A 70,817-nucleotide genomic window follows, 5' to 3' on the forward strand; every position below is an offset into this window, starting at 1 on the left:
CAAAGTTATCCAAGCATAGCAAAGACAATCCATCAAAACTGGAGTTATAAGGTATTCACGGGACAACAGCACTATATATTTGCGCACATTTGCACTACAGCATCCCTGCAGAATATCAGAGTGATATGTTTTGTTACAATGCTATTGTTTAGTTACCGTATGAATGAATCCATGTTGAAAAATGATAGTTATGTTTATATGTCACTGTACATATTGTATATAAAATGGGATATACTTTTGTAAATGGATTTGATTGATGGATTAAAATGTTTCATTTTCTGTCTAAAAGCATTTGTCTGTCTTTGGTGTTTTTGCAGCCAGTGGTATTGATTTAAAAGGTTACAACTTCTCTTTCATATTGGACTCCATTGGCAGAAGTACTGACAAGAACAAATGATGTCCTTTGAATGAAGCCTTTGTCTATATTAAAATGCGGCTTTTACTTAGACTGTGAGTTTCACAATACACTGCGAATTTGGCTGTAATCTTCATACAATCTAAATGAGTTCCATCTTGAGAAGTAGAGAGAGAGAAGTGGAGGAGATAGTTCCTCATTTAGAAACTCATTTTGAAACATTTCAAGTTTCCGGGGGTTAACTGATCTGTGACCTCACCCTTTTCAGTAACTTGAGGACATCCAGTCTCCAAGTCTCAATATGCTTTACAATACTTTATTATCACTAACGGCATTTATGTTTTGTCTTAGTCTTTTCCTGCTGTACAGAGCCAGTGTTTTAGAAAATGATTTTCGAAAACTCCAAGGGGACATAATTCTACAATTAAATCAGCCACGTTCTGAGGGAGTCAGTGATGGGAGCATGGCCAAGATGTCTAAAACAAGGGAGGTATGTCACTGATTATACAGGATGGAGTCATCTTGGACATTGTACTACTAAGATTTATGCCATTATCAAATACTCGGATAGCACTGCAATAATAATTGTTATCTAAATGCTCTGTTTTCTCTTAGGACATAAAGTCAAGTGCTTTCCAACAAACTCAAAAGAATTTTCTGAGATTGTCCTTTAGGAGAGTTAAACGGGAACAGGGCGGCTGTAGAGGTGGGTTTTGTCTGTTGAGAGATAAAAATGTGTCTATTAGTTCAAATCTAATCTGGTAGTGAGACCATAAACAGTTTAAGTTAATAAAATAATTATAGGTCTGTTTTCCCTTACCAGTGCCAAAGTCATTCCTGCAGTTAACAGCCAATACTAACAGACAACCATACGTAAGAGGTAAAGCTAAATTCAAGTCTTTGGCTTTTGGCATGGTAATGTCTGCCATTATTTTAGTAATGTCTGCCATAAGCCTATTTTGCCTTTCCCCATAGGAAATGTAACAGTGATCCCTTGGACTGTTGCTGTGCAGCAAGGACATGCAATTTCACCAAAGGGAAACAGAATTGTTGTGCAAGAGGATGGTTATTACATGGTGTTTGGACAAGTACTGTGTCACTTTAGAAGTATAACTCTCAAGCATAACTAAATTGATATTGCTTGTGATTTGTTCCAACTATGCTGCTCATGTTGCGCTTAATTCTCAGGTTTTGTTCGAAAGCTCCGGCGCCATTATGGGCCACATCGTTCGCAGCTGGGGTTCCACTGAATCAGGGATGAGATCAACAGAGCTTTTGCGCTGCTTGCAAGAGATGTCCCAGGAGACTTCTGTCAATACCTGCTACACTGCAGGTCAGTCAGGCACTGCAGTACAGTCCAAAGTTTGGACACATCTGATGCTTCTGCTTAAATGCTTGAAATTAGTTTCTTAGACAAATATAAACAGTGAAGTTGATGCCTATGTATGAATTTCTTTCCAAAGCCTTTGCCTGTCCATCAAGGCAAAGGGCGGCTGCTTTAAAGAATCTAAAATATATGATAGTTTTGTTTTGTTTAACACTTTTTTGGTTACTGCATAATTCTTTTAAAATGCAGAAAATAGTCAAAATAAAGACAAATGTGGTGTGTCCAAACTTTTGACTGGTAGTATACTACATCCTGGCCTCTTCAAATAATTAGCTTTGCCTGTTCATATGTTGGATTTGAAGGGCAGCTTTCATGTGGTCAATCCTGATGCTCTCTATTTGAATGACATGAATCCTCTGTCTCAGGCACAGTGAAGCTGAACCAGGAGGACGAGCTAGAGCTGGTGATGCTAAATCAACCTCAAGACGTGATCTCCATGGACGCACACTCAACCTTTTTTGGTGTCATGCAGCTGAACTGAAACAAGGCGGTATGAAAACGATAAGGACGCAGCTCGTTGTGGCAGGATGTAGGCAGCTGACACCAAGCTGTCTGAGGGGACGCAGATAGAGAGACGAGTGACAGCAGTCTACCGTGTCTTGGTGACTGTCATCCGGCTCAGTGATTTTTCTAAATGAACTGTCCAGCCATCAGTCTTCAGAAGACAGCTACTTTTGAAATCATTTTGTATAAAAGCCCAGTTATAATGTGTATCTTTCAGGTTACTCCTCATGGCCTTGTCCTCCTAACATTGTTTATGTGCGCTGCCACCTCCTTTCATCACAGTCTATTTCTGCGTGTCTCTTTATACCTTGCTGGGGGCTTCCCTCCACCGCCACACTGTCTGTTTATTTGTTCCTCTTGCCTATTTTAGAATGGTTTCCGTTTTCCTAAGACTATGGCAGGAACAAACAAAGGTATAAATTCATATTGTGTAGCCGAGGTGTTTTCCAGTTGACATAAAACAGATATCGTGGTATAATTAAAGTTGTTATATATGGGATAATTTGCCTTTGTACAAAACATTACATTTCCCAAATGGACTTTCCTTAAATAACCAGTATTAAGTTTGTATATTTGTCTGATGTGTTACAATTAAAACATATGTGATGACGTTTGATTAAAAGACTGTATTTCCCCAACTCAGAAGGTACTTTCTAAAACCGTTTTTTTGGAAAGTGCTTGTCATGGTAATGTCTTTATTGTGTAAATATAGTGTCCACAATGCCTATCTGGTGTCCACAGCTGTTTTCCCTTTTCTCTTTTTTTATGAAGCACGGCTATAAGAGGGTGTGTGTGAATGCGGGCTCTGACAACAGTAGTGGTACAGTATAACAACAGCAGAAGCAGCAGAGGGAGAATGCTCAGACACACACTCTCTAATCTCCTATTACTCTGGTCACTCGGCCATGACCTTTGCGTGCCATATAATGATCCAAAGGTAGGTTCAAACTGAACCTTTTTAATACATTGTAAAATCATTGCAATGTATTCAAACAGCTGTAGTCTCTAGAGGTGCACCTTTGCTGGTTTTGGGTGAACTTGTCAACTACTAAGGGTGCTTAACTGTGGTTTCCTTGGTTCACTCTTAATCATTCATTCTCCTTTCATTTCAAGGAGCAGTCCTGGCACAACCAGAACCTCTATTCTATTCCTGTGAATTTGGATACGAGGCTTAGAAGACTGGACCTGTCCAATAACTTCATCAGACAGTTGCACACACTTGGTCTGCCATACTTGGAGCAGCTGGACCTGAGTTGCAACCAGCTGGATCTCATCTCCGAAGGGGCTTTTGAAAACCTGGCTCAACTTGAAGAGTTGAATTTGTCCAGAAATGCGCTGAACAACAACCTTGGCAGTAACAGCAAAGCCCTCCAATCCATCAGTAGACTGAAGAGTTTGGACATATCAATGAACAGTTTGAATGATGATGCAGTGGAACTGTACCTTCGAAACAAATCTTCTCTTGATCAACTTAAGATGACTGGTAATGGCTTAACAAGACTCACGCACAACTTGTTCAAAGAGAGCAAGGGCTTGAGGGCCATTAGTATTGATGATAACCTGATAACAGATATAGAGCAGGGGACATTTGAACCTCTGAGCAGATTAGAGACGCTAAACTTGGCCAAAAATAATCTGGCTCACATCTGTGATTTTAAATTACATCAAGTTAAATATTTGAATCTCAGTCGAAATTCAATCGAGTTCTTTGTTACACAAGAAGATGACAAGTTGTACAGGCTTGAAATCCTTGATCTGAGTTTCAACAGACTCATTTATTTCCCAATTGTTCCAAAGATCAGTCGTTTGAAATATCTTTATTTACAGAATAATATGGTTGGTACCTTGAATTCAGAGACGACAATGATATCAGAGGTCAACTCTCTTTATAAAGACATTATAAGGGAGGAAGACAACACAAAAAATATACACTCAAACTGGGGGCTGATGCCATTGGTTTACATTGACCTGAGCTACAACCACTTCAGGTCTTTCCCACTGGAAACTTTGAGCCTTCTCTCGTCTTTGGAAACATTGAACTTAAGTTATAATTGTCTGCAAAACATCATCTGTAATAGTACAAATGATAGCCCATTGGGACACCATCACCAGCTTTTCTTTCCTTCCTTAAAGTACCTTGACCTGCAAAGCAATGGACTTCTAAATATTTCTCCCCACTTTCTTGAGTCTCTCACACAGCTAGAGACATTGAATCTACAGGAGAATTCAGTGAAACCTTGCGCAGCCATGGACCATTCAGAACTGCAAATCCTAAATCCTAATACGTCTTGTGTTGCCTTTGGGGAAATAAGGACTCTTAAACACCTCAACCTCAAAGAAAATGGTATAAAGATGCTTCATCCAAACACATTTGAGAAAACCTCTTTGGTTTCCCTTAACCTTGCAAGAAATTCAGACATGGTAATGCAAGTGGGCGCACTAGAGGGTGTGCAGAGGAGTCTTCAGTCGCTGATGATGAGTGAAATCAACATGAGCAGCTCGGATCTGTCTTTACCCTGCATGCCAGCCTTAACTCAGCTGAACATCTCAAACAACCGTCTCCATGTCATACCCAGCAGTTTAAGTTGTTCTCCTCTTAGAGAAATCGACATAAGAAGTAATGCTTTCGTGTCTTTAAACCATTCTTTGGTTAGGGATCTATCTGTACACCTCGATATCATGTATATTAGTGGGAATTGTTTCAACTGCTGTGACAGTAAGTGGCTGACGATCCTAAATGAGTTGAAGATGAAAGTGCCTGACATTAGTCAAGCTGAATGCATTACAAGAGGCAGTAAGATTAGTATGACAGATTATTTGAGAAACCCTTCAATGTATTGTTTGTTTCATACAAAGACACCAGAAATTAACTTTGGACAAGTAATTATAATTGTTTTATTTGTAACTACAGTATTAACAATGCTCATCATATTCACCAGGAATGTATGTTGCTACCAAAGATCATTTATAGTGTGATATGTAACATATATTGTCATTGTTTCATTATGCACATTGTTCCATTTATGCGTATGGGTTACATACAGTAGGCTAACCAAATACCTTCAGTGAGAAACTGGATAACAGGCTACAGTTAGCATACTTCCTGTGAGTGTGTGTGTTTCCATCACCCATGTTACTGTAAAGAGAGGTGGGGCTGAAAGACTGCTATACCATATAAATAACACAGTGGAGACGGTGTGATCTGACACGTGAATCTACTCTCACTCTGTCCATGCGTGACTCCATTGCACGCTACTAATCTGTGGAAAGTGCATTGTGACCTGTGCAGTTAAAATGTTGTGACTGAAGTTGGCTTTAATTTAACAACTCCTCAACTCCCAAGTTGTTTTGCTACAGTGATGTGCCAATTTATCAAGTCAATGAGATTTGCCTATCCTTCATTGTAATGTTTGTTTTCATATAAAAGTCTTAACCTTGGCGCAATTTTTTTTGACGTCTGTGAAGCCTTGCACAACATTCCCAGAATCTGGACTGGATGTGAACTTTTGAACTAGTCGATACGATGCCAATAAGTGAAATGCCAATAACAGTCCCCGTAAATTTTCCTGGTGAAAGCGCTTGAAGCTGTTAGTCAGATTAATATTTTGAGAAACCGTATCTAAGGAACAGTATTTATCTATTACAATTATCAGTTTTAATCTCTTGACCCCTGACCCCAGGAGAGTCATCTATGTGTCAGCCAAAAATCTCTTTGCAGCCATTGGAAACTTATCAAATATTGTAGTAAGTATAGAATCACATTATACATTGTATTATACATACTATTCTGACATTCCTCACTTTAGAAATATGAATCCCACTTTTCCCATTTTCCTTTAAGTAAATCATTGAGATTTTGATAGAGAGGAATTTCATCAAGTCATATTATATTTGCATCATGCGAAATGAAGGGCTGCTACTGTCGATCATCAACAGTGTGCAGGATGTTTGCCTCACCTAATCCAGTGCTTGAATATGGTTCTGCTAATTTAGAAGGATAATATCCCTCAATATAGCACATATTGATCAAAATGAGGTGAAACTAAAAACAGATTAAATAAACAGATAAACAGACTTTTCATTATTTTTACCAATTGCCCCTGCAGGTCCACAGACAACAATGGTGATCTGTTGCAATTTATGTAACACCCAAAATGCTGGTGAAAAGTGTGAAAGTGATTCTCATAAAATCCAGCAACAGCTACCAAATGACGCCATTTCAGACAAGACACTACAAACTTCTACAACTTTTCTGCAGAAAATGGACACTGGTACACGTTGCATGAAGACAGGAAAGCTTGATGACTCTTCTTGCAAATAGCGAATCAATGCGTGGTAAAAATGCAGCTTTACAAGGATATTACAGGGATTTTACAAGACTGTTACCGTCTCACCAAGTAGCTCAGGATAAACAATGGGAATAAAAGAGAAAGTGCCGTTGAAGGAGGATATCCTGTTGAGCAATTCCTCATATGGTCATTTTACAACTCCTACACTTGACACATCCTCCTCTTTTAAAGTGATGTAATGTGACATTTTGAAATTGTTCTAATGTATGCCCGTTATCACCGCGTCCACCTGGGTAGAGCCAGGGCTCAGGCTTGTGATTTCAGCATTACTGTCAGAAGAGGTGGGACGAGCCTATCAATCTGGGTCTTGAGCAAGATATACTGCAGGAAATTTCTCTCTTGCCCCACCCACAAGATTTACTAGATCAAGTAGCAGCTTGACAAGTTCAAGCAAAGAGCACTCAAAGAAAAGAACACCGTGCGGATAGTATTAGCTGTAAAACCATAGGAATGCATGTAGCAAATTGTGTTCATTCTTCTTCTTGGTGTTTTATGGTAGTTGGCATTCAAAATGCTGCAATAGCAGCAGCTGGTTTATTAACACCTTATGGTAAGTATTGGAAACTTGTACATAATATTACTGTCAATCTCTACTCCCTCTAATGCCTGTATTTCCACTAAATGCTACTCTAAACCCCATCACTTGAAATAATTAGGCAAGGAATTGTCCTCCATATCCATTTAGGCTTAAGATGATGAAAATCTCTTTCTCAATATTTCCTTAACATTTGCCGTTACATCTTTAATATCTGGGTCCTCTCTGGCTTCCTCTAAACTTCCATAGAGCAGTTCATTGTCACTGCAATATATCTTGCAAAATACCTTGTTTGATTCAGACAAAAAAAAAGATCCTTTTTGCTCTCTGACTGTTTTATCTGTTCCCTTGTCAGTAAAATCTCCCTTGACTTTCCACACTATTCAGCAGCTGTCTCCTCTGCTCGAATTTCACAACTTTTTCCTCCCTATTCCTTCTTGGACACAACGCTGACCCTGAATCAAAGTTTCCTTTACAAAAGCACTCTGCCTGGTTCTCCTTCTGCACGCTATACTCCTGGTAACATCTCAGTCAAGAACGTACATGGCCTCCATGATCCAGATTAATCCTCTCTGCACCATTACGGTGCATCTTTTTCCTCTTTCTCTGTCGATTCAAAGACACCGATGCACACCTGCAACTTTCCTGAATCATTGAGTAAAGTTCCAATCTGTAATAAGGTGCGACTTTGATCACTGCACAGTGTCCATGAAAACAGGGTGCTCCTAAAAGTGTGCACTGGTGTCAAGGAGGTTTTAGGAAGCAGTCTCAGTCTCACTTATTCATTCCCCATGGTTATGGCAGGTTAACTGCACGTGATGGGCTGCAGTCCGGTCGTCCAGGCTTCAACACACCCACCAAAAACCTCCATCAGAATTTTTAGTCCACTGTTCTGGGGGATTAGACAGCCTGCCAGGGCTGCTTAAATTAACTTTAAAAATGTCCCACAAACCAATGCCCCACGACTGGCACCGGAACCACTTCACATTTTTTCACCTACAGTGAACGACAGTGAAGGAGAAGCTGAAGAAAGAGCAGAACGCCCCACCACGGTTTTCCTCGAAACAAGTAGGAGGCCTGTTTGACTTTCAAAATGGCGGGTAATGGCTCCTCGTTGTCCACAGGTCGTCAGTAGCTGAAGAAAGAGCAGGACATATTTCATTTTCCAAATGAGAAAATCTGACACTATAAAGTAAAATCGTTGGAGTTGCGACATAGGATATCTCTGGACGGTCTTACACGCCCCTGCTGTTATGAAATTGAACCCTCCGTAGACATTTTCATTGGCCAAGCCAGGGACAACTAAGATTGCCAATACCTAAATCACCGATAACGGCTGTGAAGTACGTCAACAAGGACAGGAGGAGAAAAAAAGAAGAGCGCTGTTCTGTGGTAGATAACTCTCCAGATCCAGAAATATCAGCCTCATCTCTACAATAAACCAGTGAACAAACGGTGCTGTCAAACCGCCAATACCCTGTTAATATTAATGTTCACCGCCAGTATCATTTACATAATTAGTTGACTAGCTAATTAAAAACCTCCGTTTTCATAAGCAGAACCCGGATTCCTTCGCCGGAGGTACCAGCAGTTAACGCTACCAGCCCCAGTCGTCTCGTCATGACTCCGCAGCAGCTTTTCCAAAACGAGCCGGATCCATCCAACATCACACAGAAATGCCTAATAATTTACAAACTCCTCCTGTTGGAAAATGCTCGGAACACTCTCGATCAAGAACTTCGCAACTTCACCAACAAGGTAGGATAACGTGGGTTAAAAGCAGCCAACCTAACATACAGTATTGGCCATAATCTCTACATTAATTTAGCTAGCTAGCAAGCACGCCATCTGCATGTCACATCATTAGTTAGCTGCCACACCGATTATCGCTAGCTAAGCTGGCCAGCTAGCAAAGTTATGGTAAAGTTGGCTAACGTTAACCGTATAACTGAAACAAAACGTTGTTGATTCGAAAATAGTTGGTGAATATTCTATATCCTGCCTGCAATATCACATAATCTAACGGTTGTTAAACGTTTTCCTCAGGCCTATGAAGAGGTCCAAGGTTTCCTGAATTCACCTCTTCCAACCAGCCTGTACAGTGAAGTTATGAAGGCTGTGGATGCAAAATGCCAAGCTATTGACAAGCTCTTGGCTGTATTAAGAGACACAAGAAATGGTAAGTCAAAGAATAATGGTACAGTTTAGTAACTGGTGTGACTGTCAGGGGCAGGGTTGCAGATGTGCATGTGTAAAACAGGTCAGCCAAGGTGGCAGCACCAGCTGTATCCAACAGCTTGAGTCACGCACACCAGCAAACACAGTAGTATAATTACCTGGGCCACTGCCAGCTATCACATGATGTGGCTGTCCAATGTGTGATTTAGGAAAAGATTTTCAAAGTCTTCATTTTTCAAAACACAATCTCTCCCCCGGCCTTCCCCATCTGTGCAGGTCCGCAATTTTGTCTCCAAGCCTCTGCTGTAAACGTTATAACAAATCAACTTCAGCTACTCAAAGACAAAGGGATCTTGATGACAGATGTTCTCAAGTTTGGGCCCATGCTGCAGAATGTCCTTATGGCGAGCTCCATAACCAAAGCAGTCCAGGTGCTTGGAGCCACATTGTCCCTGCAGCAGTTGAAACAGTTCCTCATCTCCCAGCCTAAAGCGGTCCAGAATGATGTAATGATCTGTAGCATCTCATCTAGCCACAACACTGTCGTTCAGACTACCAGCTCATCCTGTCACTTTAAGGCCAAAGAAAAGGAACATGCTGTTATATTTGAGGAGAAACCCCAAACAGATGTAGTGGTTGAGCCACCTGCCATCATTCAACGTCAAAAGGATAACACAGAGCGGCCACCACTACCACCTCCCATTACAGCTATACTCCCAGAGCTCAGAAACCCTAACCCCATGAAAATAACAGTGAATGCACCACTAATTGGCTGGGGACGTGAGAATGATGTCCAGGTGCAGCACCAAAAACAAACATCCTCTCAGCTGTTGCACTTCCTCAGAACAAATGCTGAAAACAAGGGTGCAACGGAGGTCAGTTTAATCGAGTGGAGGAACAACTTTCAGTACACTTCAAGTTTGCCAACATCACCCACCATGAAAATAAAAAGCCACCAATTCAGATATGACGTGTCAGATGAAAGGAGATGTACTGATGCACTTCCCCCGAGGAAGAAGTTGCTTGTAGAAATGGAAAACCAAGCTCCAGTCTTCAAAGTAAAGCGAGTCGAGTCAAGCGGCTGTCTGACCTACACCTGCATGGTCGCCACCAAGACTGAACTGTGGGATATCGGAGACATCTTCACAGAGGCGAGACAGGAGCCCCCTGAAGCCAGCCCTTCGGAAAAAGAAATGGGCGAAGCATGCCAAAATGAAACCACCGCAAGCCTCCGTTTGAATTCCCGAAGTCTCCAGGCTACAGAACCTGAACCCCAGAACAGTTCTGCTGTTGCAACAACGTCAACGATCAACCGCATAAGCATCCCAGAGTTCCAGATCAGGAAGTTTGAAGAGATTGAGGTTGTGGTGTCTCATATCGTCAGCCCAGGCAACTTCTACATCCAGCATGCAGACTCCACCGTGAATCTGCAGGCCCTTGTCACAGAGTGAGTTATTAGGAGTGGCTTCTAATCTCTTGTCTGTAGCGGCTTTTTCTCAGCTTTTCTCAATCCTCACTGATTTGCTGATCACATTTGCAGGACTTTAAAGGCCCCTTGTCCTTTTTGTTCATTATTTTGTTTGCCTATTACATAAACACAAGGCAAAATTGGACTGCACGCTTTTATAGAATTTTTTTTTTTTAAATGTATTCCACATGTTTCTGGTTGTCCGATTATTTTTCTCATTTGCAGCAGCTGGAAAGCCAGTAGTTCACTTTCGGAGCAGATTTGCATTCCAGACATCGGAGCCCATGTAATGGGTTGGTTCCCGAAGCAGGAAAAATGGTGCAGGGCCCAGGTGATGAAGATATGTGGGATAAGTGAAGGTGGGCCCAATTTTCATACATGGTAATGATTTTGCAAATACTTACCCCTAGATGGTAGCAATGTCACTTCTGTTGCCTGTAGCCACTGAAGAGGACATTACTGCATATGTTCCTTCAGTTGAAAAGGGATGGATTCTAGTTCTTTTCTGACTTAACCCTATCATGCTCTCTACCTTTCATATGTAAGATAATAATACCACTGACAGTGCTGGGAGTGGCACAGCCATCAAGGTGGAGGTGAAGAGGCTGGACCATGGTGACACTGCCTGCCTGTCTCTGTGGAACGTCAAGGAGCTGACCCCAGAAATGGCCAACTTTCCCCTCCAAGCTGTACAGGTCTCACTGGCAAATGTGAGTGGTTCCATATAGATATTATATAGCCTAAATTTTGGCTTCATCATTTTAAATATGCATTTAAACTAGTACTTGAATCTCTCTCATTGATGGAGATGTTCAAACACAGACATGCAGAGTATCTTTTCCCCCCTTCTCGTTCTCTCCCTCTCAGTATTTGGACTCGTGGAAATGGTTAATATATTGTGTTCCACTCTGAGAGTGTAGCCTGGATTGTTGGCATTTGTCCATGTGATTAGTCACAGTCTTATCTATTGCTCGGTGATAAAGGAAATGAATTATCACAGTGCATGGTATTTAGTGTCTGTATCCTCCCCCTCAGGTGATGCCTGTGAATGGGAAGGATTGGTCTGAGCAGGCAGTGGGCTGGTTTCGAGCAATGGTGCACAACAGGACACTGTATGCCAGGCTTTACCCACAGGGGCCCAAAGTAACAGTGGAGCTGTTCTTGGAGAAGGGAAAGATAGGTGCCATGAGGTACTTAAGTATGAAACACAAGAAATGCATTCTGAATAGTTGTTAACTTATGATTTATGGAATGATTAATAGCATGGGATGGAAGTTGATAACATCACTTTCACATTTATTGCTATTAAGCCCCATTGCACAGAGATCTGTTATGTCTGTCATCAACTTTTGGTTTTGTCTGTCTTTATTGCTTGGATGTTTTTATGTTTTCTTTTACTATGTTGGCTTCATAATTACCCCCACAGGGATAAATAAAAGTTTTTGTTTTTTTTGATTGAATTGAATATCTAGCAGGTAGATGTTATCACTGGAAACAAGTGTGGCATTTTATTTTGCCAACTGTCATTGTACAAATGATGTATTTTTATGTGTCAAGATGAAATATAGCACCTGAATGCATCGTTCCTTTTTAGTAGTTCAAGTGGGGAGTTATACAACACAGTAACTGTACAATGGTGGTGTTTGTTCATTTCAGGAGAGGTGCACCGCTGTCTTTGAGACTGGCCCAGAACGGACATGCAAAACATGACAAACTGAAAAATGTTGGTGTCATAAAACGAAGTGAGTAGCTCTACAGTTTTGGAATGTTTTAATTTTTGCATCTAGGTGGCAGTGTAGCCTATGTATGACCGATGCAGCACTCTCATTCTCATTCAAAATTTTAATGCTTTGCTTTCTTAGGCACTTTTCAGCTTAAAATGAGAAAACAGGAGTCTGACTGGGAGAAATACCTCATCTCACGCTATACTCAAAAGTAAGAAGTGATTCTGAAAGAAGGGGATGTGGTTTACAGAGTTGTTGCTGTAATTTTTTCTCAGTCTAATTCAAAACCCAAAATAGCAGCCCTGCCGTGAAGCACACAGATCTATCTTAAACATGGAGAAATTTGATAACTCCAGTTCATAGATGAGAGCTTTAGATTGATTGTCTGATTTTGATTATGACCAGATTTGAAGACCAGTTTACAAGTGAAAGTACAGTGGAATTTCATTGAAGGCTAGATGTTGACAAGCTGCTGTTGTGATTGGCTCTTTGCAGCACACTAACAAATCAAGAATGTTCTAACTTTAAAGGAGGTAAAGACCTTTTTTTTTTTTTTACCATTTTTTATAGTTCAAATGGAGTAGCAGGTATCAGCTTTCTTCTGTATTTTGATACTTAACATTGCAGTTCATAACACTGCTACAAAACTAGGTCTAGTGAATTTCTTGCACCATATCTCTACTCTAATCCAGTTTTACACTTGATTAATGATGATTAATGATTCTCCATATCCTCACTATTCAAACTGGAACACAATTTCCTAACTTCTTAAAAGTCTTTAAGGATTTAATCTAATCCTGTTTAAGGGTCTAACAGGTTTTGACTTAATTGTCCTTAGAGGGGTGATTGAAATAAAAACAGAAATTACATTATCAGTATTTTTTTTTCTAAATTTTTCATATGCAAAGGGTTAGGGATACCAAATTCTGGCATATGTTGTATTATTTTGAGTCTTTCTAAGCCCTAGAAAGTTTTGTATTTCTGTATCTTCTACTCTGTGGTTTGCATTTCACCTCTCCTTATTTCCCCAAAGGCAGAAAAGTCTAATATTTTGTCCTGATCATTTCAACCACTAGACAGTGCCAATTCAGTCAGATTATCTGCCCGCTATTAAGTGTTGCTTGGTTTCTCTGATATGCCACGAACAGACTGCTTTTGCTTTTTCTTTTATGTATCACATTCCTTTGACAAGAATAATTACTAAAACTGCCTTACCTTTTGTTAACATTAATATCTAGTTCTTGTATTCCTGTACTGTTTGAGTTTGACAAAAATTGAAAATGTATTTTGAATGTACAAATCTATGCTTTATAGCAATAAAGTGCATGGTATCTAAATTTAAAAATATGTCTTATGTCTCCCTATATTGTTGAGTTAGTAGTTTATAGAGAGAATACAAATGAGTTTTATTTCATTCAAAGAATTACTAGGCCACCCAAACCCTCCCACTACATTGTCAAAAGTGACGCAGAAACGCTCATGGCACAGTAAACTGCTGTAGGTCATCTGATAGTGCATGACAAACAACTGCATTGTGTTTTTCCCTGCATTCACTTCATTCTCTTGATACTGTAAATTATTGTGTTACTTGTATTGTAGGGAGGAGTTTGAGCAGAATAAACTGACAGTGCTCAAAGGGATTATGACGGCAAGTATATGCCAATGTGTGTTCATGAAGGTTTGAGGGCAAAAACATTGTTTAAAATTTGTGATCCTCCATGTGACAACATGCTGTAGCTTAGATCATTCATAAGCAGACTAGTATTTTACAGCTGCTGGCACAGAGACAGGGCTCAGTGATATTCCACCCTATAGTCTAATTGTGAAAGCAGTTTCTCGGCGAAGTTACTCTTGACCCAAGTGAATGTCTGGGTATTTGCTATGCTCTGCTGTCAACATGATTTAGTAAATATTTGAAGCAGATTTAACATGAAAGTAGTCCATAATAAAACTAGTTATGGCTAGGATCATTTGTTTCTTCCCTAATATGCACAATTAAATTGATTGGGAAAACAGCTTGCTATTGTGGCATGGAACAATGATCATTTGTGAAGTTTATTATACAGCTGCAGTTAATATCAAATTATGAATTCAATACAATTTTCAGATCTACAGTGTATATGGTGTTTGTATCATAAATTGTTGATATACTCTTGCATGTCTAATGTAGTATGTTACTAAGTATATTTTGACTTTGATTTGTGGCATGTTCTATATCACAAAAAGTAGCTCGATGAGCAATCAAGACATAGCATTTTAGACAGTCTCAGTTAAATCCGTTGTATAAATAATCTCCTCAGTAAGACTGGCTTTCATTTTCCACCCCAGCAGTGTTTGCAATAATTCAACAGTTCATGTACTTTCTGGATGAATCTGCAAACCTGTTACTGACTCCCTACTCTCTCCATGACAGTGGCTCAGGTCAAAATCACCCTTCACTTCCCTGCCCCGCCAAGCACAATAAATAATGTGGCAGGCTCAGGCCTTTTGTGTCCACACAGATTCTTTCTTTTGCTTGGGGTAGGCGGAAATCGAGGCGTTTGATCTGAATTCTAAAGAGTCTTGTTGCAGCCCAATAAAGGATGCCATTGTATGTAAATGGTTTATATAAGAGCATATGACCGCTACGGTGCAGGGCAGTGGCTAGTGGCGGAGGAATGATTAGCATTTTCCAAACGCATGGTGTTCTCAATCCAGCCTTTTGGTTTGCTAAAAAACACAATATTTTAATTCATTTCCACCCATTTTGTACACATTTTTGTGTACCACCACAGCTGAAGGTAAAATACATGTTCTATCCTTCATCAATTCTATTTTGTACTAACATTCAGTGTGCAGTGAAGTCAGATTTGGGGTGAGTGATGGCTGAGGTGCCCCAGATGTTTTGCCAAATACTTGGCGTGCTGTTGTGCAAATTATCGTTGCTCTGCATAGTAGTAGTATTTGAATGAAACAACTTTTCAGGATATAAATATCTCTTAGTTGGATCATTTTATGTTTTTATTTAGGCAAATCAGATCAAGCCTATTGCCTTTCTTACAAACAATAGAGGTCTCTCATTTGTTGTAGGAAAAAAATCTAATGAGATGGATGTCTTGCTGATTCCTTGGAGAAATTGGCTGGCATAGTCTGTCAGTCTGTCTGCAACTGAACTGTAGGTCAGATTGGGAGTACAGTATTAATACAGAGCGAGCAAATCACGTGGTTCGGCGAATCTTTCGCAATTGGCTTCGATCTCTTACGTCTTGTGACGGTGCACGGCGGTAGGCCATCGCCCCTGCTCTTATACCGCCAACAAGTTACTTGGCAATTCTCGTCTGTTGTTCCTACTCTGCCAAATCCAGCTTGATGTTCAGGCCACACCTGAAGATGGTCATCTTTGGACCTTTACACCGCCGGCTGAGCCTGGTAAACTTCTTCAAAACTGTTATAACAGTTAGACTTTTACAAAATGATTGCGTAAAGTTGTAGTGGAAGATGACAGTGGTAATAGCTCGCAAGTTATTCAATGTTTTCCACCTGTTATACCATTGCTATAAATATGACTGTCTTTATGCAAGGCTACAAAGCTGCGGTTTTCATTAAGTTAGTTTGTATTTTGCTTTTCCTGAAAAATGTTTGACTATTGATATATTAATACACTATTTCGCTTGACAACATCATTCACTTGATCTATTACTCATTAATTATATGGTTATACCAGTTAACCTTCTTAAGATGTAGATGTAGCTTAGCCTACATCCGTGTTATAACATTTAACCTTTGCCTTTCCAGACCTGGAATCGAAAATGAACTGGGGGTCCTTTTATGCCGTGATCAGCGGCGTAAACAGGCATTCTACTGGCATTGGACGCATTTGGCTCTCTGTCATCTTCATCTTCCGTATCTTGGTGCTGGTGGTGGCAGCTGAGAGCGTCTGGGGAGATGAGAAGTCGGGCTTCACCTGCAACACCCAGCAGCCCGGATGCAACAGTGTCTGCTACGACCAGTTCTTCCCCATCTCTCACATCCGCCTCTGGGCGCTCCAGCTCATCCTAGTCTCCACCCCTGCCCTGCTGGTGGCCATGCATGTGGCCCACCGACGCCACATTGACAAGAAGATCCTGAAGAGGTCGGGCCGCGGCAGCCCGAAGGAGCTAGAACACATCAAGAACCAGAAGTTCCAGATCACTGGAGCTCTGTGGTGGACATACATGATCAGTATCATCTTCAGAATAATCTTCGAGGTGGCTTTCCTCTACATCTTCTACTTGATCTATCCTGACTTTAAGATGGTGCGTTTGGTGAAGTGTGACTCATACCCATGCCCCAACACAGTGGACTGTTTTGTCTCCAGACCCACAGAGAAGACCATTTTCACTGTGTTCATGCTGGCAGTGTCCGGGGTGTGTGTGCTGCTCAACCTGGCCGAGGTGATATACCTCATAGGCAGGGCCTGCATTCGGTGCTTACACGGCTCGGAAGAAGAGTCCAAAGTGGCTTGGATAACTCAAAAATTGTCTTCCTATAAGCAAAACGAGATCAATCAGCTGATAGCAGACCATTCACTCAAGTCTAAGTTCACTGTGACCAAAAAGAGCCCAGTTGACAAGGGTGAGAGGTGTTCTGCTTTCTAAGACACTACCTTTCCTTTCCCAGTGAAACTAATCAACAGTAATGTCCATGGAGCGTGCTGTCATACTGTTGCTCTGCATTAATGTTACATATACTGTATATTTGCTCATTTTGAATATACTCATTTAGACCGTTCATTCATGTATTGTATCATTCAGTCAGTTGTTTGGTGATTCATCCATTTTTCCATTTATTCTACTGACACAAGCATTAGCTGCTGTTGGAACTTGTCTAAAAGATATGGAGCCGGTACTGTAGGTTAAAGAAGGAAAGAGTCCTGTACAAATTGAAATGCTGGAAAGGAAGGTTAACTTTTTCATTGTGATCAAAAATGTCGCTAATATGTCTCATATCTAAATTCCAATCCAGGTCAAAGCTGGTGCAAGGCAAAGGAGAAAGGGGCATTTATTTGAGTAAATGTCTTATAGGAATAGTATGACAGCAACATTTGATTTTATTGGACAATTTTAGCTATTTGATTGTGATATATTGTATACAGACAGCTGTAACTACTGTGTAACTTTATTAGCATACAGCTACTGAAATATTATAACAGATGGTGCTAACGGGAAACCAAAGAAAACTGGTAAAAGCTATCCCAACAAAGGCAACGGACATTGGATATTATAGTGTTAAAAATAAAAAATAAAATGACATATAAGTAAAACTTTTTTTCCTAAAACATTTTTGTTACTACTGAACAATTAGTAAAGTAAATTATTTCACTAATTATCAATTGTGCTGACACAATATTCAGAAGTGTGACAGATCAAAGGTTTTTAATAAGATCTTCAGTTGGAAGTTGGAAGTTTCAGTGATCTTGTATAAACTTATTCTGGACTCTTTCCAGGCCTAATTCACTAACTAAAATGGTGTTTTTTTTGCAGATGCCACATGATGTTCAAATGAATAGGCAAAATTAGAACAATTCATTCATTCTTATTCCCTCTTGTCTGCTGGGTCGCTCTTAGCATTTTGCAGATCCCAGCCAAGCACTGTCCATATTTCATCCTCTTAAAAAGTACTTGAATTCCTTGAATTGTAAATCACCTACTCCCATGCAGCTTCTGTTTGAGGTCATCTTTGTGTTGGTTCTCAGAAATGTTTGAGATACTTCTTAACAGAGACCCATCACTGTCAGAAAGCTTCCCATTATACCTGCCTCCCTTCATATCAGCATGCCATATATTATTCTGTATCTCTCTGGTCCTGTGCGCCTTTTAGACTAGACGTAGGCTGGCATCTTTTTATAGAGTTGTTGTGTTTTGAAATTAACCTGCTATTGTTTTTACTCACATTGTAATATATACAAAAAAGTCTTATGTAGACATGCCTAAATGTGCATATATCAATTTACATCCAGGTAAACAATCCGGTTAAAATATAAAAAAAAATGGGCTAGAACTGTATATATGTACATTATTTAATATTAAAAAATAAACTTTGTGTTAATTTGACAAATATATTGACACAAACTATTCAGCAGTCATATGAAGACTTCTTGTTTCATTTCATGGCAGTGTTACCTCTCAACATTTTATTGTGAAATGGGCTGTGTTGAATGGATAAAAGGATCAAAGTTGTCCAAGGAAAGTGTTCTTGGTGATTATGTACCCCATGTTTTCTATTTATTTGGTACTAGAATGGCTCATCTCAACACTGACATGTTGAAGCCGACACCTCCCTGTTGACTTAGCTCCATTCTGTCACTGCGATTTGTAACTTGAAGACCCAAATGGCTACTCATCTCCAAGTCATGCCCCCTATGATAGGAGAGACCCTCATGCTATATTTAGACCACAGTAGCACTTGTGGCCAGACAGACTTAGCAGACAACCTTTATTGGCCAGCTGCCCTGTCACTCACTGTAACAAGCGAGTAGAGGGGCTTTAATAGTTTACATTAGAGAGTGTGCCCTGTGCCAAATTTAACCATGGGGGGAGGGGGTTGAGGGAGGGCAAGCCGGACTTGCTTGTGAGTGTGTCCAGCAGGTTATGTGTGCTGTGGCCAGTGGAAGACCCCAAGGCCTCTGGATCCTGGATAAGCCGCAGTTGAAGACGGAGGACTGAGTCGGTGGGTTTGCCGGTGTGGAACAGAGGCTGCGGCTAGCGAGAGTCCAGTTTTCCTGTCCATTCAAGGGCATTGCCGGGGGCCCGAGGACCGACCTCGCGCTGAGGCCTGCGAGCGAAGCAGGGGGACCTCATGGACCCTCACAGACACGTAGTGCTCCTCCACAGGGGATGTATAAGCTGACAAGGTGGGTTACCCAGTGAGTGTGTGATTCCACAGGAACTTTAGTCTTCTTTGTGAATTGAAGTATTCGTGCAACTGGGAATCAAAGTTAGAAATAATCAAACACAAGACGACTCAGAGTAGATGTTGTGGCCAAAGCCTTTAGTTTGTTTATACCAACTGACTTGTGTGGGAAGACGATGTAAGGGGTTGTGAAATCTTAAACCGTAGCATTCATTTTTTCCCATCCTCGTGGAAGAAAGTCTCTTGGTTTTATTGGTTGTCAGACTGTGTTTTTCATAGTATTATCATTTGTCTTGGGAGATTCCATTGTCTGGTGGACTTAATATTTAAAGCGTTTCCTTTTGCTTGAAATCACAGTTCAGCCCAAAGTCTACAATTGTGGAAGACACTGGCTAAGTCTGCAGTATCACCTTTAGTGAATTCTTATGGTCTTATGCATTTTTCTAATCACTTTTCAGCAAACATCAGAACTCACGCTCCCACACAGTAGCTTATGCTGAATTTGCTGTACGACTACTGTACATCAGAGAAGTTGGGTGTATTTATAATGTATAGTGTATCAGTGACTTACGATCCTGTCATTACTTGACTATTTCTAATTCGCACTTCCACCACGTCTGCCCGGTGTTTCATTTCACCTTGTGTGGATCATGTTACCCTGGCATGACGGCCAGCAGCCACGGCATCATGACCGGAACCTGCCATCTCCCTGTCCACACTTACCAAATATATACCCTCCTAAAGTAAATATAATCCTGTCTGTACCCGTGTGGAAAGGGCCACTACCTGCCCAGCATTGGAGTCACCAAGTTGAGCACTCAGTTAACAGCTTGGCTCACTAGAGACTCCTTTGGTCTAAGCTCTACTGTACTTGGTAAGACATTTTGGAAAGGAAGACTAAACTTCATGTTAGAACTTCTAGCCATTAAAAAACATTGGGAACACTGGAGCTTCATTGAACCTTTGGATCATTTTTGATATTTCACAAATTTTGTCAAGTCATGTCATTTACTTGGTTTATAGACTAAGCTCTACGTAGATTAAAAATCATGTGAAAAATCTGTTTCTGTACTTAAACTCTTGTTCAATCCCTCTCTAGCCATAGATCTGATCTCACACAGCCATGGGGGACTGGAACCTGCTGGGGAAGCTTCTGGAAAAAGCCCAGGAGCACTCCACTGTGGTGGGGAAGGTGTGGCTCACGGTTCTGTTCATCTTCCGCATCCTCATCCTGAGCGCTGCGACAGAGAAGGTGTGGGGCGACGAGCAGTCAGGCTTCACCTGCGACACCAAGCAGCCCGGTTGTGAGAATGTGTGCTACGACATCACTTTCCCCATCTCGCATGTCCGGTTTTGGGTGCTGCAGATCATCTTTGTGTCCACGCCTACATTAATCTACCTGGGACATATCCTCCATATGGTGCGAATGGAGGAGAAGCAGAAACAGAAGGAGAAGGATATGGCACAGCATACGGACAAGCAGGCTCTCATTGTGGAGACTAAACACAAGAAGCACCTGATCAGGGACGATAAGGGCCGCGTGCGCCTGCAGGGGGAGCTCTTACGCACCTACGTCTTCAACGTAATCTTTAAAACCCTGTTTGAGGTGGGCTTCATTGTGGCCCAGTACCTCTTGTATGGCTTTGAGCTGAAGCCCATGTACACGTGTGACAGACCCCCATGCCCCAACGTGGTGAACTGCTATATATCCCGTCCCACAGAGAAAACCATCTTCATTATCTTTATGTTAGGAGTGGCCAGCGTGTCGCTGCTCCTTAACCTCGTAGAGGTCTATCACTTGGGCTTCACTAAGTGTCGGCAGGGTATAAGCTACAGGAGAGCTCATCCCCCCGGTACCATCTGCAAGGAGCCCAACGAGGCAGCAGTGCCATTTGCACCCAGTTACGATGACTACTTCCACCAAGTCCAGCCTGGCTACCCGCCCGTACCCAGCTACAACCTCTCCCCTCTGTCCGAGGAGTCGGACTCTTCCTTCCACCCCTACCACAGCAAGGCGGCTTACAAACAGAATAAGGACAACTTGGCGGTGGAGAGGAGCAGCAGCAAGCCAGAGGAATGTGACCTGAAAGCAAAGAAGGGAGCAGAATCAGCCCCTGGGTCACCTACGCAGGCCAGGGCCGGCCGCCATGCCAAACACAGCAACAACAAGACTAGAATAGATGATCTGAAGATATGAGAGGGTTTATGTTTCTCTGAGGGGTCTTAAATTGCTGTGAAGGGGTCATATGTTGCTCTGAAGCACTCCGATATGCCCAACTGACTCTCCTCTTTAAGATGGTACCGCTTTGACTCATTCCAACTTAGAAGGGAGTGACATTTACAGGGCGCACAAATACACTGTGCAGTTGTTACATAGTATGTGTAAATACTGATTTGGTTACATAATGACATTTCAGATGCCTTAGATCAAGAAAAGTTCAAGAAACTTCTACTCACGGATAGTTGTATTGGCAAATTACAGCAACAGCAACAATTTGACCGGATGTCACATATTAGATTGTAGTTTGAATGGTGTTTTGACACTGATAGTGGCATCACAATATTTTCAGTTAATATTGACATATATTGGTGTTTTCTGTATTTATGTAATTGATTTTATACTCATGTTGCCTTCCCACTATTCAGCTGTGAGTATTTTTTTTTTGCTTATCACTGAGAAAATCAACAGAATTCACGAGAAACAAAATGGAAGTCTAACAAACAAGTGCATCTTTAGATTGAGCATTTCTTTTTCCATGTTTGATTGTGACAATATGAAGCATCACAGATAAACCATTAGAGACAGAAACTGTAATGTAAAAGAAACCAGTGCTACATGAATTATTAACCTCTATGTTAAAAGGACTAATTGAAAATATTTACTGAATGAGCCAATGAATGTGCAGTATAAGGTCCATATTTGAGAATAGAGCAGAAATGTGTTGAGCACTGGCCTCCTGGCCTCATTTGAAGAAACCAGATAGGGCAAATAGTTAAATTTAACTTCCTTAACTGTTTTGAGGTCACCAAGTAGCATACTTTGCTTGCTTCGACTTGAAGATGTGAAAAGTTGTGCAATACCTGACAACACATTGGACAACCTATCAAATGCTGTAAGTAATTCCAGGACATGGCTCAAAATAAATTGCAGTGGTCTGTGGAGGTCACACTTGTACTGTATCTGTTACAAGAGCTAGCAAAGCACATAATTCTGAACAGATTGTTTGATTTATCCTTGTTTTTATGTGTATTTGTGTCCTTTTTTCTGTAAAGCACTTGGTGAAAATCCTGTTTGTTAAAAGCGCTCCATAAATAAACTTGTCTTAAATCTGCAATGTTAGCATTTCCTTTGTGATATTCAGTCTTTATATCAAGAAAAAAAAAGGAACCATGTAACTAGAACACATTTCAACATGTTTTTCAAATGTTTCCAACAAATACATCAAGATGAATTGATTGGACTAGAAATTATAGTGATGGGAGTATTGAACAATAGCTCCAACATTTATACAGTAGCTTTGTTGCCATATGTTTGAATTTTTCAATCAGCGTATAGCTATGATTCAGTGAACACTGCATGATCAGCTTTGAAATAAGAATATGCAGGGTATATTTTCAAAAACATGAACACGTTAACCTGTTCAAGACTGTAGTGTTAGAGCAGAAATAAACATGCTATGTATAAAGCCTCTGCAGTCTGCATATCCCACATACCCGTATCTTATAGGCTACTCATCGATGCCAGGAACATGGGCACCCGTGGTATGAAAGCCTTGAAATGAATGAAATAGGATGTTCATGTCTAGGAAGCTGTCTCGCAACTTTAGATTGGTACGCTCATTTCCTGTAACCTCTTGGTGTGTCACAGGCAGAGCAAATATCAATTTTCAATCATATGTAAAAAAAAAAAAAAGACTAGAATTTCTGAGTCATAGTCAGAGTTCCTTCGTGTTTTGAGATTTGATTAAAGCTTATGGTCCTGCAAGAACTACACTGTTACTATAGTATATACAGTATGAATATGATGGAAGGCACTGGTGGAAGTATAGTACATGTGAAGTAGGATATATCATGTGAAAATCTGTGTGTTTTTCATGTTTTCACTTCATTGGAAGGAATTTATGTTTCTTTATGGTTTGAGAAAATTCCACCATCCTCAGTCTAAGAAACCCCTTGGATAAAGTAAAAAAATGCATGGTCATCAAGCTAAAAGTTGACATTTTGGAGATACAAGGTTTTCATCCAACAGCAGGGATATTATTTAATGCAAGAAAAAAGGATGTGTTTTGTATGTTAAAAAATTTTGAAAAGGCCATTTTTTACCTTTACAAAATTGGCTTGGGGTCTATGATTGAAGAGTAGAATGTTTATAATGGGCACAGATGTAAATCATATCAATGTCTTTTCAAGAGCATACCAGTCGCTGGTTTAAAGATGAAATAAAGTTTAAGGGTTTCTTTTGTTGGGGGGTTGGTGGGCTGCCAGAGAATAAGTTCCAGAGCTCCAATATGCCAAAACTAGAAAGAAAAAATAGCATGAACCAGATAAAGCAGCTGGAAGTGTTACTTTTTCTGTATAGTCCAACAAGTCAGTGAGTGAACCAAAGATGGATGGCCTCTAATTCAAAAAGTATAACTCCATGGTACATAACCTGGACGAAAGAGCTGAAGTGAGTGAAGAGTTTCATTCCAAAAAGGAGATATCCAAAAGAAGATATCCACCATTTGAAAAATCTCATGTCTACCCTTACAAAAGGATTGCTGCCATGAAAGTAAAGCATGAAGTAAGACTGAGTCATCTGAAGACATCTGCCTGGAGAGTAGTCATGTTTTTCGAGGATAGAGTTCTATGTGTGTTTGAAATGTTGACAGATGAAGATCAAGTATCTTATTTTTTTTCCTAAGTGGATATACAGCACAGCAGTTTGGAATGAAACCCTGAGTGTTACATTTCAGGTTGCGATTGTATCAGTAGGTAGCACCTTCATAGATGACAACACATTTTTGGAAATATAAAGATTTCAATATGTTATATACAAAAGTCAAAATGGATATATGAGCATAAATAACACATAATAGCAGCTTGTAATTTGAATCAAATTTCTAGTCTAAACACTGACTGAGTCATACAGTAAAAGTCTGTGAACTGCAGTAGCTAAATGGCATAATAATTGACATTTCTGGCTTAGATCAGATAAAATGATGAATAGTTTTAATTGAGTTTGTAGTGTAAAAACTGGCTGATTTCTAAGTGCACATAAAGACTTTGATCTACGTTGCCTTTCATGTATTTAATAGCTCTTCAAGTGAAATTGCTAACATGAGCACCTGCGACACTGACTATTCAAAGATGGTGATTTCACTGCAATTTCAAGTGTAAACACTGAGGAAGTTAAATTGCAATGAAAGCCTTGTCCTTCACCCATTGTGTATTTCACAGCTACTGGTGAAAGCTGGATCATCATGAGCCCATTCAACTTCAATTAGCTTACCCCACTAAATGCTGATCATTTAAATGGAGTTTACAGTGAACATTTAGAGTTTACAAATATAGTGGAAGGCTATGAGTAAATCAGCAAGTTTAAATCTAAAAGCTCTCAAAGGTCCAGTAGCCTCCACTTTTAGTTAAATCAAAAGCTCCATAACTCAAAATGTATAATAATATAACATGAAAAGCACTCATGAAATAGGTATAGAATAGTATTATTTAATATAATAGGCTATCATATTATAGTGAAGGCTAGCTTCAATCTAACCTGCTAATAATGGGAATAGCCTATCAGCAGCATGTTAGCTTTGTGGTAGGCCGCATGATTTGCCCTTTGAATTTGAATTTGTAGGTATAATTTTTAGTTTTATTTTAACAAATTCAACAAAAATCTTATCCTAAGCTGGGACTCATTTCACTCTGTCCAGAAAACATGTGACATCATTCAATCAGATTCCAGTAGAAAACTATATAGGAGGACTTTACTTTTATTTTATTTTATATAGAGAATAGGTTATCATAGGTTCCATTAACATGCACAAGTAAAGCTGACAAATGCTAATAACTTCTGCTTCTAATATGTCAATAACAAAACATGCTTCAAGTGCTTTTCAAAAGACTGGAAAAATACTTCCAGTTTGTGATAGTATCTGAAGGTCTTCTTAAAAACCTGTATGCTTAGACAAAAAGTGGGATCCCACTGCTATTATTTCTTCAGTGCTTCTTCAGCACTGCCTTTATTATATTTAATGGTTGGATAAGGAGGAGGATCACTGTAATTTTATGTGTCCAGATGAATTATTCTACCACTATATTGTGTTTGTCCCCTGTGGTCCGATGCTTAATATTATCACCCAGCAGCTGTAGTGCGGTACTCTACTGCCCCCTCCCTTTCCTTCTGTCTCACGCTGTGGATCCAGCAGACATGCTGCTTCTCTACAGGCCGTGTCTGCAAATACGCCATCTGGTGGACGTTTGGGAAAGTGATTCAGGGAAACAGCTTATCTAAGTGTGCCTAGGTGGGATAATTGCCATTTGTCATGTCCTTCCTATTTGCAACAGCAAGAATGATTGCTGATTAATAACTGAGAGTATAAAGATGGTGAAACCTTTATATGTAGCAGTCTAAACTCCCCAGTTGGGGCAGAGGTGGACAAGGAGTCAGCACTGGGTGTGTATTGGACTGCAGGGTCAGGAGGGCAAAATAAAATTGATCATGGAGGCTTGTAGTGTTTTGCCAGTGCTTTATTCAAGAAACCGGACAGCACTTTCTGCCCCATTTTTCATCATATTGACACTCTGCAGCCAAACTGCTAATGTGTGAGAAATGACAAAGAGCCAGAGGCAGAGCTTGCCCTTACACCAACTCTGTGTTGCTGCGAGGGCGAGCTTATGAAATATCAGCCGAGGGGAAAGTAAGGCTTCTGATGTTTACTGACTGAATGAGTCTGATTATTTGCAGCCCTGTCACCTCATCACCAGCCTGGTTAAACTCAATGCAGGCTGCACAGCACATCTCTTATTCCTGCAGAATATGTGCAAAGCTTACGGGGCAAGCTGCACCAGAGAATTGTTGAAAAGGGGACTCGCATAACTTAAAGGAAAATGAACCCAAAATCAACTCTCAACATGGTTTCTGAGGCAGAAAATATCATTATGGCTTGGCATCTGTCACTTCATGGCTTGGCCTCTTCTGTGTGTCTGTCTGTATGCTGGGAACAGACTGACTGTCTGCTGCCGCCATGTGACAACTGAAAGTCTCTACAGGGATCAATAAGTTAGCCAATCTCTTATTTTTATCTCAGCAGGCTTGCTTGTGTGGTTAAAGTGACCTAAAAATGTACTTTCAAGCCCCAAAAAACAACAAATCTTTCAAAGAATTTTCAGAAAAAGGCTATTATGTATATTGAAATAAGATGAATTAGATTTTTAATAGCTCTTACTATAGCATTTTATGTTGTGTATTACATTGGATTTGCCTCTGGGATAAATTAAGTATACATGTGTGATGTATTTATCTATCTATCTATGACTAAGTGGGCCATACTGCAGACAGACCCTCTCTCCTCACATACACACATACAGCCTACTATTGATGGAAGCTCTGAATTTGACATAGCATGAATTAGGCTAATCCTCCATTCCTCCGAAAGAAATTTTGTGGGAAATTTCCCCAAGTAAATAAACACACACACACACATCTCTGTACACACATTCCAGTTTGGTGTAGCCTACACAGCAGATGGTAGGGGGAAGTCGAGTCTCGCCTCTTGTGTGGCGCAGCTTGTTTATCACACACACAGGCCTCGTTTATAAAGAATATTCAGCGTTATACTGGATTTCATTGTAGCATCTTCCTGAAGAATATAATAAAAATGAATGAAAATTACCTCTTACCTTGGGTGATGACAGCGGTTTCAGATTTTGATAGGCTATATCGCAAAGGGCTTAAGAAAATCAATGTAAACCACTGTAAGCAAAACAATTGCACATCAGAAACCTATGAAGGAAGCCCCTGATGTCTACTTCAAAAAATATTTTAGTCTTCTGATTTTGTCAAGATCAGAGTATTGTTCTATCAAGCCCTGTATTCTTTACAGGGAAAATTAACTGTGACAATAACATCTTTACCTCACATGTAAGGGCTTTTGTGCTTTCACGTTCACAACCACAATACAAAATAAATAAAATAAATTCATAATTTGGAACATTTTATTTTTTTTGTTGGTGAAACAGAACAAAAGCAGCACACAATCTTTTTACAGTATATGAAATGATTGATCAGGTTTAAATGTATTGTTATAAGTGTATTTGAACATGTCAGCATATCCATCTGCATCACACAAACTTCCACTGGCAACAACATCCTCACGTTAACAAACATCTTCAACATGAAATGGCAGGGATTCTTTTAACTGCAATTTGATTTAAATTTAGATTTTTTTGTCAATTTCCTAATTTGAAATTCTGAATATCACTTCGCCACATGAAAAAACAAAAACAAAGCACTTGAACATCCTACATCAAAGACATTTACAAGGACAAAAAGATGTGTCAAATTATTTTAATGACAAGACAATATGTAGAAATGACAAGTGCGTAGGCTACTGTGTGCGTGCACAGCTGCACACACACACACACACACACACACACACACACACACACACACACAGTTATGCACACACAACAAAAGCAACCAAGATGGCTTCCTACATGACAAACCCTTGTGCTGTGAAGGTACTTGCAGCACAAAATGCCAGCTTATGACAAAGCCTCTTAAAAATAGGGGCCGTCTTCTTGTCAAACAAAAGTATCATATTTTCAGAGAGTGACAACTAAAACCCAAGGAGCGGGATAGCTAAAGCTGGGGAGGGAAAAAAAAAGAAAAAAAAAAAAAAAGAAAGCGCACCCAACAGCCTCCACTCCCCCGTCCCAGGGAATATACAGTAGTTTCAGGCATTAAACCCCAAGCGCAAACCAGATTCCCCCGAGCGGTCTGGCTGGTAGGTGGTGCTATGGTTGGGGCTGGAGCCTGTGGTGAGGGGCTGTGGGTCGGCGCCGCGTCTCGCCTCGTCTCCCCCTGGTTCCGTGAGCCGACAGGAGGACGCGCCTTTAATCGTGCTTGCCCTTCCCCTTCGGCGTGCCCTCGTTCCACGCCACGTACACGAACAGGGCCAGGACCACGTGGACGGCCAGCACCGCCACGATGGCGGCGTAGAAGTAGCTGTCGGTGCTGGACATCTTCATGGAGCCTGGGGAGAGGGGAGGGGAGTGGAGAGGCGTGGGGTCAAATCATGAATGAACTCTTCAATACCAATTCAACTGAGGGACTGGAATTTGAAGAAAAAAAACTGCAGGAAACAGAATTGGAATTGAATTAGAATTTCAGGAAGTTTAATTTAATTTGATGAAATTCAGTGAAATTCCATGTTTTTTGGGGGGGGGTTTTCTTACCACATAAATGAGATTACATCTAGTGTTATATATTATCAATACTGAATATCGTAAAATGTTAAAGGAACCTTTCAGGTGGTATTTGATGCATAACACGTGACTGAAATATACAAATTATTGACTGTCTTTTATTTTATTCATAATGCTTGATTTATAATGTGGAATTGAATGGAATTTAATTAAGTTTCCTGTTATTCCAATTCAATTCCGAGAGCTGGGTGCAATTCCAACTCCAGGAACTGACATGAAATTTACCATTTCATGTCAAATGTACCATGCATTCTCAATTCAATTCATGAATGGCCTCAAACCCTGCTGTCAACTCGATGATGTACAAGTGCATAGTCCCAAATTTTTCATCAGAAATAATAAAAAAAAAAAAATTAAAAAAAAAAAAAAAGTTTGTGTGCAACCAGAGATACAAGGAAACGCGATGTGTTCCTAACCTTACCTTCAAAGATGTACGCCTTTGATGCGAAGTATAATCCGATGGGCAGTGTTACCATCAGGATCGTGAAGAACAGCAATGTCTTCAGGGCTGACACCAAGGAACTCTCATTTCTGAAGAACACAATTTGATGATTCAGTTTAGGACGAAACAACACAATGGCCTTACTGTTAGCAAGCTATGGGCCTCTAACATTGTGACTTTTGATACAGTGATACTGTTAGGAATGAATAATAGGGTGTTTGAGTCTAACGTAACACAGAAAAAGACATCTGAGAAGTTCAGCACTAGTTCAGGATAAAGCAGTACTGAGAGTCGGGATTTAGTGGCTCGTGTTGGTGACTTGGCAGCTAGAGAAAGGCTAAGAAAGTCGCTAAGAAGCTAATGTTAGCTACTCGTCTGAAGTTGCTGTTGTTTTTCTCACCCTCTGAAGTCAGGCTGCGGTCCAGCTGCGGTGTGTGAAGATGATCTGACAGACCCGTCCATTGCTGTGCCGATGGGGGGCGAGATGAAGAGCAAAAACTGAAAATATAAGTAATGCTAGTGCAGACAAGAAGACCTGACGCTGTTGTTTTGTTGACACTGTTGAAATCCCTACTTCCGCGTGTGCTCACGGGGCGGTCACGTGACTAGTGTTTGACCGCCACCTGCTGTTCAGGAGTGCGAAGATACACCAACGACAGCCACGTTCACAGTAAAATGAAATAAAATAGATAAAAAATAATAATAAAAAAAAGCAATAAATAAATAAATGAAATAAAATAAATTAAACAACAGCCATGTTGATCTTCGAAAAAATCTACTGTAAATAACAGCTGTTGTTTATGAAATATTTGCTCAATGTCAAGTAAGTGAAGTGTTGGCCAGATTATCAACATTTAAGCAATCTATAAATATTTATATTTGTTTATATTTTGCTATTATTTTGGGTGTATTGTAACATCTGTATGACTATAAATTACAATTTTATAACCTGTTAGGTTAGGTCTGCATCATTTGCACACACTAGGAAGACTACAGATTGTTAATAATAATAATAATTATAATAATTGATTACATTTATATAGCGCTTTTCTAGGTACTCAAAGCGCTTCACATATGATGGGGGGGGGGTCTCAACTCATCCACCACCGATGTGTAGCACCCACCTGGGTGATGCACGGCAGCCAGTTTGCGCCAGAACACTCACCACACATCAGTTAAGGCCTATAACTGCAGAGTTGAGTGAGTTATACCTCTAATTTCAGGTTGCCCACATCCCTCAATTAAAACAGTGTGAACATAAAATGTCATGACATCATCTATAGGAGTATCCACAAGTCTGCTGTTTTTACATGTAGGCGCCCTACATCTTTGAATAATGTAACACCATAGGCTATTTTTTGTTTAATTGTTGATGTAACGGAGAGCCATTCAGTCCATTTTGCGCCAAGTATATATCTTCTGTCTCTGCGGCACTGACTGTGTTTCTGCTGGTTGAAGTCTCCCTGACTGAGAATCGAGGAGTGGCACTTTCTGCTCCAGTTGGCTTTGTTCTCACCGGTCCCACGCTCAGCAGGTTTCCAAACCCATTTCATCTGAAAAGACTCTCAAAAGGGACCGACCAAACCCACTAAAGAACTATTCAGTGATGTGTGTTCAAACTAATCATTTTGCATTCTGTGGCAATTTCACCCCCAAGTAGTTACTTGACAAAAAGTACAAGACGTCACTGCCTATGTAGACCCGGAGAACTGTCACAGCGAATCAAATTAACAGTATACACAATGCTGTGGCTGGCTGAACCACTGAGAGCAATTCTTAAAATTATTTTATGCCACTTTTGCTTCGTTAGATGTCACACAGTGAAGAGCAACGGGAAACACAGGGAAAGGTTGTGAGCCGGATTCAAACCCACAACATTGCGAGGATTGTTCCCCAGCTCCCTGAGCCATTAGACTCCTTCACTGAAAGCAACCCAGAGATTTATAGGCCTGTGTGTCGACTTGCATCACTTCAAAGCAAATATACTTCTTTGGATTCATATCTTCTTTTGAGAGCATCATATGCAAACCTCATCATTACAGAAGCCGCTGCCTCTGCCTGGTAAATGTAGGATGAGAGAGAGAGAGGAAGTTGAACTATTTGAAACATCAGTGTCACTTTGTTTCAGTGTCACAGTTCATATATTAATGCCTGCTGTGTTATTATTTCCAGCAGGCTTTGTTCTTGAAGCCTTTAACCTGTTGGAGACTGTTGGGTGATAATTGTAACTCAAGAACTGCATAATCAGATTACAAAATAAACTACATATAATCAGCCAGAGATGCTTTTTAAATACATGCAACCAGATTAAGGTTGCTTTTTAAGGGATTGTAAGTGCATTTTGGAATATTTTCTGAATTATTAATACATTTTTGGAAGTTTGAATGATGAAAAAAAGGGTATCACAATATTGGCTCTCTTTTTGAAAGATCAGGACCGAATGCCACATGCACCTGACTTTGCCCTCTGAATATATTTCAGATTAATATATTCTGAATAATTGAACATCTTTTGTATGAGTTGGTGAGAACAATCAAGATAATGCATATAATAATAATGCATTTTAGCTCCTCAGATATTATTTTTTTAAGATATCCACAACAACCTCAAACAAAAGAGAATGGGGTGGCTCTTTTGTTTTTATCACACACACGCTGAAGATTTGTTTCTGGAGGGCAGCTATAATTGGTTAGCTATAGTAGACTACTCAAACTATAAAATGTTCAGCAAAATATTTCAGGCCAAAGTATTGGGGCCAGAAATAATTAAAAGCAGTAAAGTGATTACTTTTCATAAACAGGTCATGAGTAATTATTCCAGATCACAGTTATCCCCCCGAAACACCGGAAACATATTTTCTCTGGACACAGATGCAAAACTAAAATGTAATCAGAGACTTTGTTACAGTGCGCTTTGGGAATAAACCTTAAACTAATTTGCATTGAGCCAGAGAAGGAAGTCGGGGAAATCGCTGCTCACACATGTTCACCCTGTTATGGTGGGATTACGAATTCTAATAAAACAACCAATTCCAAAATAGAAGCCACAAAAAAGTCATGTTGACTGTGTCCGTGTTCTCAGTGGAAACATCCAATCACATTGTGTAGATTTAGTGAAGGGGTCCTCTGTGCCAGGTTCAATATCGGGACGTCCTTCCTCATGGGTCTTGACCTCTGACCTTCTACAAGTGTTTCCCATGGCTTTCTCTGTCTGGACTCCCCGAGCTATGCCTTGTTCCATGAGTCACCAGCGCTGTATGTCAACTATGGGACACCCCACACTCCACACCTGTTGTTTTCATCACATATGATACAGTGTGCTGCTAAGGTATGCAACTATAGAGTGGAAGTATTAAATGAAGCATCCATCTGAAATGAGCGCTTGAATAAAAACATAAAAGAGACTATTGTTCCATGTAAGTTCATAATGTCATTTGTTGCTGCCAATAGTGGTAAGAGGATTGTTATTAGCATTAATTCATGTTAGCCAACATCTGCGTTTGGGTCTGTCTCTTGGCACCATGGCACCCTGGAGGTTACTGTCAACACACAGGGAGCATGGGAACACTTCGTCAAGCAATAAATTACAAAACAAATACAAAACCATCCATAATCCCCTCTTCTGTATACGATTATGTCCAAAAATAAAGTCAAGAAATCTGACGCAAACAATCATCATCCCCACTTCCTGCTCTCATTGGTTTCCTTCAGCCCATGACACCTAAAACCTCCTGGTAGAGTTGTGACCCACGGCCCATTGGGAACATGTAGGAACACATCATATGCATGAGAACACAGGCTCTGCTAAACCCAATGCACAAATCCATTAGGAGACATACTCTATGCTTTCTATTGTAGCAGCAGGCCCACAGTCTGATCCCTCCGTTGTAAAATGCATTGATGTGCGAGAGCTGTAGAAATTCCTCTGTGCAAAGAAGGAGCTGCATCGGACTTCAACCAATGGGGGGAAGCCATTGTGTCATGCTAGTAGTAGGCTGTATAATGCCCCATTGCTCATCCTTTTTGTGTTAACTACTTTTGTGGCAGTGTTCTGCTGTTGTGGAAATAATCCTCATCTTTCAGCATGAGAGTTTGTTTCTTGGAGGCCTTTCCTGCTCATACACCACTGAGATGAGATGGAAATAAGCAAGTATAAAATGCATCGCTGTGGAAACAGAAAGAGTAGAGTATCACGTCCTGAGACAACTTCAATTTTACGGCTATAGCTTCCCTCTTGCTTGGTCCAGTTTTGGGCATAATGCATAAATACTCAATGGCATCAAGCGGATGCTGCTGCTCTCTCAGACACACATTTACCAAGACAGACACTGTATTTACAAAGGCAGACTAGGAGACCTGCCCTGCTGCATGCTATTTTCCGACCCTGGACAGGAAAATAAAACAATGTAATTTCTCATATGGAATTCTGACATATCCCAACATGACAGTCTGGAGGAATTTATGATGTGACTCATGTTAACTGGCTCCAGAAAGCTTACCTGTAGGGCAATGAGTAGCCAAAAGGGAGGCGTGCTGAGGTGAGGTGAGGGTAGAGAGAAACCCGGGGGAATGTTAAACACTTCTTGGAAACAGAACCACAGATGTATGTGAAATTGGAAAAATAAGCACATGAGTTATGGGCCTGGCGGATTTTATAGAGCAGGTCTGAATGGATGGATCATGCTGTCCTTGAATATAACAGTAAGACAAATGTCTCCACAAGCTATTGCCCTTACATTAGCTGACAGGCAGAATGACAGACAGAGCAAGCGGACTAGTCACTTCAGGTATTCATTCTGCAGACCTTGCATTGTACTCTTGATTTACGGAATGAGTAATCTATGAGTTGTCACATTACATTTCACATTACATTTCTGTCAATATGGTGCATATAGCAAATGGCTTATGGCAAAGGAGGTGATGAACATTTTAAATCCGAGCCAGCATTTTTCAAATCTATCGGTCTCGAACAAGAGCTATCTTTCATAATTGTTAGAAAGTTACTTAAGGACTTAAAATTCTATGATAAATCGATTGCGTGTTATAGCTGGAAAGTGAACACCAATAAGCAGCTCCCCCTGATCTCTCTGCGTCAGACTGGCCATTTTCAGTCACAAGAGTATTCACGTTGATAGATCTTCAGAGGCGACAAGATGCCATCGGCAGAGAGAGAGAGAGAGAAGGCAGGGGGCTTTTAGGACGAGAGAGGTGGAGAGAGAGAGAAGGCAGGGGGGCTTTTAGGACGAGAGAGGTGGAGAGAGAGATCTAGGTAGAGAGAGAGAGCAAGAAAGAGAGAGTGAAAGGTGGGTGGAGGAGGAAGAAGGATGACCCCGCCATTACTCTGTGACTCTCTGGTGTGGTAGAGCCGACACTGTCATCTTCCCCGGAGCCCCTTTAGCCACTCATCTGTGGCTGACCTTGCACTGGCATGTGGGCTGCTTCTTTTCCACATCAGAGCTGACAGTGACTGCATGGGGAATTGAACAGTTTTGTGGCATTTTACTGTACTGCAACTCGACGGTATCCGCCTCTATAGGCTCCTAAGACGATCCGTGATGCATTCAGAGTCACATCTCTGTCTACAATCATCCTTTGAGTGTCTGAGGATTTAATTTTACTCAGACATCCAGGAGCCTATCTGAGCGCATCTGCAGCTATAGCAAAGCAGAATACAAAAATGAGCAAATGGATCTGAAGCTAAAAGGATGATATGCAAGGAATGTTTAGAAACCTTTCAAATTAGACATAGGGAATGTGTAGTCTCTTTAATATTCCACTAACAGTGCATCATATCAAGAATGTGTCACATTGACATCTTGCAGCCTCCCTGTGAGGTGAACTGCTCATAGTTTGTTTGCTGGATGGAAGTTATGCTGGGAGGCTGTCAGAGCTCATCTCGGCTAGGGTGACATGTGCTCAGGCACACTTGCACTGTCACGAAATTACATCTCTGGCTCCTGATGCGTATCATATCCCTCAGGCATTTGATAAGCAAGAAAGCTAGCTTTGTTTATCGTCTATTCCTCCCCTTTCATAATTTCTCCTAATTCTAAATCACTCAGGATCTGAAGGGGATCCCTCGGGCTTTGACTGGAAACTATAAAAGTATTTTATACTGCAAACAACAAAGCAGGTTGTTTTTTCTCCTTTAGACAAAGCTTGCTCTGATATATTTTTTTAGTAAAAGCTTCCACAATCTTCCCAGTGTGTTTTGTGAGAGAAACATCGCTCAGAAGACAAGCCTGAGGGGGAAACAGCATCACAGTGAATTAAAATGGCCTACATTCCCACTAAGAAGGAGCCCAAGATATACATACAGATTGGCACATTGTTCAGCGACACTGAGGATGAGACTATGGGCGGCATACTGCACCATACCTTCTACTGCAGCTAAAGATGTTTCTGAATTGGCACTTACTCCAGTTTTACTATTCTCAGAGTCACTAAGGGGCTGAATAATAGTGTTAAATCCTCCGTAATTGAGCCTGGCATTGCATGTCTCAATGAAATAAAAGGGTTTCAGTTTTAATCTAAAATTAGATGAAGGATTACATTGAACGGAAACAACCAACCTTAGGCTTTTACATCATTATTGTGGCATTCAAGAGCGGAAAGACACAGTGGGATCAGAAAATAAATTTATTTGCTTGTCAGTATGTTGTTGAGTTACTCATCATCTTCTATTTGTGCAAATACGCAGTGAGTCATTCTTGTGCATATGATGTACACAGGCTGGGGTGTCGCTTGAAAAGTGACATTCCCATCAAATGGAAATCGAAGATGTATTCTTTCCCATCCAGCAAATAGGCTACACAGTATGTATTGACTTATTACTGTATTCACGGCTAACGTTGACAGCACTACACTGCCAAGTCCTGACCACCCATGGTGCTCTGTAACATCCAAATGTTTTTCATGAATACTGACAATTTATCTGTCTCTCTCTCGCCTGCTACCCACTAAGTTGGTCTATCTTCTGCCTTTAAACAGAGTGAAGGGATGCTCTCACAATGGAGCTTAATGTACAAGTGGTATTAGTGCCACTGAATTGATGGTTTTCCTCACAGCACAGTGTACTGACATGGCAGAAGGGGATATGATGGCACGCACAGTGTCCTCTCAGATTATACCTTCAAAATAGAAAAATGACACACTCTTCTCATGAAAAGGCACTAGGTGAATCATCACATACATATCCACAATGAGGCTCTTAGTGAAAGTATTTCCGATTTCTGGTGACATAGCTAAACACCATTCATACATTTATTTCCGCTACATTATTGTTTGTTAAAGCCGGTGATGGCTTGCTCTTCAGGCCCTCTGTAGCGCACCTGGAGGTCTCCATGAGAAGCAAGCGAGGGATGCACAGCGCGAGGAGGATCGTCTTGTACTCTTTACGGAAGTTTTGGTTCAGCAGTCCGTATATGACAGCGTTGAGGCAGCTGTTGAAGTACGCCATGAAGTAGCTCGTGACAAAGAGCCACTCGGGTATGTTGGGCGCCACCTTCACCGGGTTGATGGCCACCGCCAGACCTATGAGGTTCAGCGGAGCCCAGCACACAGCAAACAACACAAACACCATAAACATAGTCAGGAAGTTCCTCACATCGCTAGGTTTCACTTTAGTCCTTTGCTCCGGTTTGACCCGATGCTTCACCTGAATGACCAGGACCCATATCCTCATGTAGCAGTAGGACACCACCAGCAGCGGGATCAGAAAGTGAATGATCACCACAGAGATGGTGTAGTAAGAGCTGACCGTCTGGGCGAAGGTGCAGGAGTAGATGCGGGGGTCATACTGCAGTGAGCCCACAAAGAAGTTGGGCACAGTGGCGAGGGCGGTGAGCAGCCAGGTGAGGCCCAGGTAGCAGCAGGTGTTCCTCAGGCTGTACAGGCGGTCATAGTGCAGGCTGTGGCAGATGTAGCAGTAGCGGTTGATGGCGATGGCCGTGATGTTGAAGATGGAGCCGATGACGCTGAGGCCCATGATGAAGCCGCTGGCCTGGCAGTGCAGGTCGCCCATGGTCCAGTCGTCATAGAAGATGGCCATGAGGACCAGAGGGTAGGGGTACAGCGCCACCACCAGGTCCGCTACGGAGAGGCTCACCACGAAGATGTTCCCTGCAGAAACAGAAAAAGGATTGGATAACACACAAAACATGTCCCAAACTACGGGGCATCCTCGTGGATCAGTGGTCTAAGGCGCGTACCATCTAAACATGACATCCTGAGGTGGAATCCGGCTCAGGACCTTTATCGCATGACGCATGTCATCCCCCTCTTTCTCCCAGTCTTTCCCTACTTTGTACTATCCAATACAAGGCAAAAATGCCCAAAAAATACCCCCCCCCCCCAAAAAAACCCCATCCCAAACTGGTCTATAATTAAGGCGTACAGCACTCTTCTTTCACTTTCTGCCTCAGTTCAAACTCCTTCAAATGAACTAGGTCAATGGAGGTATAACTGTGACTTCCCATCATAAAAGAGTAGCTTCAGCGTGTCCTTTGTGGCTTGGTTTGATGAGGCGTTCGCCATGTTCCTCGCCGCATGGATTTGGATCCCGGCGTATGCTTTGTTGTCACAGCTCTCTCAACACACAGCCCTTTTTCTTTGCACTGTAACTGTCATAAAACTAACAAAACTTCTTTAGAAACTGAACCATTAGAAGTAGTGATTTCTCTAGATACAACATACAAGTTCATTCTGTTCTGAAATAACACAGATGGATTGCCAGGTCTGTATTTTATTGGCCCTGTTCATCTCAACAAAATGCTCAAATTGGGTTATTGTATTTTAGTTTCCAAAGTCTGCATTTGCCCTTAGGAAAACACAGTTAAACACTCCATTAAAGTTTATAAAAACAGGACATGGGTGATTTCAGCGTCTGATTACATCCAAATAAGTTCCTTTCTTCCTGAGGTCTGAGCTGATGGCAGTGTGACACTGGATCTCCTCAGAAGACATGAATCATACAAAATGACGTCTAACATTGTTACAGTGTGGCTGCTCTGGGTGGGGGAAATAAAACAATACATCTTATACTAATGCCCTGTCAGATATGAAGATGGATAACAAAAACATGCAGTAAACTGCAATTCAATCAAATCTGTGTTGCAGCCAATTAAGGCTTTTGCTCCCTATGTTTCGATTGGATGCAATGCATTACAAATGTATTCTGTGTGAAAGCTGCTTAGTTTAGGGGTTCAAATCAGGAATGTAGTGAAAGTTTTATCCAACTACACCCAGTTTATCCACGGTTATAAATATAGTACCCACCTTTTCACAATGAAAAAAATCTTTATGATATAAATACTGTACCTTGTGATGAGTGACTTCTCATGTACTACATCACTGGCCAGAATGAGTAGGTAAACATTATATGTAAGTAATCTTTAAGGGGATATATAGTTGTTTTTTCAATGTGATATTGTATGTGTGCTTCGTTTCACTACTTTTGCATGTCAGGAGTTAATTCCAGGGTTGATATAACTGAAATTACCTCCTGAGGTAGAAATGTAAAGGCAAAAGGTTATTTGCAAAGCCAGTCAACAGCTGTAACAACAGAGTTGAGTGGCAGATATGATGGGAGTGGATTTAAAACACATGCTTGCCATCAATCCCCGGTGTTCAAGGCCTATTATAATCCCTGCACCTCAGGGAGAACACAGCTATGTTGTTTAGTAACCAAAGCTAATTTTAACAAGATTTGATCCTGAGCATATTTCATTTTAATCTGGTCATAAAAAAAATATAATACAGTGATAACTGCATGTTCGTGCATGTACACTGTTATATGTACATGCCGTGCGGTATGTGAATAGTTTTTTTTTTTTATTCTGACATTATATAAGTATTATGCATTATGCTGCTGGGGTACAGTCACTTTCACCTAGATAGATAGATAGATAGATGGATAGATAGATAGATAACAGCTTTTTGATTGAAAATGTAGAAAATACAGTGAAGACTATGTATAATATGCTCAGTAAATAGCCAGTGAAAAATAGTATCCTCGCCTATCTACACTTGTGAATAGAAATAGTTTTAATGGTTTTATTTCTGTCCTTTTATGTATAACTTGTTACTTCAATATAGATTGCACATAATATTTTTATGGCAAAGGTTTTTTAGATTTTATTTTATTTTTTTCAATTTGATAATTTATCTTCCTTCAATATACTGTAGATTGTACATCATACTTTTATGGCAAAGGTTTTTCAGATTTTTTTTTTACCAATTTGGAAGAAAACCCCCTTCCTAATTTAACTGAATTTAAAGTTCAATTTGAATTTAGCACAGAGCTGGTGCAGATATTCAGGGTGTGCGGCGGATTTTCAAGTCACCAGAACAACACAACCCCTCTCTCAAGCCTGCTGAGATAAAAATAAAAGCATTTGTTCTTCATCCTAGAGTCAGCTCAGTGGGCAAATCTGTCAGATTGTATTTGTGACGCTCACAGTACTCGCTGTGTGCATTTGTCATCGTGCAGAGGTTTGATTCCACGCTGACATCATGCGGCTCGGTGTTATCGTGCGCGCTGGACAGGGTGTGCTACGGCGCTCGCCCCGGCTCAACCCTCTCTCTCCCCCTTATCGTCAAAGAGGATGAGGTAAGTGCTAATACACCGCTGAGAGGATCGCTTTGATGCCGCCAGACAAGTGTCTTTGTTTTGTCGGCATCCATTATTAAAACATTGAGTGGACCATTACCTCCCTCTGTTTAATTAAGCAACTTGGCCCGCCTGACGCTCATCACACCCAAACTCGCAGCACTGAAAGGAGCGCTGTTTAAGTGTAAAACATTCTCATGCCTGGATACCAGATATAGAGTCATGCCCTGACATCTTTGGGAGCTATTATTATCAGCGTGTCGAACAGAGCACTTTTCCAGCTTAACCTGAATGCTGATTGGTTAGTGGCCACCAGGGACAGCTGACTTGCCGCCTTTAACTTCTTTGACACCATTGGCTTTGTAATTAACTGGTCATATGCCCTCACAAAACTGTCAAGCATGGGAACTCTTCTAATAAATCAAATGATTCTCTCTTTAAAATGTCTCCCCATAGTCAAGAGATCATCCCATGAATTGCCCCAATGTCTCTCTCTCTCCCACTTTCCCTCTCTCTCTCTCTCTCCCTCTCTCTCTCTCTCTCTCTCTCTCTGTTTATGTCTGTCTGTCACACACGCAAACAATTTTTGGCTGAAACATAAGACCCGACAGTGCAGCAGTGAACTATTTAGCTTTGCATAACTGAATAAGGATAGTCGTCACCAAAATCATCCAGTGCACTCCAGGCCACGGCAGCCTCAAAAACATATTAAACAGAAGCTGCCTCTCGGCCTCGCTTAAAGCATAACAACCTGCATATGTATTAAAATAGGTGCAATGCTGTTGTTGCAATGTTGGCATATTTATGGCACATTTGTATGCTCTCTGAATAGTTCTCAAACATAAAAAGAGCAATGCAGGGAAAGACGAGGAGGGAGGAGGCCATGCTGCAATAAGAATAGGTACATAATGAAATGATAGTACGAGATAAACAATCCAAAAGACAAAATGAAAGCCTGCCCGGTCGAGCGGATTTGCATTCCGACGACTTGCATGGCTGTGTGCACATATCAATCCCAAGGGCACATGTCCCTCTGTCAAACCCACTGTCTGTATCTCATCACTTTCAAAGACCCAGAGTGGAAATCTGATCGGCAAAGCGGACTGGCAGGAATGCCATCCTTTGATTCATCCAGCTATATTTACACACCTTTGAAAGAAAGATTTAAAAAAAAAAAAAAAAAACGTGTAGGAGAGTGTTGGCATTGCTTGAATCCAATTGAATGTCAGCACAAGGATTATTACTACAAGTGCATATTCCAAATTAGATTACATTTGACTTACTCATATCATAAATAAGCAAAAATAACCTTTCGGCAAGGGCATTACCCCTGATGAATTAGTAGTGACTACTTCATGAACTCATGTTCAAGGGGCCAGAGAATTTTTTGTAAGAAGTTTAACATTAAAACTGACACGAGCTGCCTTTGGTGATATAGCCTGCTGTGAGCCCAGCCAAAAACATCATCGTCATCATCAAAGGCCATCTACCAATCAGACCTCCTGTGTCTGAGAACATAAGACTCACTGGCCCTGAGAGAAATCAGCCCATGAACACAAGCCGTGGTTGGGCCAAGAAAGTTTCACTTGTTAGGACTAATCCTGGAAATATGTGAGCAAGATAGTGAATTATGCAAACTTTAACAAGATGACAGCTCTCCTGCTGAAATGGAAGGAATATTTGAGAACATTTGAGACTTTCTAAGGAGAGTGTACTTCATTAGTTCACACCTGAATGTCACTTTGGTGTGGTCGTTTTTCAAAATTCTAACGCCTAATGATGCTTTACCTCTATGCTTATCACATTAGAAAATTAAATGTCATCCACTATTGAGCTGCTGGGACAAGAAGACAGGTTTAATGTAGTGTGCTAAGTGATATCCCCTGTGGCTGAATGCTGTCAATTTCATGGGCTTCTGACTTGAGTCAGTAAGTCCACCGACTCAATTAACTGCCACTGGACACTTCAGTGTTTAGGGTTTTAGGTTTTATTCTCGACTGTAGAGTGGACTGATGCGTGCCTTAGCAAAAATGAAGTCCATCCACAACCTCCAATCCCCAAAATCTTCCTCATCCCCCCCACCCCCCCATCCAGCAACCCCAGCTCCTGTCACGGCCACACGTACACAAGTGCACACTCATTCTCTCTTTCTTTCCCCCATCTGCTGCCCCTCATCTTTTCTTCTCTCTCTCTTTCTCCATGAATGCGTATATTTTTAGTATGGTTAACCCCAGTGGGAAACTCTAATGTTAACACTCTAATGGCAGCGTTTGTGTCGTGCTCTACCCATCTGAGGATCCAATGAATAGATCCTATTGGATTTGCACGCTTCAGGGAACCTGTTAACCTGTGAAATCTCAACATTGCGTACCAATTGTCGCCAAATATGAGGAAACATAGGGGGACATAAACATATTTTTGGCATTACTTTTAGCTCAGAGGATCCCACATGTACCAGCATCCACCAGCAACCAGTCAGGAGCTCGCAGTGCGGCAACACAGCACCAGCAGATGGGCCAGGATAGTGCAACTTTCAGAGAGAAAGACTGGGAGTGTGTGTGCGTGTGTGTGTGTGTGTGTGTGTGTGTGTGTGTGTGTGTGTCTGTGCGTGTGTGTGGGAAAGGAGGGGGGTTAAGTGGTGAGTAGCAGAGGGACATATGAAGGCAGTGAGCAAAGAAACGGTGCTCAGGTGAAGCAGAGCAGAAAGGTCCTACTGCTGTCTGCCTGTGAAGAGGCAAACCATCAGCTGAATAGGATGTAGAGCAGAAAGAGAGGAGGTGGGATGTTTTTAGCAGTCTCCGCATGACACATTAGATCTCATGCAAGTGTGTGTGTATGCAATGCAAGGAGGTACTATATCTAAATTATATACTATACCCCATTATATGACTCACAAGACAGCCTGTGGGCCCAGCTGAATGCAAAAGGTTGCTGTATTGTGTTGCGCCTACCAGCCCCTTCACACAGCAACCATCCAGCTTACAAACCCATTTATTCTGCAAGGAGAGCTCCCACAGCTGTTCGATGGCAATAATACTTATTCAGTTGTGTTCATGTTTTCCTTTCGGAAACTCCCTACAATTAAACATTCATACATAGAGAGCCAACCCTATAAATAGCTTGTTAAGAACAGAGAGGAGATTGTGGATGGGGTAGCAGTAGTGACAATTTCAGTCTCCTAAGGACACACTTCAAAAAGAAAAAGGTTAGCATGAGATAACACCGGAGGCTCTGAGCTTCAGCTGGTGTTGCTTTCAGCTTTTCAGGTTGCTTCTCACACATGCGGAGCAACAGGACACAACACCACCAGATCTCCACTGTGGCCGAGTCTGCCAGTCGGTCCCATTAGAGGAGGAGGACAGTGACACGAGATCTGTCATCAGTGCAGCGTCCATAGTCTGCCAGAGTGGATATGGCTTTTGAACAGGCCATTTACTCCTGCTGTCTTGTTTGGGACCAGTCAACTGTAATCTTCTCAATGTATACCAGATAATCGAATTATTCTATGGGCTCCGTAACTTCTCGCCAAACTGCTTTTGGCTGCTGTGCCAACTAAATGTTATGTAATGTCTTCGAAACTGTAATCAAAAGCTCATTATGCCAAATACTCAGCGACCTAAACCCACCGCCTGATTCGCACATTCTCATTAGCATCATGTTGTGATCATTGAGTTTAGTCGTTTGCCTCAGCAGAAGGGCTTCATTCTTGTATTTTAGCTATGCAGCTGCTGGGTTACAGTTTAATAGGCATGGTGTTTGCTCTGCAGGACCTCAAAAGGTACAGCTGTACAATATTAAAGAACAGAACGCATTATAATACATTCTGACCAGTCTTCAAGGCTTTTTAGCCTCTGGTGCAGACACACACAACTGCAGACATTTCAGAAACCATGTCTCGGTTTTCTGTCTCTTCTGTAAAGATGTAGTAAGCACATAGAAATCATGTGGTTCAATGGTACAAATTAAGTGAGAATAGCTGTTTGAGAAAATACCCTGTGTATTCATGATCCTTGGAAGTGGGATAAAAAAAACACATTCTGTTTTGTTTTCTGACTGCTTCTTATGACATACTTACACATCACTGCAGGGCGTCAATGCATAGAAGATTATATCTGTGACTGCCCCCATGACTTTTTATGATTTGTCCATTCATAATCTTATCTTTTCTATATCAGGAAATAGGAAGCATCTTTTCTTTGGGATGGGTAGAAACATATATACAGTTTGTAACCTTTTATATGACTGATAATTGCATTTTTCTTTAAAGGATAAAGGAAAATAGTAGGATGGGCTCTCCTTCCCTTCATAAGCACACTTCATAACATAACACAATAAAATATGAGAGCGTGTGCCACATAAACCCATAGGAAAGGATGCAGAAGCCAGACAAAAGTATCTCTCACCTTGGGTGCTCATGGAACACTACAGGTCCTGATATAGGGATGTGATTTATCTGAGTTGGAAAACCAAGGATAAAGCCAGATGGAGGGAAGGGGTGTTATTATTTATGAAGAGATATGAAGGCAGACAGGCAAGGCTGTGGGAACTCCATCACTATGTCTGAGGCTGGAGGCTCACGTTAGATAGCAGCCCAACAACTCTACAGGCCAAGTCAGGCACCTGATCCTCAAACACAGAGGTCACACCGCACATTATCATTTCATATTTAATAAAAGCATGACTCATCCCGCACAGGTGATTGAGGTAGAACCTGATTACACACTTGGAGAATTTGTTTTGTGTCCACGGCCAGATGTAAATGAATAAAGAAATAGTCAGTTATTTAGCATAATGTGAAGCAAAAAAAATTATTGAAATGCAAAAATAAAAATATATATATGATAACTTCAGTAAACAGCCATTGTTAGCCTGTTTCTCGCTCACTTAGACTTATTCCACAGAGGTAATGTCTTGACCATCAAACCTGCCTTTTCCCATCTTCCATTTGAATCATTAAAAACAAGAAACAAATCAAGCATTTCTTTGGTCCTGACAAAATTCAAACACACTTAACATTTTTTTTCCCCCGGCTCACCTGCATTCCTGAGCTTTTTGTTCCTGTACACAGACAGAATGACGAGGACATTGCCCAGGATGTCTACCACTATGGTGAAGATCAGCACGCTGGCCAGCGCAGTGGACACTCCAGCGGAGGAGCTCTGCCCGCGGTCGCTCTCATTCTGGGACAAACAGTTGACGCCGCTCACATTCGTCTCCAAATCCATGTCCCCTCAGCATGCGGCGACCATCGCGCAAAGACTTTCGCTTCTACTGAGAAAACTTCACGCTTAAGTGTTGAACTTTTACAGGGGCAAAGCCATCTCCCTCCGGCGCGAGGAGCGGCGGGGTGGACGCCGGGCGAACCCTAACCCCGCAGATACACCCTGATGATAATGACGGCGATAGGCCTTGCGCAGGGAATTTTAAGTAGTTGGTTCCTGAGGTGAAAAAGATCATGAAAGCTTGTATCTGCCGTCCTCCGTCTCGTCCTTATGAAACACCAAAGGTCTTGTGCACACTGGTCCATACTAGCAGGAGAGCTCGTCCAGAGGCATGTGAGTGCTCTCCTGTGCGTAATGGAAATGAAGATGTGGAGCTCACACGGGGGGCTACGGACTGGAGAGCCCTGCTTTTGCTTTTACAGGCTTTAATAACAACTACATTTGTGTTCAATTCTGTCTGCACGCACGCGGATTAGATTAAGTTTTAAATCTTTCCAGTCTGGTTTAAGATAGGCTACTGAGCGTGTTCCATTAAAACTATATATAGCCTGAAATCTTTGCGTCCTGGCAGATAGATCTCTTCCCCCACCGTTGTGCAAAATACCAGAAAGATCCTCACATAAGGCCAAACTCCACGTGAAGTTGGGAAGACTCACTTCTTCACACGGGCAGGCTTAAAGGATTTGAATTTGGCAGTTGCTGCCATTAACAACTTGCCGTGTTTTTCTTGTTCATCTTTTTCATCATTTTTTTTAGCCAAGCGCCACTCATCTCTATGCGCATGGAAATGGCGCCTTCGTGTGTCCAATGCTGACTATTGCAAATACCAAACGTGCCTCTAACAGCTTTTTTGACTGAAAATGTAGAAAATACAGTCAAGACTCTGAGTCTAATTGTCTCAGAAAATAGTCTCCTATCTAGACTTTTGAATAGAAATAGTTTTAATGGTTTTATTTCTTATTTCTGTACTTTTATGTATCCAGATAGATAGATAGATTTCAGCTCAGACGCTGTAAAATGAGGGGTTCTTCAGCGGTGCCTCTGTGAACCTTGGGGTACTGCAGACTGAAATGATGCCTCTGAGAACCAGAAGCTTTACACCCACATGCAGATTTTTATGGGCTTTATTCAGGAAATGTTTTAATCTACTTATGTCTTAATGTGACTGCACACATATACAGGAATTTTCACAATTTTGGCATCAACAATTCAACCAAGGCTACATTGTCAATGAAGCAGGCATAAACTGAGAGTTGCTATAAATACACACAGTCATTCTGGCACATGGAACTGGCTAGCACTGCTACCAGTATTCCTGTTAGCCTTATTATCCACCCATACCATTTTACAATCTTGACAGCGGGGAAAGTGAAATATGTTCAAATTTACATAGTATTTGCATAGCTAACATCATGATAACCAATCGAAATACAGAGCAGTTGTTTAGATTTGCCTCAACAACAGTCTAAAAATAAATGACTGTGGATGGGAGAGTGGGGAATGCCAACGGTGTGTTTCTCCTCTCTGCCTCTCTCTCTCCCTCTCTCTGTGTGGATCCTTGGACACCTTGTCAAATACTGTAATATCTCTTACTTAAAGTGCAAATAGGTACAAGATTTTAGTGTTCCTCAAAATGAAATGGAAGCACCAAAACAAATCTGAGGTGCAGTGAAGAGTTTGTCTAAAGGCTTTGTGTCCCTTGAGGAGCCAGTTGATGCCTGTAAGCACATTTACATATTTCTCTAACCTTTATCCAGGGAAGGTTGACTGACATTCATACAGCTCCACACATTCAAACTGCAGTTGAGGGTTAAGTGCCTTGCTCAAGGGCATCTGTACAGTAGCTGTGGATGGAGCAGAGAGCGTTCCTCACTTCTCCCACCCAGATTTGTCTAGATAGATTTGTCCCAAATTGTAATACTTCTGATCCTGCGTTCTCATTGGCTGAGTCCTGTTCGAAGCCATTGTAAATTACCCAATAAACAGCAGCATAATCGTTATTTTACATATTAATATGCTACCTGAAAATCACTACTCATGGTATGTGTTACTTAGCATCCATGTTGTTTAGCTACTGTTCAAGGGCTAGATTGCTAGGAACAAAAATACCATTAATATATTACAATTAGTTATTTGTTAAAAAATTAAATTTAGATTTATTGAACATTTACATTCTTTTATTATTACAATTGTGCGTTACTGGCATTTTTTGAAACTCTGCTGTCCACTGTGTCAATCAACACCTCTTAGCTCTTCTAAAATGTGTAACAGGGTGGATGAACTTAAACTATACAACTCACTCATTTCACAGAAATGTGTTTTTGCAGGTCAGTTGGTAGCTCAGCTGTCAATCATGCTGACAGGGAAAAGTCTCATGGGTTTGAGATGGGGAAGGGTCTCACCCTGAAAGGATCCATTGTCCTTGGCATGGATAACAGCTCCAATGTTACGCCAATCGTTTATGGATCACATGATTGAGTCTGGCTGCTGTGGTCACTGTGTAGTGACTTTAGATGGTGGAGTCAGTTAATCCACCACACTGTTGGCAGGCACAAGACTTGTGGATCTGATTCTTTTATCTTGCTACATAAAGTAACAGTTATCACAGCAGTGTTTCATTTCAGATTATCATCATATGTAGTAGCAAGACAGAGGAATTTAAACACCTTCCACAGTAAAATTCAGATTTCTATATGAGCCCACTGCTGTGTTCTTTGAGGAAGTGCCTCTCATATTTTTACCACTCCTTCCCCATAATAAAAATCCAATTTGTTTTTCAGTGTTCAATTGGCAGGATCTCATTTACGATGAGCGCTGCTAGAAAGCTGCTTGGATGTTAGAAAAAAGGGAGTGGCTAAGAGTGTTTATGTCATTGGAGATATCAGTGAGCACCTCCTATCCCAATGCTTTGTTGAATTGACCTACAACACCTCCAGAGGAACCAACAGTAAATCCTGGCTTCAAAGAAGCCCTATACTGACCTACACTACACCACAGACCTGTTTCTGGTTTATAAACACCAGGAGGTACGCAAGCAATTAACCCTGGAGCAGAAAATTCAGTGTCTGCCTATGAGAAGCTGAAACTACCTTCACTTGTTCTGTGATTTGTCACCGTTTCTCAAATGGAAGTATAATGTGAGGGCCTTCAATTATGTTCCTGAGGCTTACTATCTTGGTGTTCTCATTTTACCTTCATCTTTGCAAAGATACTTAGAAAGTTTCACAAGTCTTTCCGTTAGCATTGCTAGCTGACAACAACTATAACATCAGTAGCTTAAAATGCCAATATTACCTTCCTGCCTTCAGCTGTCTCTATTATTGTTTTGACTGCGGCTGTTTTGTTCTGTCATTTTGTCTAGATACCTACAAAGATATAAAGCTACATACGGTAGTTTACTTTAGCAACTGTCACACAAACAACGTATATATGTTTACTACTGTAAATCACATCAAGTATTTGACAAGCAAGTAGTCAAATTAAGTTACAATTGTGAAGAACATGCAATCCAATTGTAATAGTGGGGCAGAATCTGAGATAGCTAGCAACTTTACCAGCTACTAAACAATGAATAAAGATTGATGTTGATGATGAGTTGTTCACAAAGTGTAATTTATTGTAGAAGCTGGCCCTAGAGTGTGACACAAAGCACAATGTTGGATCCTTTTTCGTTGTGATGAGCGAAGAGAAATAGATTGGGTGAATTCAGATGTGACCCTCCTCTACGGTTGAAGACGGATGAACTTCTAACCGAGTAAGTAAAACCATAGAGTACTTCAAAGTTTGTGTTAGCTACTTGCTAACATATGTGGATTTTGGAAATGATACAGATTGATCAATGTAATCTCTCAGCCTGCAGTCAGCAGGGCTAAACAAGACAGTGACTGCTACTGTTACCAACCACAGGGGTTCGTATCAAGCCACTGATATCAGTTGCCCTTTTGGCTTCAAGATGATAATGTTCTTAGCAGTTGCTGTAAATTCAGTGGTCTTTTAAAGCCCATAGTCTTGTTATTTATTTGTAAATCTGTATTATTATAATAGTATTGCTGTTAGATGGTGTAGTCTCATTTTTGTTCTGCTGAGCGGGTCTTAATGGAGCCAGCTGTACAGCTGTCTCTTTTTTTTGTAGCTACTGGTTAATGATTGACTTGTTGTTGTTCTTCCTTTTCATTATTAGGAGGAAGGATGTCATCATTCCATCATGGATTTAGCCACCTGGCAGAGATTCTTCTAGAATGACAGCAGCCCAATCTACAAGGCCCGGTTCGTTGCCCAATACACACTCTTATTCTCGCAACAATTTTTCTGTAATTACTGTATGTCAATAAACAGCCATTTGATAAGAAAACTGTGCTGTTGTATTTAATTAACATAAAGAACAAAAACAAATTGTTTTACATCCTTGTAGAGCATGTGCTATGAAATTAAGGGAGATGGCATTTTGTCTGACAGGCTCTATTAAAATGTAATATTTTGTAGGGATACATACAGGGGTGTGTAGGATGCCCATTTACTTTCAAGATTAAGATTAAAAAATGGAACATGTGATTTATGCCTTTGACAGACCATAACAGAAAATAAGGGAATTTGGAGAGCTTTCATCTATCACTAGAGTGCATGAAATGAACAGTGATCATTATGACTTGTCTCCGGTGTCTCTTTGAATCCAGCTGAACTCTGAGGACTCCACCGGTGCAGGTAAAGAGGAAAAGAGAGAATATTACAGCCTGTCACAAAACAGATGCGACAATTACAAACTCAGACTGTAACATAAGTTTTTTTGTCTATGCACTTTATATAGCCATCTCAGGCCTTAGAACACTAACTAACCTAAGCTGTATGGGGAATACATTGAAGCCTTTACTAGATAACGACTAACACCATTGTGTCAGGAAAGGTGCTATGAATGAGTTTACAAAAAGCAGAAATGAAGGCTTAGTTAAGCAGCTAAGCACATGGGAAATGGAGTCTTTTCCAAGTTTGGGTAACGTTATGTTAATGTGATTTTTCCACCACACACTGACATCAGACATGTACTTTTTACAATTACAACATTCAGATAAATACCGCATTCAACATGTTTGTTTACTGTGAAAGGAGACGAGTTGTTGTCTTTGTTTACATCCATGGAAGTTTACATCCTATTTATATGGGGTTTACATCCAGTGCGTCACAGGAAATGGTTGCCATCTTGGGTTGACGCAGTAGATCCTGATTGGCTCCACGTCACAGCATCTGAGCGGGTCGCTTAACCAGAATCCTACCGATGGCGCAGTGACATCACCCTCTACTCTAGAGATTATGGGAGCTAGCAAGGAGAATTGGCTTCACTCGTGCCTATGGGTTGACTGTCTACATTATTATAGGTCAGTGTTTAGCAGTGAGCTGATGGTTCTTTGAAACATGAAGACCTGGACTGGACCCCAATGCCACCCACAAGTGAACCCCACATACTCTTGTTTTCTAAGATTGAATCCATCTGTCCCACAGCCAGCTTACTGAAATCCACTGAGATTCATTCCACTGAGACCTTATCTGCTTTTGTTTGCTGAATATTTATATTATTTATAGAATTGTCTAATTCCAACTCAATACAAAACATTGTATAGGTCTCAGACAAAAAAAATCAAATAATTTCATTTTGAAATCATTTTGTAGCCCAAAATATTGTGCAGAAACTCAAGGGGTGCACACACTTTATATCTTCCATGTGCCTCTTCTACTGACCACCAAGTACCACAATGCCTCATTTCAGTTCAAGGTGGTGTATTTTGTGTGTGTGTGTGTGTGTGTGTGTGTATGTGTGGGGGAGCACATGGCTTGGGCCCTGACAGTAGCCAGCTAAATGGGTATCAGTCTTGCACTGAACAGAAGGCACTTTCAAACAGTGACACACCTACTGATTAGTCAATAGATTGAATGATAGATGACTGACTGTGACTGATCTATTTATTCATTGATATGGATAAACAAAAACCTTAACATCTACAATATTAAGCCAGATTGATAGGTAACTAACAGCTGTGTGTGTGTGTGTGTGTGTGGGGGGGGGGGCATAGAAAATAATGAGGGAGGCGAGAGTGAGTTTACCCACCCTCCCTCCTTGCATCAATGGGTTAAACTTTGCGCAACTGTTGAATGAGTTCGAGGTTCGGGCCGGCTCTTCCAGGAAATGTAGGCGTAAAAACGCAGGTGGTTGCAGCAGAGGTGCCTACAGGTGCCTATAAAACCTGCATGTCAACCACAACATAGCTCCAGACTCGAGACACAGCACACACACTGAGGAAAATGTGGAGAGGAACTCAACTCATGTTTGCGTTGGGCTTGATCTGCTTCGCCGGTGAGTTGTCACACACTTTGGACTATTACTACATTTAGTAATAGTAGAATTGTGGCCATTGCCGTATGGGCATTGCGCTTAGTTACTCAATTAGGCTATCGCATGCTAAAACTCCGCAGATTAATATGAATTTAGAAGTAATTAAATATCGTTTACAGTTTTGGCAAGAGGACAAAATACCCCCGACGGTGTAGAGGTGAGATATAAATGCAGCGGCACATGTTTTCACATTTTATGCCACATATTAGATTATATTGTCAGTAAACCTACGTATTTTCTCTCCAACAGCCCGACTGTGCTCAATATATTTTACCTGTTTGTACACGCCAGTCTGAACTGGTTTGCGGAACCGACGGCAAAACCTATTCAAATGAATGCATGTTGTGCCTGTCAAACAGGTAAGCCCAGTTCTGTTGTGTAAATTTACAAGTCAAGTTGTATTGTGTTGTTGGAGGCTGATATGTTGCAATCTGTTCTATTTCACAGTGAAAACAGCGCTAACGTCTTTATCAAGAACAAAGGTCAATGCTGACCGAGGAGAAAATTCAATATGCTGCAACATATATGAAGAGAGTGACATTGTACAGGCCGAAAATATTAATGTTCTCTGTAAATGCTAAAGAAATCAGGGTGATTGTGATATGGGGAAACCATATTTTTTTGGCTCACCTTTTTCTTTTGATCATTTCCCCATGGTTTTGAGTCAGCTAAATGCTTGTTATAAAAGGAAACTCCATTTTAGACAAAATTGAAAGAAATTCCACTTTTATCAGCTTTTCATTTTACAGAGATGTTCTTGGAATTGAAATCAGTCTGACTCTTGAACACACTTTTTTTTTTTAATATCACTTCATGTGCAATACCGGATTCTTCATTTTATATACTTTAACTTTCCAAGCATACTTTTCCTAATAAAACGCTACTGAACAAACTCTCCATACTGTTGCATCTTTTCACTTTCTAATACACATTTACCTTTCATTGCATATAAATTCTGTCTCCTGTTGTCAGTGTGATTTTTACACAACAAACTCTTAGCAATGTACATTAAAAATATAGCTAGGATTGTCATCATAGTTAAGTACTTGGACACAAAATATGACAAACGTCTAAGGCACTAGAAGTCGTAGACTACAGTCAGCGTATTCTGCTGAAGCACAGATAGATCTTGGACAATTAGGGTAAGGGCAAAATATTCACAGCAGACTGGTTTCTGCTCAGCAAATACACCACTTTACACGTGACATAAAGGACATCAAATAGAAAATACGAACAAAAAAAGAGCACGTCCTTCATCCCTGCCTCAGCCAAGACACAGGAGTGCATGTAGGCAGCCTGCTGTGATGAGCCTCATCACAGTTCTGGTCATTAAGAGTCTAGTCTCTTTCTGGAAAAGGTGGTATCCCACATAAAACAATTGGTTGAGTTGCGAGGTTCACTGAAGTTAGGTCTAAACTGAAATCCTAGAGGCACAATTCCGTCCTGGTGTGGTTGATCTCTGGTTGGGGTTAAGATCCGTGTCTAAACTAGCCTGAGAAGGTGGAGCAGGTGGCACCCAGGCATCTCTGTGCCTGGGGTCAAAGTCACAGCACCTGGGAGGTTTAATATCTGGAAGATCACGGCCGGTATGTCTTGATGACGTCTTTGATGGGCCTCCGGCATATTGGGCAGCAGGCGTTGATCTGTCTCTTGAGCTTCAGCCCGCAGTCGTTGCACAGACACATGTGTCCGCAGGTGTAGATGACTGTGTCCACCTCCTGGTCGAAGCAAACGGTGCATTCTCCGCTTTTCCCAGAAGAGGGCAGTTCTGAGGCGGAGAGAGTGGGAGAGACGGGGGGACTGAGAGGGGAGCTGGGAGCAGTCACTAGAGGAGAGGGGAGAGAAGACGTGTACAACATGAGGAGGATCTCCTGACGGGAATGGAGCAGACTTAAGTCCTTAAGTTGTAGGGAGAGTCTGCCCCATTTCAGATTCACCGCACTGTTACCTGTATGTGCAGTGATAGCATAAAACCTGTTTATCTGAACATATGCTGCATCATTGCTATTTAACAAAAGGCAATGTGTGTTTCAACACTACCAAATCATTGAGGATTAGCTCTAACAATGCCGAGATATGTTATGTAAGAAAGGAGATCTGTTGTCTCGATATCAAAAACAAGACAAAACACCTTTCCCATGACTCATCTAGTTTCGCAAACTGTCCAACAGCATTGCCACACCTGAACCCCTTAAGACCCTGTCTGTAATGATCTCCCGAGGGTGTTGGTATACACTGTAGCATTAGGCAAGCTGGCAACGTCTGGTAACCTACCCAGAGAGGATTCAGAGGCAGAGGAGGATCTGTTGACACTGAAAGCCAAGTCTGAGTCACTGTCATCTGGACTGCTGCTCTGAGAACTGCTGGGGGATGTGGAGGGAGGACTGGACTGCAGAGTCCCTGTTTCACAAAGATAAACACACACACAAAACCCTTAAATAATTAGCAAAGAAATTAAAGCACCATTTGCACTGCACTTGAGATAGTTTAAATACTGTTGGAGTTGAAGTAACATTTTCTATTTCACATATTTCAGAGAGATTTCATTTTAGTTATATTTTTGTTTTAACAAAAATGTTGCATCATAAATCATCAGAGTGGGCCTGAGTTGACCCAGAGTTCATGTGGGAGCAGTGGGATTAGGACAGATAGGTCAGAGCCCAAAACTACACAGGAACATGAAGACATCAACTGCGTAACAGCATTCCTTTTAGTCTGGGAAAAAATAAATAAATTGGAGTGGGCTGCTGAGACTCAAGACAAGATTGATTATTATTGAAGAATATGACCTTTTTTGGCATTTATCATTCATCCTTTTAGCATTTAGTATTTTACTAGGCCATACAAGCCAGACAGTCACAAAGTAACCTTATCATAAACAACACTGCAAAAGTTGCACAAACAAAATCGTAAGAATAACAATCTATGAGCAAACAGAGTTAATGTTCTTTTTTTTTTTTCTTGTTATCACCTCTGCATGCACACCATTTGTTTTGATGGAAATACACTGATCTCAGCTGCCTGACCTATCTTACCTAGTATCCTGAGTCTGTTGACAGCCCCATGGAGGGTGAAAAAGGCCCACAGGACCTGAGAGGAGTCCACACAGAGCAGCCTGCCGCGTCCCGTCCCGTTCACCCCGTGGTGCACCTCTCCGTTGGGCAGCAGACTGAAGCTGAGCACGTCCCCAGAGCAAGGCATGGGGAAGCCGCGGTGCACCACCCAGTATTCTTTACGGTCCAGCAGAACCTCCGGGTCTGCCGGCAGGTCCCCGGCGTGCAGGCTAGCCGGGTCGCAGGACGTTAAACCAAACAACAGCGCCCCAAAGTAGGGCAGGCCCAGGTGGCCGACCTCCACGTACAGAGTCTCACCCACATGCAGGGGCCGGTCGCTGAACACCAGAGTCCGACTGCTGTCCAGAAAGTGAATGCAGGCGGCTGAGCGGTCAGCGGAGAGTATTACGTCGGAGCCGCGGACGGGGTGAAAGTGCAAGTCATTGTCCAGAGGGGAAGGAAGGCCCCGGACCACCCTGGGGACGCTGAAGGCAGTGGAGGCAGATGAGGACGATGTGGAGGAGGAAGAGGTGGAAGAGCAGCAGGGGATGAGCTGGCTATAGTTGTTGAGCTGGAGGTTGGCCATCTTGGCAGCAGCAGCCTGGTTGTTTTCCAGCTGGTTGTTACTGTAGTTGGCCGAGTCGTGGCTACTCTGGGGCAGGTAGGCGCTCAGACGGGCTGCACTTAGGCAACTGGATGCCACACTCTCGGCAAACGTGCTCTCTGTGGTAGAGAATATGGACAAGCAACTAGGTGAGACAACAGTTCCAATCAGGTAATCTCATGTGAGTCTGCAAAATAGTTTTGCAGACTCACATTATGTGGATGGGTGATATAAATGTAGTGAAACATTTCTTTTACATCAGGCTTTGTTTTCCAAAGTCCCCATTCACTACCCTACTTCATCTCCATTTTTCACTATCATGTTAGAGCTATCGTCCAAGAGGCCACGTTTCATATGTAGAATTCAAAGTACTGCTGATATGCCCCATATATTATGGGCTGATATAAACAAGTCTGGTGCTAGGAGCCCCTCTTGGCTTGCGATACATTCCCTCATTACTATTTCCAGGGATGCTGGAGCAGTTGAGCGCACTGGCCCCTCACCAAAGCTCCTGGGATCAGCCGCCTTGACCAAACATGGCCATAGCTCCTGTCAGACTGAAGATAAACACACCCAGAGAGAGACAGAGGGAAACACGGGGGAGAGCGAGAGATGAAAATGAAGGAAGCGTAGAGGGAGAACGTGACAGAGCGCGGGAAAGCAATGTGAGTGTGTAAAGAAAAGGAGAGGCAAGGAGAGAGGTTAGGAGTGAGGGGTCCAAGGCGGACTGAATGTTTTAAATCAGTGGCCCAGATCCTGGTTATCTCCACATGTTGTGTCACTCTGTCTGAGAGGGGAGGGTTTTTAAGCTGCTGTTGTCACAGAGGGGTGGGTGGGAGGTGGGGGGTGGGAGAGTGACTGTGGCAGTGGCCCAGTCCAGCCCCCACTATCCACCATCCACTATCCACTCCTACTACTTTAGCCTCCATTCCTCTGGGCCTTCTTGGCTCAGCTGCTCGCTGAGGGACTCTCAGGAAGCTGCTTAACTTAGCTGTGAATGTGTTGACACAATAAAAATAAGTTCCTGAAGCTTTGTGGTTGTGAAAGCCATGTTCAGCACACATGGTCTCTAGCTGACTGTTGAAACCTGTTTGTTCCAGTTAATAGAATATGCATTCTAATGTTTTACTGAAGATATATGAATTATAATAATGTACAAGTTCTCAACAACCAGTCAGTTGTGAAATGTGTTCCTTTCATCACCCTTTTGAATATCAGTCAGCTACTGTTTCCTACTCTCTGCTGCATGACTAGTTGGATCTGGATCGGCCCCGTTCCATTCGTCTGTTCTGCACGCACAATATTTCAGATATCACTGATTGGATTTTGACGAAACTTCAGGGAATTATGCATCTCATTGCTCCATTGTGGCATTTTCAAAGTTGCACTGATTGGTCTTGGGGGGGGGGGCTACAATGTTTGTTTCCTTGTCTCTACATCACGCGCCATATCTCGGACACTGCTGATTGCATTTTCACGAAACGTAGGGGAATGATGCATCTCATTGTTCACAGCGCTTGTTTAATTGTCTGTACATCAATCAAAAAACAAGAGGTAGCATATTATTTCCCACTACAACTCTGCATCATTCATGGGGGATGACATGCTTACTGTTGACTTGTTCATAGGAGGGATGGAAGGGTGGTGCAGTATAAGTAAACAACATAAAGACACACTTACCTAGCAGTGTGACCTCCTGAGTGATGCCATAGATATCTATGATAGCCCAGAGTGGACAGCCGATGCTGAGCCCACAGTGGAACAGGATGGGCTCTCCTTCATTGATGCTGTAGAAAACTCTACCATGGCGATCAGCCCAGAAGGACAGCACATTGTCCTTCAAGGCCAGTCTCTCAGGCAGAGCCTTGGCCCAGTAGCCGGGCCGCGTCACCAGGTCTGGGCAGGCATACTTGGGGATGTCAGCCAAGGCCAATTCACTGGGATCCAGACTGGTGAAACCAAAACGTAGAGCTCCACTCCAGCCAGTGTGCACACCAGTCAGACGAAGACGCACCTAGGTGAATGAAATTAATACGTTTTATTCCAAACTGGGCTTTCATGCAGTTATAGTTAAGTCTCTGGCTCTAAAAAGTAAAGTAGAGTGAGTGATGAAGAAAGATCAAATCAACCAACCTTCTCATAGAGGCGGACAGGTCTGTGGCTGAAGGTAACACCATTACAGAAGCTGTTCTTGCGTGTGGCACGGCGCAGCTGCCCATCCAGCCTGATGTTCTTGCCCTTGGCATGCGGGTGGAAGCGGGGCGATTCTAAGCTGATGCTGACTGGAGGAGCGGACGTTCTCCTCTCCACGCCTGCCCCGTTGTTTGGCAGGGTGTAGTACTGTCTGCTTGCCACCGGGCGGGGTTGCAGAGTTGCATCTGTGGAGCAGAAATATCAGGGATACAGTTACAGAGATGAAAGCCAATCAAGGAATCTACCTGATCTACCAAATTAGAGGATAATATGACAACTGAACAGCAGTTCTGTTTTGTATGACTCAGGTAAGGTCGAAATGGCAATATTAGAGACAGCAGCTGTTGTGAATAGAGCGGAGCTCATATCAGCACACAGTAACTCATTGGCAATTGGTCCACGACAGTTGGTTTAGAGGGCAGAGGCCATTTATGTAAGAAGCCCACAGTCTCAGATACTTCCTTTCCCACAGTGGCACTGTAAGCCTTTCTGCTTCACTCAAAGAGTACATTAAATAGCCTCTTTTACCCTGTAGCCCACATTTACAGTATAAAAAGGTTTACATCCCGCACTGTCCCAAATCAGTCCTCTCACCACATCCATATAGGGCTTTTATCTCAAGAATGAAACAAGGTAAATTTATACAAGACATATATCACCTCCTCCCTCCTGAATAAGAAAAACATGAAAAAGACATTTGGCTGATGTAAAATGAACAGCATAAGGGTTGCTTTAAAGGAGGGTTGAGCAATGCTAATATTTGTAGCTTAAACAGGATAGGAGAGAAAAAAACATTACCAAAAATAATCATCAACAGTCAAAAAGTCGACAACAGACGGGATAAATCTTCTTCCTCTTATTTATGGGCTACACACACCCTTGGCCTACAGCATAAACACGCCCTGAATAGCCCCTTTCATTCCTTCACAGTTATCTTCAGAAGTGGCAAATGAATCACACAGAGCCTAGTCAGTGAAGAAATACCCAAATAAAAGGCTTAATCTTTGATCACATTCTCACAGGACTCCATGTCCTACTTCAGAAAGACATGACAGATGTGTATTATAAACACTGCTGATCAAATTAACAAGGACCTGCAATAAAACAAGAAAGACAGCCTTTTAACAGTGTCTTAAATGAGATTAAGATTGTTTGGTTTTAATATTAAATTAAGTCACAGATTACTGTTTATGGTATAGACTGGTTGAAAATCCAATATTCAAAACAAGAGCAGTGTTTTCTTGTCTTGCATGGCCACAGAGTGATTAAATTTCTGTTTATGATGGGCTAATTCACTCTGATCTGGGTAAAGACAATAACTCAGTGAAATGTTCCACAGAACATTTCCCAAATTAGACATTATCACTGATTATATTCTAAACTATGAAGCAGCAGCAAAAACATCTGCAACATCTCAAATGATGTGCGGGTGCCCCCATCCTCCTTAAGCACCGCTCAGTGCTACACAGGGAGGTTGACTACTTCTGAGGGAATGTAATGTACTTCGGTGCCAGCCAACATTTGGTGTAAGTATATGTGGAAGCTGAAAAACAAGCTGAGGGCTACGCTATATGTCTTAGGCTCAAGTACCTCGCTGACAGACAGACACACTGGGAGTTTGAAGTAATGGGACTAGCACTGAAGGGAGGGGAGACTGATATAGAAACTTGGTTGCCATTATTAGATGAAAGGCATAGCACAATAGGTCATGCCGCGAGGGACAGCTCACAGCACGGTCAATGTCAGCTATGGATAACTCTTCAAACTGCCTATTAGCCTAATCTCTCCCTTTGTTTGCGATCATGAGGCACAGATGAATGTTAGAAGGTAGGGTGAGCTTGTTAGCACACAAACTTCTCAAAGAGTCTTCATAAAAAGCCTTCAAATCAATCCCTGCATTTGAAGTATTGAACTACAATCTTGGTGATATTTGCTCTGTGGCCCTGCAGAACAGCCATTTCTGCTAATGAAGACAACCACACTGATGAGAACAGCAAAGGGTTTTTCGGCTTGGTTAGAGATAAGAGGGACTGGGTAAATTCAACTGAAATAGCCTCTGTGAATTTAGGGCTGAAACCCAATAATTTGTATTGGGGCCATTTTCTGGCCCCATGCAGCCAGGAGAAGGAGAGTGAAGAGATAGAGTGAAATGGAGACGGGGAGACAGAGGGTAAGATAAAGAACAGGAAAGGGCAGAGAGCGGTTCAAGCAGCTGATCGGAGATGTGGTTCAAAAGCCTGGCTGAGGCTTGGAGGCTATCGCTGTCAAAAACATAGTCTCCCATGGTGTAACCGGTAACACACACGTGATTAGATTATTTTTAGAGTGAGAGTGTGGTATTGTGTATGGCTGCCGCCTTTCTTTTTCCTGATGAAAGACAGAAATAGTACAAATAAATGTAATCAAAAGATAGACTGCACAAGCCACACTGTTTTGCCAAGGAAAGCTTTTTGAAATGTAAAACTTTGATCATGTGCATCCAGCCAAATTGTCTTTGGCCGTAACATGGTCATGCTTATACAATGTTATAATTCTATTATATCTATAGGCTATACGTGCTCAACATATAGTCCATTCATTGGCCAAGATGTAAGTTGCGTAAGCTTCATAAAAAAAATATAGTGAGGGATTTCAGGGGATTTCACTGTCTGTTTTGTTACATCTTTGTTGCTAAAGTCATGAATATGGATTTTCTCAGTTTAGACAGAAAAATCTCAATCTCATCTTTTGACTGTTGGTATTATCATTTTTTCATCACACCAAGGCCCGGTGAAGGCAATATGTTTAGCCAAGAGAATATTTATCACTATGTGCCACACGCAGTAGGCTATTATTCTGCAAAGGGAAATCTCAGTAAAAATGAGCTTGTGACTTGTTATTCAGACTTCTAATGCAGAACTAATAAACACAGATATGCTATTGATTCCCTGTTAATTGAGTGCATACAGAGCAAACAATAGGACCCAAGTCGTCCAACACTGCTGCCTAGCAGGCTCTCTGACTAACTGTTCTCTCGGTCCAAACCCACATCAGCTGGCTCTGGTGGCAGAAACCACAGCATTTAGCCGAGTGGGTCAGTTGGGGGCGTGTGAGTGTGACAGACATGAAATCAAAGTGATATGGAGATTGATTATCAAGAAATGCACTTAAGTGTCATGACAAAGTGCAGTGACAAAGTGCATGGAGTGATATTCTTAGAGGCCTTAAGCCTATAACAATGGGTTTAAAACTGGTGCAGACAATCAGATCACATGAATATCTCACTGACAATTGGGTGACACTGTTTTAAGACTAAGTTTGCTACACTACACTAAGACAAGCTGATGAAACAATGTTATGTATGACACTAACAAATCACCCTGATAAAACACCAGAAAGCTGTTTGAATAGCCATAGTAATAAAAAATATATATACATATAAGTTCATTCCTTTTGGAGATAAATGTCAAACAGATTCAAACTCTGCAATCAATGCCATTTTCAAGCAAGCAACAAGAAACAAGCAATTTGATAAATTGTGTAGGCTACCACAGCATAGAGACACTCAAGGGGCTCAATTGCATAAGCTGTAAATAAGTGAGAAGGAGCCATGCATACTCTATAATTTCAAATAAGTTTGCACGATGAGCAGCATTTGTCAATAATAATCAATTGCAATCAGGGATGTAGTGGAGGTAAAGCCAACTAAAGTCAGTTTACCCGCCCTTTTATTGGTGGAATTGAGTTTACCCACCTCTTTTGGCTGACAAATCGTTTTAATGTACATTCATAGTGTAGGCTACATCTTAGTAAGTAGTCTACCAAGCTGATGTAAGTTAACTGAGAATAGGCTCTTTTATAGTTAAAAAAAAAAGAAAGAAAAAAAGAAAAAATATATTTTCAGAAAAACATAATTTTGCTTTTGTTAATCAGTGGCCGTTATTAGCGTTATAGGGTACTGTCACCAACTGATCAGTCTTACCCATTTTTTATTTTTTATTTTCCCAGTACATCACTGATTACAATTTCCTAAATGACACAAACAGTTAATTTCCAAAGAAACGCGGCTGAAGCGCTGTTGGACTTGTTCCCTGGGAATCACGCTCAGCTCTCCCACGAAGGGAAGCGCGTCTCTGCAGCGACTGAAGCCAGTTGTCAGACTGGAGCAAATACCAGGCATGTACAGTGAAGCACAAGTCAAGAAATTAGGACAAGCCACGTTTATCTGCGGGTAACAAGCGGTTTCAAATAGACGCCGCTTTGGGTGTGCAATTTAAGCGTCACGAGTGATATATTAATAGGTCTCACCTATTAGAGGTTTAGGTGTCGTATTCCCCATTATATCCAGCAATTCCTCGCACCGGCTGACAAGTTAATTCCGATTGCAGTATCTGTCTGTCCATCCATTTATCCCCCGTCTCACGCGGTGTGATGAGTGTCTACCTATAACCCTTTCAACCTGAGTATCAGTCCGTTCAGATTGCGCTGTCTCTCCCTGCTGAAGCATGGACGCGCTCCTCTTATCTCAACCCCAAACCGCTGCGACAGGCAGGCAGCTCCAACTAGCGCACAGCAGCCCCCTCCCTTCTTTAGTATAGTCTCCCCTCTGCACGACTTTAAAGACACAGTAAGCAGAGCTCCCTCTCACATGCATCACAGGGCCTCTGAATAATTCCTTTAACTCAAAGGCTGTGATATATCTGGGGTAGTATAGGACTGACACATCAACATCATCCTTGGGGGGTTTGTGTAGGAGGGTGGACTCTAAAGAACAATCCTATGGGGGATGAGAGGCAATCTGATGCATTGTGCATTTGCATAAAGAGCATCAGTCATACAGACTACATGATGATACTCTGTAAACCTATATGACAGGTTTTTCCTGCTTTTGAGTATCATCCTGAAGAAGGGTCACCCTCTTCAGTCCCAAAAGAGTCAAGAGATTGACAAGTAAGACTGCTAATACTTTGATTGTGTCAGATTGGTATTTTGATTGAGTACGTCACAGATCTCTGGGGAATACAGTCCCATCAGGGGAGGCTATCAGTCCCACACTGTAGCAGAACACTAATTTAATCACGTTCATAGGCTTTGACAAACAGATTATAAAGGACTGCGCACTTTTGAAAAGTGTCCAAGCACCATATGAGGAAATCCCCTTTTTCCCACCCTATCCTCTGCCCTCCCACAGCCTTGACTGCTGGGCTCCTCTCAAGCTGTTTCCTGCTTTCTGGACCACACTGGTCTCCAAGGAGCCATGGCCTGCAGGGTTTGTAGGACTATGAGACCAGCAGTGATGGGAGGGCCGGGCCGGGCCAGTGCATCTCCCTTATTGCGGAACGAGAGCGGCCCAAGGCTTTACAGCAGCCTGTGTGTCAGACATTCTGGAAATGGCCAAATGGCTAAGAGATGCTTGGAAATGACAAAAGAGATAATGAAAAGAGCAGGAAAGCGTAGCGTAGTGCGCTGAGTATAGATGTGTGCAAAGGAAAGACTATGTGTAGTTATCCATCCTTGATATCAATGTAACGTTGTTGGTTGTGTCTAATTGGAAAAATACTTGGATTAACATATGGCAGAACTTGGGGCTGATTGTCTGGCTTAGTATGCAGGGTCACTATGCTCACAGCATGATCCATATTGCATATAGGTGGAAAAGCAATGCTCTTTGATTGCCCTAAGTGCTTTTGGGCTTCCTCAACTGCCAATAAGGTCGTATCTGATCCCATCTGGTCTGAGGGCAAATAGGTCTCATGAGAGAATGGCGTTTGAGTGAAGGAGGGCCCGGGCTAAATATAGCTCCAAGACAAAAGCATTTGTTTCTACCTCCTCAATGCTGTTTGTTTTACCAGGATATGGTGGGTCCTTATATGATCCTTTCGAGAATAGTGTTTGGGGTGAAGCGAAGCCGAAGTGAAATTCCCCCCACGCCCATGCCGTCGCTTCAGAAAGACGGAGCTGCCACGGCAAAGGGGATTAACACAGGAAGTGAATATGAGGCTGTGATGGAGTCTCGCAATCAAGCCCTCCATGTAAACACAGCAGAGACGCGGGAACAAGTGCTCCTTCCTCTGATGCTCGCTTCACTGCCTGAGCACAGACTATGGGGTGTTAATGAAAGCCAAATGATTGCTCGGTTGATTTTATCCCAAAGGCAATGAGGTTTACTTTTAGGATCATCTTCAGCACAGTCACTTAAGACACAGCTGGATATCTGTAGAAATATTAGGAGGTTTAGAGAAATGTTAGGAATACTGTCTCCTTGGGTTAGACAGTTAAATTGTACTCACATCAATCGATCATACTAGTTGAATTCAGCATACACTGGCCTTAAGAATGGTCAAATCTAAAATACATTACAGTGCTGGAAGACGAAATGTGAGAGGCACACACTCTTGATACACTCGCCTAATTTGAGAGTGAAAACCCACTCGGCACATTTGAGAGTCTGTGGACAGTGGAATGTTAAACAAAAGTCCTTGGTTTAGAAAGTGTGTCATTGGTTTTCGTCATACTCAGATAAAGCCTGTATTGCGGCCCAGCATTACCCTTAGCCCTGACCCCTGGACACTGTTAACACAGATATGTCAGTCTGATTGCTCTGTCCGCATGACAGAAGCAAACAAGCCTCTGAAATGACAAATGATGAGAAATGAGACCAACAGAGGGAGAGGCTAAGTTGTTGGTTTAGACCGCTCATGTACAAACGGACTTATTTATTTATTTTATTTTATTTATCCTTTATTTAACCAGGAAGGTCCATTGAGATACAATATCTCTTCTGCCAGGGAGTCCTGGTCAAGATGGGCAGCAAAATGAGATAAAAAAAAAAAAGGTTTCATATAAAAATACAAACAGAGACAGGTTACACCACAAAAACATACCAAAACACAACAAACAGGCACAAAACATACAGGGATCAGGGGCTAAAAAGAATCCTGGAAAATAATGGCACATATTAAAAACAATGACATTGTTCTGTAAGAACTGATTTTAAAATATTTTTAAACATGTCAAGAGAGGGTAAAGATTCCAAGTTAAGTATGCCCTGCAGCTCATTCCAAGACTTAAAGCATAACTCCGGGGATTTTTAACTTCACACCCTATTTTCCTATCATTTCCCATCACATCAATTGGTTCTATCCAAAATGAGCAATCAATGTTTTCAATGCTGAAAAAGATAAGCTTTGGGTGCTTTTGGAATTGATTTTTGGAGTTTCCATTGGCCCTATAGGACTGTATTAGAGTGTCATGCAGCCTGGCAAGCAAGATGTGAGTTGCTCTATAATGAAGCAATTGACCAGATTTTGATAAAAATCGATTGGTATGATGGAAAATGAATAAAAATAGGGTTCAGGTCAAAAATTGATGGAGATGTGCTTTAAACTAACAAAATTAGGTGAAGGGCATAAGGCAACTGTAAGGAAGCTGCATCTCTTTTTATTTAATTGGACACAAACTAAAATGCTTCTCTTTAAAAAGCAGCATAATTCATACAGTCCCCTTTTTAGATATCAAGCATTTGTGATACAGCTATCTCATGAGGAATAAAGTTAAGAGGACAGAGATGCCTGGTTTGCTCAAGGAAACTTGGCCCACAGCACTGTGACTGCTGCCATGTGGTACAGTGGAGTGACTGGTCCTTGGACGGCAAAGTGTTACATTTGCAGTATTTTAATTCTCTTTAAAGATTCAAAGGCACTGCAGAAATGCTGAGCAGATGGCTGTTTGGGAAGTTTTGTGTGTGGTGGTCTCAGCATCAGGGGAAGGCTGCTGTCCAAACCCCAGCCACTGATCTAATGGTTGAAGTGAGTCATACCCACCTTCAATGTGAACACAACCATCCCCATCAAACACACATGGGCCAGCAGCACAATGAGCCACATTCATACAACAATGTTTTTCTGGTCACCTCTTCTTGTTCAACGACTGTTTACTACTGCAATGAATTCACATCTGTTTCCATTATGTGGTCCTATCTTTTCATTAGGCCGATTCTCAACAGGTCAAACAGAGTCAAACACCTGCATGCAAAAACTCAGCAAGAGCTCAACAATGGCCAAGCCCCTGTATCAGTAAAATGTAACCTCACAGATAATGAAACAGACTAATCTGAAATACTGAAGTTGGAAAAGTACTTTATCAAAGCAACTGTGCAGCATTTGCCTTTAATTGGAGCCATTTTCGGGGGAGCTCTTGCCATGTGCTCTGTGCCCTCACAGATTGTTCTAATTTCCAAAATCCTCAGATCATGAGACTGAAAGCTGTGGCAGTCTTGAGCAGACAAAATGCGTGCATGCTTGGTTTCACTTCTGCAATTTCAGATTTTAGTAAATTGAAAACACCACTGTGAAGTGAATCACAGGCAAGTGGTAGAAATTGGGTAAATAAAGCACTTACAGTGTTATGCACACTGTGCACAGTAACTCAGTAAACTGGCGTTCATGGCATAATGTTTTCTCCTGGTTTTCCATAAAATCTGCAGCCACTTTTGTTCATATCACTCCATAATTCATCTTTATAAGGTGGTTTTATGAGTTGTTTCTGGTAAAGAATTTGATGAATCAAGTTAATACTAGAAACTAGAGATTAATTACCGATGTTCCCCATTCTGTACTGACATAATAGCAAGCTGACCATTAGACCTAATACAAGAAATAATACATGGAAACTGTGGAAAATAGCACTATGTCAGCCCATCCCACTACTCCTCAAGCAGTATCAATTTTACATTGCCATCCAGTCAACATCCAGTCAAATATTGTAAATTATCATGAAACAAGACATGCTTTTGAATAATGGTAATGCTGATGGACAGAAATACTGAATGCGATTTTAGGAACTTCCTGATTCATTTTCCATTCAAGGAGTCTAAATCATGGCATTACATAACATGTCAGCTCCTGACATTAAGTGACCCTTGCTATTTTAACAGAATGTAAGCAGTCAGGTGGTGGTGCTTGGCTTGATGACACGTAATATATTCAAATCCTTACACTTAGTCTGGTGGTAATGCACATTTTAAAGTAAATTAACAGCATTTTAATTGTCAAATTGTGATTTAGACAATAAATCAATGTTGCACTTTCCTACAAAGAAGAACTCCATTATCCGTTTCTGGTATTGAGGCACATAATTGTGGCATGGCTCCACTAAAATGTTGTTTTAGGCCTCTCTGTCAGTGGGAGACATGCTAAAAATGGCCATTCAATGCATTTAACCAGATGCACGGACAGTGTTCTTCCTCCATCTGTTCTATTGTCTCGGTGTTCTCTGGGATGAGGAGCGGATGCACCACCGAAGGAGACGCAGGAAATACTCTTGGCTCAGAACAACATGGCCAACTTCTTCTAGCCTTTTGCACATTGGCTTCAGATGCACACTACAGTCTAACCTGGACTGTACTAAAATTAATGGATTCGATAGTGTATGTCTCAAGTATGTCTTTACATTTTTCTTGAAATTCCCCTTACAAAAAAAGTCACATGTGAAACCCCACATATGAATTCTTTTTTTATTCTGACTTCACATGTGACCATTTTTACTACAGATGTGAAAATTTCAAACCATGGGTGTATACTGTTTTTTCCACATGTGAACCCTTTTCTTCAAATTTTTGACAATATTTGTTTATTAGCAACATGTGAAAACTTAATTTCACATTCAAAGAGACATGTCACATGTGAAAATGTCATTTTCACATGGGAAATGGGAAATTTCACATGTTCACATATGGAAACTAACACGTGTCCAAAAAGCGCACGTTAACTCAAAGCATAGGTTTTCCACATGCAACTTTTTTGTAATGGATCTTTGTATGGGACAGACTAAATTATCATCCTAATTCTGATTCCAACCCTCATCTCTTCCCTATATTCTTTCATTCTTTCTTCAACGATTGGGCTGTAGCCTGCTAAATGCAGCAGACGATACACGGAGCTCTTCTGTTGTCCGAAGACTGATCACAGCTGCGAGCGGTGTCCAGTCTCCAGGCAGAGAAGAGAGGAACAGAAAGGTCTTTGGGGTGTCCGTGTCAAGGTCTTTGTCATCTTTAACATGACTCCGCACAAACAGCTGGGTCACGCAGGAGGGCCTGTCAGGCTCGCTCCAGAAATAGCCATTATGGCCAAGCACTAACATTTACTAGGTACAGATATATCTTTTAATTGTTCTTTGAATAATGATGTAAAAAACTCAAAAGTGAGCCTTGTGAAGATGAGAATTAACATGCATAGGGCCTTGATTCACCATAGGCCGTGAGAAGTTTATGGTTGTGTGTACGCAGCTGTGTGTGTATGTATACTAACTGTATGAGTGTGTGTGTGTGTGTGTGTTTTTATGGGGTAATATTATCAAGAAGGGGCGGATGTTATATTGTTGTAAGAGCACCCACAGCATTTCAGTGCTGTGCCTCAGTTGTACCATGTCTTGTGCCATATTCACATTAATCCTATTAGGCCCACAGGGGAAAGCAATGAATTCTTGTGGTATATATTAAACAAGAAACCTATAGTTAAGAAAATCCCAATTAAGCCTGTTAACATCATTAGAATTTATGGCACAGTTGAAAAGGAAATCACTTCCCAAGCATTTTAAGGTTTGTCAGAATTTGCCTTCAGGCTCCCAAATTCTGACCTCTAAATTGCTTCACTCTTAAATATTCGGGAGAAAAGAATCCAAAATCTCATTAGAGAATTGCAAGTGGTTTGGGGAACTGCTGAGCAACCCAGTTTTTTGGCTTTGCAGCTACTACAGCTTTACCGTTTTAATCAATTACTTTATGTTGCTCCCCTTTCATGTGTTGATCATGTAATGTAATTTCTCACTACATTTGAGGCAGTTTATTAAAGTTTATGTTCCCGAGAAGTGGGACTGAGTTTTGGGTCTTTACTATATATTTCATGTGGCAGACAGTGTAAGGGTAAAAACAGTTACAAGAGGGTTGAAGATATACACACCACTAGTCACACAGAAGCGATTAAGATGCAGTAAACGCTCAAGCAACTCACAGAAACATTTCTTTGTAGATAAAGTATTTCCTCTATAAAACTCATATTACACACAAATTACATCATGGATTAAATGTCAAATATCACAAGCAGTAAGTAAGAAGGGATCTCAATTATAAGCAAGATATAAAGCATTTTATAGAATGATTCTCATTTGGTACAGCTTTCCAAATAGATTATTAACCAATTGGGATATTTCTTGGGAGTTGCAAGAGCTACTGAAATGTCTACACCAAACCTGTGCCCATGGTGACCACAAGGGGCTCAACTACCCATCCAAGGCCCTGGGGGTTATGACGCAAAATAGTCTTGCTATTATTACCCACTGTCCGGTCACTCAATAGGTAAAAAAAGACATCTAAGCCCCCTATCAGCGACAGGCTTGCACGAGAAAGATGTTTCGAGAAAGATACCAACTTTTGTGAAGAACTCAAGTGAAAGAAGTTCAAGAACAACAGCCAGGAAGAATAGAGGTTGCACCAGCATGGGCTTCCATCCATCACAAGGCTGTCGTCATACTATATTGACAACCAGCGCATGCTCGTTTTGTCTTGCAGTGTTGAAGGAAAGGGCAAATAGGGATAGTAGAGAGTGTTACCCCAGGTTCCTCTACATTACATAACAGCAAATTTCCTTCCAATGCTCTCTCTTTCCATGCCTCTGTTATTGATAGCCAGAGACGGCAAGACAGACTCGGGCTGAATCTAGGGTAACCTCTGTGCAACTCTAGTTTTCCTGTGGAATGTTTTTACACCAGTTGCCCCTTGCCTACCCCTCTCTGGAGGCTGTGAGTGACACAGAGGCTGTCCAGCTCCGGGTTTCCCATAGAAGGCTGGTCCACACAGGTCAAAGGTCATGGAAACAACTTTGTTGCTCTGTGCCTAATTTATTGCCGTCTGAGTCTATCCTTAACTATTATCAAATGAATCTCACTGAAATAGCAAATCTCTCCCATTGGTATCACCCTATAATCGATGCATAAATGCTCATTATTTTGATGATATCCGCGTGATCTCTGTACTCTAATCACGTTTCACCTCCAGAAACAGATCCCAAGATAAAGGTATGTAATAGAGAAAAAAAGGAAAAAATAAATATTTTTAAAAAGCAAAGACAGTATAACCAAAACTGAGGCTGTAGCACACGGTGCTGTCTTGCTCTCCCTTGGGTTGTGTGTCACTATGAAGGACATATAATTGACACACTGAGGGACATAAGTCAAACCTCTGACTCTGAGCTCTGGGTGCATGAGTCACTCATGTCAGCTGTCATAAAAGACATTCGGGCCACTGGCAGCCATATCCGCTGTCCAGTAATAATGTCCTGTTCTTTTGGAGTGTCAAGGGCAATTTCAAGGCCTGCAGCTCTCATTGTCTTGGTCCTAATGAAGGTGAACAGCGTTGCCTCACTTCATCTACCATGCCAACAATTATGTCCTTTAACTTGAAAGGGGAAGCCAAGCTGGGGTGTAATTAACTGAAGTAATGTCACGGACATTTTCTTAGCCTTCTGTGCTAACCCAGGATCTATCACGCTGGGAGGGGTATCAGTCCTTGATTCAGTCCTTGACAGTGCAAACCGTGCCACCACCCATCTTCACCCAAACAGCAATTTCAACAAGCTATTTGGTGTTCTCATTTACCTTTCACCTTAGCTCTACAACCGTGCCAGTATTGTATCCCAAGCGCCTCTCTCTCTTCCTTTCCAGCTTCCATGTCCTTGGCTGCTGTCCTTTTGCCTTTATGAGTCTTTCTTTCACAAACTATTCCAGAACAAAGTAGGAACATCATGCCAAAAAGAAATGAGTTGTTGCCGTGCTAAGGGTCGGTCATGAGCTCAGACACGCTCCCTGCCTTGCTGCTGACTTGGGTGGGCGTAGGTAATTAGAGAGCAGGTCCTGATACTCCTGGTCTCCAGGGAAACGGCTGCCATCCATCCCTGGTTCCCTTGGAGGAGCAGCAGCTGAGGTGTGCACTGGCTCCTCTGCTACCACTCTGTTCTGGACGGATGCCCTTCAGTGAGCATATTGTGGCATCCCCCTTTCCTGCCACCTGGGGGGATCACTTCAGGATCACTGATCACCGTCCGTACACCCACCGACACTTCTTGCTCACGTGCCATCACTCACACAACACACTGGCTCTGAGAGACTGCCAGAGCATTTATTCTAAAGAGTATCTGAATAATATATCATGCATCTGTGTTAACAGCCCATCAAATTTATTTCAAAATACTTAAACACTGCATGGTCAAATTTACTAAAACAGCAGATGAACAAGATCATGTGTATTTGAAGTAGACTATCCCTTGTTTCATCTGAGGACTGCAGGTCGGATGTAAATTGCCGCATAGCACTTCACTGTGCTTCGCTATTTTAGGACGGCTTCCATTCCTGGCTTTCTGATCTCATAGTAATAATTATTACTATTGATATAAAGATGCTGTACAAATAGAAGAAAATTTCAGAAAAGAAACTTCATCCGC

General features: G+C 41.5%; 7 protein-coding genes across 7 annotated transcripts; 4 read left to right on the forward strand and 3 right to left on the reverse strand.

The window, feature by feature from the left end:
- Positions 1–628: 628 nt before the first annotated feature.
- Positions 629–2,995, forward strand: LOC139649743 (tumor necrosis factor ligand superfamily member 13B-like). The gene is made up of 6 exons (XM_071526232.1): positions 629–845; positions 971–1,061; positions 1,179–1,235; positions 1,331–1,443; positions 1,544–1,688; positions 2,108–2,995. Exons 1-6 carry the CDS (start codon positions 657–659, stop codon positions 2,221–2,223), a joined length of 711 nt encoding a protein of 236 aa, XP_071382333.1. The 5' UTR covers positions 629–656; the 3' UTR covers positions 2,224–2,995.
- Positions 2,117–5,659, forward strand: LOC139649742 (transforming growth factor beta activator LRRC32-like). Its single transcript, XM_071526231.1, has 3 exons — positions 2,117–2,232; positions 3,018–3,183; positions 3,360–5,659. Exons 2-3 carry the CDS (start codon positions 3,043–3,045, stop codon positions 5,220–5,222), a joined length of 2,004 nt encoding a protein of 667 aa, XP_071382332.1. The 5' UTR covers positions 2,117–2,232; positions 3,018–3,042; the 3' UTR covers positions 5,223–5,659.
- A 10,236-nt stretch (positions 5,660–15,895) lies between these two features.
- LOC139649736 (gap junction beta-1 protein-like) lies at positions 15,896–17,116 on the forward strand. The gene is made up of 2 exons (XM_071526224.1): positions 15,896–15,908; positions 16,275–17,116. Exon 2 carries the CDS (start codon positions 16,289–16,291, stop codon positions 17,114–17,116), a length of 828 nt encoding a protein of 275 aa, XP_071382325.1. The 5' UTR covers positions 15,896–15,908; positions 16,275–16,288.
- A 2,168-nt stretch (positions 17,117–19,284) lies between these two features.
- LOC139649726 (gap junction alpha-3 protein-like) lies at positions 19,285–21,567 on the forward strand. Its single transcript, XM_071526214.1, has 2 exons — positions 19,285–19,371; positions 20,470–21,567. Exon 2 carries the CDS (start codon positions 20,494–20,496, stop codon positions 21,565–21,567), a length of 1,074 nt encoding a protein of 357 aa, XP_071382315.1. The 5' UTR covers positions 19,285–19,371; positions 20,470–20,493.
- Positions 21,568–27,557: 5,990 nt separating this feature from the next.
- On the reverse strand, positions 27,558–29,851 carry LOC139649748 (vacuolar ATPase assembly integral membrane protein vma21-like). Its single transcript, XM_071526237.1, has 3 exons — positions 29,684–29,851; positions 29,263–29,372; positions 27,558–28,609 (listed from the first exon to the last, which is right to left on the reverse strand). The coding sequence occupies exons 1-3, from the start codon at positions 29,743–29,745 to the stop codon at positions 28,470–28,472; spliced, it is 312 nt and encodes a 103-aa protein (XP_071382338.1). The 5' UTR covers positions 29,746–29,851; the 3' UTR covers positions 27,558–28,469.
- Positions 29,852–36,537: 6,686 nt separating this feature from the next.
- LOC139649738 (melatonin receptor type 1C-like) lies at positions 36,538–45,116 on the reverse strand. Its single transcript, XM_071526226.1, has 2 exons — positions 44,927–45,116; positions 36,538–37,403 (listed from the first exon to the last, which is right to left on the reverse strand). Exons 1-2 carry the CDS (start codon positions 45,114–45,116, stop codon positions 36,538–36,540), a joined length of 1,056 nt encoding a protein of 351 aa, XP_071382327.1.
- A 6,986-nt stretch (positions 45,117–52,102) lies between these two features.
- Positions 52,103–61,802, reverse strand: neurl1b (neuralized E3 ubiquitin protein ligase 1B). The gene is made up of 6 exons (XM_071526225.1): positions 61,633–61,802; positions 57,286–57,530; positions 56,833–57,166; positions 54,531–55,271; positions 53,770–53,895; positions 52,103–53,320 (listed from the first exon to the last, which is right to left on the reverse strand). The coding sequence occupies exons 1-6, from the start codon at positions 61,661–61,663 to the stop codon at positions 53,073–53,075; spliced, it is 1,725 nt and encodes a 574-aa protein (XP_071382326.1). The 5' UTR covers positions 61,664–61,802; the 3' UTR covers positions 52,103–53,072.
- Between the last annotated feature and the right edge of the window lie 9,015 nt (positions 61,803–70,817).

This window comes from Centroberyx affinis, unplaced genomic scaffold, assembly GCF_046629955.1.
Source record: "Centroberyx affinis isolate AG114_WGS23_722 - 3 ecotype Tasmania unplaced genomic scaffold, CSIRO-AGI_Caff_v1 ptg001395l_1, whole genome shotgun sequence".
NCBI classification, from domain to species: domain Eukaryota; kingdom Metazoa; phylum Chordata; class Actinopteri; order Beryciformes; family Berycidae; genus Centroberyx; species Centroberyx affinis.

What these genes read in the sequence shown, in the direction of transcription:
- LOC139649743 (XM_071526232.1), top strand. Translation starts at nt 657, where the DNA reads ATGCTTTACAATACTTTATTATCACTAACGGCATTTATGTTTTGTCTT. An exon ending in AGATGTCTAAAACAAGGGAG is followed by an intron (nt 846 to 970) that starts GTATGTCACTGA and finishes GTTTTCTCTTAG; the next exon opens with GACATAAAGTCAAGTGCTTT. An exon ending in CAGACAACCATACGTAAGAG is followed by an intron (nt 1,236 to 1,330) that starts GTAAAGCTAAAT and finishes CTTTCCCCATAG; the next exon opens with GAAATGTAACAGTGATCCCT.
- LOC139649742 (XM_071526231.1), top strand. Translation starts at nt 3,043, where the DNA reads ATGCGGGCTCTGACAACAGTAGTGGTACAGTATAACAACAGCAGAAGC. An exon ending in TGCCATATAATGATCCAAAG is followed by an intron (nt 3,184 to 3,359) that starts GTAGGTTCAAAC and finishes TTTCATTTCAAG; the next exon opens with GAGCAGTCCTGGCACAACCA.
- LOC139649736 (XM_071526224.1), top strand. Translation starts at nt 16,289, where the DNA reads ATGAACTGGGGGTCCTTTTATGCCGTGATCAGCGGCGTAAACAGGCAT.
- LOC139649726 (XM_071526214.1), top strand. Translation starts at nt 20,494, where the DNA reads ATGGGGGACTGGAACCTGCTGGGGAAGCTTCTGGAAAAAGCCCAGGAG.
- LOC139649748 (XM_071526237.1), bottom strand. Translation starts at nt 29,745, where the DNA reads ATGGACGGGTCTGTCAGATCATCTTCACACACCGCAGCTGGACCGCAG. An exon ending in CCGCAGCCTGACTTCAGAGG is followed by an intron (nt 29,373 to 29,683) that starts GTGAGAAAAACA and finishes TGTGTTCTTCAG; the next exon opens with AAATGAGAGTTCCTTGGTGT. An exon ending in AAAGGCGTACATCTTTGAAG is followed by an intron (nt 28,610 to 29,262) that starts GTAAGGTTAGGA and finishes CCCTCTCCCCAG; the next exon opens with GCTCCATGAAGATGTCCAGC.
- LOC139649738 (XM_071526226.1), bottom strand. Translation starts at nt 45,116, where the DNA reads ATGGATTTGGAGACGAATGTGAGCGGCGTCAACTGTTTGTCCCAGAAT. An exon ending in CAAAAAGCTCAGGAATGCAG is followed by an intron (nt 37,404 to 44,926) that starts GTGAGCCGGGGG and finishes CTGTTTCTGCAG; the next exon opens with GGAACATCTTCGTGGTGAGC.
- neurl1b (XM_071526225.1), bottom strand. Translation starts at nt 61,663, where the DNA reads ATGGGGAATACGACACCTAAACCTCTAATAG. An exon ending in GACACCTAAACCTCTAATAG is followed by an intron (nt 57,531 to 61,632) that starts GTGAGACCTATT and finishes TCTGCTCCACAG; the next exon opens with ATGCAACTCTGCAACCCCGC. An exon ending in CTGTCCGCCTCTATGAGAAG is followed by an intron (nt 57,167 to 57,285) that starts GTTGGTTGATTT and finishes TCATTCACCTAG; the next exon opens with GTGCGTCTTCGTCTGACTGG.